Source organism: Arachis ipaensis, chromosome B5 (genome assembly GCF_059453495.1).
Source record: "Arachis ipaensis isolate K30076 ecotype BB chromosome B5, ASM5945349v1, whole genome shotgun sequence".
Taxonomy (NCBI): Eukaryota; Viridiplantae; Streptophyta; class Magnoliopsida; order Fabales; family Fabaceae; genus Arachis; species Arachis ipaensis.
The window spans coordinates 90,810,150-90,882,238 of record NC_142440.1 but is presented as its reverse complement, the minus strand read 5'-3'; the positions used below and the strand labels follow the sequence as shown (position 1 = coordinate 90,882,238).

The 72,089-nt window shown below is 40.0% G+C and overlaps 1 protein-coding gene and 3 non-coding genes across 4 annotated transcripts; 1 reads left to right on the top strand and 3 right to left on the bottom strand.

Annotated features, from left to right (window-relative positions):
* Positions 1-17,223: 17,223 nt before the first annotated feature.
* LOC107640705 (uncharacterized) lies at positions 17,224-18,025 on the bottom strand. The gene is made up of 2 exons (XM_016344209.1): positions 17,687-18,025; positions 17,224-17,637 (listed from the first exon to the last, which is right to left on the bottom strand). Exons 1-2 carry the CDS (start codon positions 18,023-18,025, stop codon positions 17,224-17,226), a joined length of 753 nt encoding a protein of 250 aa, XP_016199695.1.
* A 6,911-nt stretch (positions 18,026-24,936) lies between these two features.
* On the bottom strand, positions 24,937-25,044 carry LOC148564933 (small nucleolar RNA R71). Its single transcript, XR_015885029.1, has one exon. It is a non-coding gene; the product is annotated as a small nucleolar RNA R71 (small nucleolar RNA).
* A 34,791-nt stretch (positions 25,045-59,835) lies between these two features.
* On the top strand, positions 59,836-59,943 carry LOC148564932 (small nucleolar RNA R71). Its single transcript, XR_015884539.1, has one exon. It is a non-coding gene; the product is annotated as a small nucleolar RNA R71 (small nucleolar RNA).
* A 7,771-nt stretch (positions 59,944-67,714) lies between these two features.
* Positions 67,715-67,822, bottom strand: LOC148564931 (small nucleolar RNA R71). The gene has a single exon (XR_015885528.1). It is a non-coding gene; the product is annotated as a small nucleolar RNA R71 (small nucleolar RNA).
* Positions 67,823-72,089: the final 4,267 nt, after the last annotated feature.

The following is a 72,089-nucleotide window of genomic DNA, read 5'->3' as shown; positions in this document are numbered from 1 at the left end:
GAGGCATGACAGTGATTCATAATGAAAAAAATGAACTGGTTCCTACAAGAACAGTTACAGGGTGGCGCATGTGTATTGACTACAGAAGGCTCAATACAGCCACCAGAAAGGATCATTTTCCTTTACCATTCATAGACCAGATGCTAGAGAGACTAGCAGGTCATGATTATTACTGCTTTTTGGATGGCTATTCAGGCTATAACCAGATTGCAGTGGATCCCCAGGATCAAGAGAAAACAGCATTCACATGTCCATCCGGAGTGTTTGCTTATAGAAGGATGCCCTTTGGGCTATGCAATGCACCTGCAACCTTCCAGAGATGCATGCTCTCTATTTTCTCTGATATGGTGGAAAAATTTCTGTAAGTCTTCATGGATGACTTCTCAGTATATGGAGACTCATTCAGCTCCTGTCTTGATCACCTGAAACTTGTTCTGAAAAGATGCCAAGAAACCAACCTAGTTTTAACCTGGGAAAAGTGTCACTTCATGGTGACTGAAGGAATTGTTCTTGGGCATAAAATCTCAAACAAGGGAATAGAGGTGGATCAAGCAAAAATAGAGGTAATTGAAAAATTACCACCACCTGCCAATGTTAAGGCAATCAGAAGCTTTTTGGGGCATGCAGGATTCTATAGGAGGTTTATAAAGGATTTTTCAAAAATCGCAAAACCTCTGAGCAATCTGCTAGCTTCTGACACGCCATTTGTGTTTGACACAGAGTGCCTGCAGGCGTTTGAAACGCTGAAAGCTAAGCTGGTCACAGCTCCAGTCATTTCTGCACCAGACTGGACATTACCATTTGAGCTAATGTGTGATGCCAGTGATCATGCCATTGGTGCAGTATTGGGACAGAGGCATGACAAGCTTCTGCATGTCATTTATTATGCCAGTCGCGTTTTAAATGATGCCCAGAAAAATTACACAACCACAGAAAAGGAATTACTTGCAGTGGTTTACGCCATTGACAAGTTCAGATCCTACTTAGTAGGATCAAAGGTGATTGTGTACACTGACCATGCTGCTCTTAAGTATCTACTCACAAAGCAGGATTCAAAACCCAGGCTCATCAGATGGGTATTGCTTCTGCAAGAGTTTGATATAGAAATAAGAGACAGAAAAGGGACAGAGAACCAAGTAGCTGATCATCTGTCCCGGATAGAGCCAGTGGAAGGGACGTCCTTCCCCTTCCTTGAGATCTCTGAGACGTTCCCTGATGAGCATCTATTTGCCATTCAGGAAGCACCATGGTTTGCCGATATTGCAAACTATAAAGCTGCAAGGTTCATACCCAAGGAGTACAATAGAATACAAAAAAAGAAACTAATTACTGATGCAAAGTACTACTTGTGGGATGAGCCCTATCTCTTTAAGAGATGTGCAGACGGAATTATCCGTAGGTGTGTCCCCAGAGAGGAAGCCCAGAGAATCCTATGGCATTGCCATGGATCTCAATATGGAGGCCATTTCGGAGGTGAGCGAACAGCCACCAAGGTCCTCCAATGTGGCTTCTATTGGCCCACACTCTATAAAGATTCCCGAGAGTTTGTACGTAATTGTGACAGTTGCCAAAGAGCTGGTAATCTGCCTCATGGTTATGCCATGCCTCAACCAGGAATCTTGGAAATAGAGTTGTTTGATGTATGGGGAATTGACTTCATGGGACATTTCCCACCATCATACTCAAACACTTATATTCTGGTGGCAGTTGACTATGTATCAAAATGGGTTGAGGCTATTGCCACACCCACCAATGATACTAAAACAGTGCTGAAGTTCCTCCAGAAACATATCTTTAGCAGGTTTGGTGTCCCTAGAGTGTTAATCAGTGATGGGGGCACTCACTTCTGCAATAAACAGCTTTACTCTGCCATGGTTCGGTATGGAATTCGCCACAAAGTGGCCACTCCATATCATCCACAAACCAACGGACAAGCTGAAGTCTTTAACAGAGAATTAAAGAGAATCCTGGAACGAACAGTAAATACCCGTAGAAAGGATTGGGCAAGGAGCTTGGATGATGCTCTGTGGGCTTACAGAACAGCATTCAAGACCCCTATAGGGACCTCTCCATACCAACTCGTATATGGTAAGGCATGCCACTTGCCCGTGGAACTAGAACATAAGGCCTACTGGGCAACCAGATTCCTAAACTTAGATGCCAAATTAGCAGGAGAAAAACGATTGCTCCAGCTAAATGAGCTAGAGGAATTCAGATTCACAGCTTTCGAAAATGCCAAGCTTTATAAAGAAAAATCAAAAAAATGGCATGACAGAAAGCTGTCATCTAGAATCTTTGAACCAGGACAGAAGGTCCTGTTGTTTAACTCTAGACTCAGGCTATTCCCCGGGAAACTGAAATCCCGGTGGAGGGGACCATACGTGATTACAAGTGTGTCACCATATGGTTACGTGGAGCTTCAAGATATTGATTCTGATAAGAAGTTCATTGTCAATGGACAAAGAATCAAGCATTATCTTGAAGGCAACATTGAGCAAGAATGCTCAAGGCTGAAGCTAGATTAAAAGCTCAGCAAGGTCCAGCTAAAGACAATAAAGAAGCGCTTTTTGGGAGGCAACCCAGCCATGGGGCATTAATCCTCTAAGCATTTTGCCATATTTTTCTTTTTATTTGTTTATATAAAGTTTACTGACACTAAGGTAAAGGATCAATTGCATAAGTTTACAGGGTTACAGAAGGAATTTGCACACAAAACAGAGATTGGAAGCTCAATGGCAAGAAAACGCCAGTAAAGGGGCATTTTGGGCGTTCAGCGCCCAAAATGGGCATCCACTGGGCGCTGAACGCTAGTAATGGCAGCAATTGGGTGTTCAACGCCAGAAATGGCCACCCACTGGGCGTTGAACGCCAGGAATGGCAGCAACTGGGCGCTGAACGCCCAGGAGATCAGCATTTGGGCGCTGAACGCCCAAAACAGGCAGTGTTTGGGCGTTCAAACGCCAGGAGGACAGGGAGGAGCCAAATCCAGTAATCCCACACGTATTTCCATTTTAATTTCAAATTTTATGCTTCAATGCATGATTTTTACATGAACATATCAAGAACCCTGATTTCTAAAATCCGTAATTTCTAAAAATCCATCTTTCCAAATTCAATCCAACTCTTTTCAAAATCTTTTCTGAAAACAAATCTATCTTTTTCACTCAAAAATCTTTTCAACTAATCCATATCTTTTTCAAATATCCATATTATCTTTTTCAAAATTCAGAGTTATCTTTTTCAAAAATCTATCATATCTTTTCAAAATTAAACTCTATCTTCTATCTTATCTTTTTCAACTCAATCTTTTTATCTTATCTCTTCCAATTTTTCGAAAAAAACACCCCCACCCCTTTAAATTGGGTTCGGCCTCCCCCCTCCTTCATCAACAAGTGCTACTCAATCTCCTTCTATCCCTCCCCTTTCTTTTCTTTTGCTTGAGGACAAGCAAACCTCTAAGTTTGGTGTGTTTTTCCGAGATCACTAAGATCATGGCTCCCAAAGGGAAACAATACACTCCTAGAGGCAAGAAAGAGAGCGTTCCAAAACCACTTTGGAATCAAGGGAAGTTCTTATCTAAAGAACATTCAGACCATTATCTTAAAGTAATGGGTCTGAGATCAGTGATCCCGGAAGTTAGATTCGATCTGAAAGAAGACGAATATCCGGAGATCCTGGAGCAAATTCGAATCAGGAACTGGGAAGTCCTAGCTAATCCGGAAACGAAAGTAGGAAGGAACATGGTCCAGGAGTTCTATGCTAATATGTGGCAGACTGACAAGCAAAGACTATCTGGAACTGCCTGCTACGAATTTCGGACCATGGTCAGGGGAAAAATTGTTCATACCACCCTTGACAAGATCAGAGATATACTAAAGCTACCTCAGCTTAAGGATGATCCAGACTCCTTCAACAGGAGGATGATGAGAGCAGACATTGGCCTGGATAAGATTCTAGAGGACATCTGTATCCCTGGAGCCAGGTGGACCACCAACACAAAGCGCGTCCCAAATCAACTCAAGAGGGAGGATCTCAAACCAGTTGCCAGAGGATGGCTGGACTTCATTGGGCGTTCTCTGTTGCCCACCAGCAACCGTTCTGAAGTCACAGTTAAAAGAGCAGTGATGATTCATTGCATCATGATGGGAAAGGAAGTGGAGGTTCATCAGCTGATTTCAACAGAGCTCTATAAGATTGCTAACAAAAATTCAAGAGAGGCCAGGTTGGCTTATCCAAGCGTGATTTCTCTGCTCTGCAAGGACACTGGAGTCAAGATGGGAATAACTGAATATATCCTAATTGAAAAGTCAATCACCAAAGCATCAATGGAGAGACAATAAGCACAGGAGGATCATATCAAGAAGAGAGCACAGGAATTCCTCCCAGAGATTCCTCAAGCGGAATATTGGGAATATCTTGAGACGTCTGTCACCAAGATACAGGAAGCTATGGAGCAAATAATAAAACAACAGAAGGAACACAGTCAAATGCTGACCCATATGCTTAAAGAACAAGAGGAGCAGGGACGTGACTTAAGGGAACTGAAGCGCCAAAAGTCTTCTGTGATACCAAGCCTCCCAAGGATCAGAGGAACCCCCATACCCCCAGAATAAAGGTTGTTAAATTCCAATTTCTGCCTTAACTCTGTGACAGTGTCCTTATAAAAGTACCTTAGAAGTCATATAGTAGTAATTAGTATCTATTTTGATTTTATCTCCAATTAAGCTATAGTTTATTTTTCTCATCATCATTAAACATGAATAAAGTAGTAGATCTTTTGAATAAGAGGCAATAAAATTTCGAGTTTTAATAAGAGAAATTCTAATTAGCTAAATGTGGTGGCAATGCTTTCTGTCTTCTGAATGAATGCTTGAACAGTGCATATATCTTTTGAATTTGTTGTTTAAGACTGTTAAATATGTTGGCTCTTGAAAGAATGATGAACATGAGACATGTTATTGATAATCTGAAAAATCATAAAAATGATTCTTGAAGCAAGAAAAAACAGCAAAGAACAAAGCTTGCAGAAAAAAAAAAAAAAAAAAAGAAAGAAAAAAGAGAAAGCAAGCAGAAAAAGCCAAAGCTCTTAAAACCAAAAGGCAAGGGCAATTAAAAGGGATCCCAAGGCTTTGAGCATCAGTGGATAGGAGGGCCTAAAGGAATAAAATCCTGGTCTAAGCGGCTAAACCAAGCTGTCCCTAACCATGTGCTTGTGGCGTGAAGGTGTCAAGTGAAAACTTGAGACTGAGCGGTTAAAGTCAAGGTCCAAAGCAAAAAGAAGAGTGTGCTTAAGAACTCTGGACACCTCTAATTGGGGACTCTAGCAAAGCTGAGTCACAATCTGAAAAGGTTCACCCAATTATGTGTCTGTGGCATTTATGTATCCGGTGGTGATACTGGAAAACAAAGTGCTTAGGGTGATGAGCGGATATTTTATACGCTTTTTGGGGATAATTTCATATAGTTTTGAGTATGTTTTAGTTAGTTTTTAGTCTATTTCTATTAGTTTTTAGGAAAAATTCATATTTCTGGACTTTGCTATGAGTTGTGTGTTTTTCTGTAATTTCAGGTATTTTTCTGGCTGAAATTGAAGGAGCTGAGCAAAAATCTGATTCAAGCTGAAAAAGGACTGCTGATGCTGTTGGATTCTGACCTCCCTGCACTCAAAGTGGATTTTTTGGAGCTACAGAACTCGAAATGGCGTGCTTCCAATTGCGTTGGAAAGTAGACATCCAGGGCTTTCCAGCAATATATAATAGTCCATACTTTGCACAAGAATAGACGACGTAAACTGGCATTCAACACCAGTCCTCTGCCCAATTCTAGCGTCCAGCGCCAGAAAAGGATCAAAAACTGGAGTTGAACGCCCAAACTGGCATAAAAACTGGCGTTCAACTCCACAAATGGCCTCTGCACGTGAATTGCTTAAGTCTCAGCCCCAGCACACACCAAGTGGGCCCCAGCACACACCAAGTGGGCCCCAGAAGTGGATCTCTGCATCATCCATCATAGTTTATCCAATTTTTGTAAACCTAGGCTACTAGTTTAGTATTTAAACAACTTTTAGAGACTTATTTTGTATCTCATGACATTTCAGATCTAAACTTTGTATTCTCTGACGGCATGAGTCTCTAAACCCCATTGTTGGGGGTGAGGAGCTCTGCTGTGTCTCGATGAATTAATGCAAGTATTTCTGTTTTCCATTCAAACACGCTCGTTCCTATCTAAGATGTTCATTCGCGCCTAACTGTGATGGAGGTGATGAGCTGTGACACTCATCACCTTCCTCAAATCATGAACGTGTGCCTGACAACCACCTCCGTTCTATATACGATTGAATGAGTATCTCTTAGATTCCTTAATCAGAATCTCCGTGGTATAAGCTAGAACTGATGGTAGCATTCATGAGAATCCGGAAAGTCTAAACCTTGTCTGTGGTATTCCGAGTAGGATTCAAGGATTGAATGACTGTGACGAGCTTCAAACTCTTGAAGGCTGGGCATTAGTGACAGACGCAAAAGGATAGTAAATCCTATTCCAACCGGATCGAGAACCAACTGGTGATTAGCCGTGCTGTGACAGAGCGCGTGAGCGTAGTTTTCACTGGAAGGATGGAAGGTAGCCATTGACAACGGTGATCCACCAACACACAGCTTGCCATAGGGGGACGTGCGTGCGTGAACAAGAAGACAGAGGAAAGCAGAGATTCAGAAGACAAAGCATCTCCAAAACTCCAACATATTCTCCATTACTGCACAACAAGTAACTTTTAATTTATGCTCTACTGGTTACTCACAATTCAATTGACAAACATAATTGACTTCCTGACTAAGATTTACAAAATAACCATAGATTGCTTCAAACCAACAATCTCCGTGGGATTCGACCCTTACTCACGTAAGGTATTACTTGGACGACCCAGTGCACTTGCTGGTTAGTGGTACGAGTTGTGAAAAGTGTGATTCACAATTCGTGCACCAAGTTTTTGGCGCCGTTGCCGGGGATTGTTCGTGTTTGAACAACTGACAGATTATTCTGTTGCTTAGATTAGGAAAAATCTTTCTTTTTTTTTTTTTTGGTTTAGAGTCTTTTATTATTTATCCCTTGTTAAAATACTTTAAACTTATAGCTCAGTTATTTAGAACGTGGTGTTTATGTTCATGATAATTGGCTATCATATTTTTTTAAAACCTTTTTCAAAAATAATTTTTCTATTAAATCCTGTGCCAAACTTTAAGTTTGGTGTTTTCAAAAATAACCTTTCTTAAAATTTTTGAAGGTCCCATAACTCATTTGGCTAGAGCGTTAATCTGTGTTCTTGGTAATTGGGTTAGAATCTTTTATACTCTTTTCAAAACCTTCTTTTTCAAAAAAATATTTTTTCTATTAAATCTTGTGCCAAACTTTAAGTTTGGTGTTTTCTTGTTGATTTCCCTTTGATTTTCGAAAATTTTGGTTTGGTTTTCTAAAAATTTTAAGTTTGGTGTTCTTCCTTCATGTTCTTGTGTTCTTGTGAGTCTTCAAAGTGTTCTTGAGTTTTCCTTGTGTTTTGATCTTAAAATTTTTAAGTTTGGTGTTCCTTGGTGTTTTCCCTCCAAAATTTTCAAAAACAAGGAGCATTAGATCTAAAAATTTTAAATCTTGTACTATCTTATTTTTTTTCTCTCTCCTCACTAAATTCAAAAATATCTTTTCAAAATATCTCTTCTAACTTCCTAACTTCTTATCTTTTCAAAAATTTGTTTCAACTAACCAACTAACTTTTTGTTTGTTTCTTAACTTTTTCAAAACTACCTAACTAACTCTCTCTCTCTAATTTTCGAAAATATCTTCCCTCTTTTTCAAAAATTTCTTTTTTTTAACTAATTAATTTTTATTTTCTTTTACGAAAAAAAAAATTTTAATTTCAAAATTCGAATTCTTTTTAGTTATTTTATTTTATTTAAGTATTTACTTCTTATAAAATAAAATAAATAAAAAGATAAATCAGTCCAAGTTATATCCATATATCCATCATGGACATAAGTGGAAATGAACAGTCCAGGAAGACTCTGGGGTCATATTCTAATCCCTCTACTGCTTCATATGGGAGTAGCATATGCATACCCTCCATTGGAGTTAGTAGCTTTGAGTTAAATCCTCAGCTCATTATCATGGTGCAGCAAAGTTGCCAGTATTCCGGTCTTCCACAGGAAGAACCTACAGAGTTTCTGGCACAGTTTTTACAAATTGCTGACACAGTACATGATAAAGAAATAGATCAGGATGTCTACAGACTATTACTGTTTCCATTTGCTGTAAAAGATCAAGCTAAGAGGTGGTTGAATAACCAACCTAAGGCCAGCATAAGGACATGGAAACAGCTGACAGAAAAATTCCTGAATCAATATTTCCCTCCAAAAAGGATGACACAGCTAAGGCTGGACATCCAAGGCTTCAAGCAAGGAGATAATGAATCTCTTTATGATGCCTGGGAGAGATACAGAGAGATGCTACGAAAATGCCCCTCTGAAATGTTTTCAGAGTGGGTTCAGTTAGACATCTTCTACTATGGGCTTGCAGAAGGAGCTCAGATGTCTCTAGATTACTCAGCTGGTGGATCTATCCATATGAGAAAGACAATTGAAGAGGCTCAAGAGCTCATTGATACAGTTGCCAGGAATCAGCATCTGTATCTAAGCAGCAACCCTTCCATGAATGAAGAGGTTAAAACAGTAACTACTGAATTCAGTATTGTAAAACAAGCTGCTGAATTCAATCAGCAATTAGATTTTCTAACAAAACAGCTAGCTGAATTCAAAGACAGGTTACAGGAGACAAGGATAGCTAATATACATATGGACGAACAATTTAAGCAAACAAAGCAGCAGCTATCAAAGCAAATAGCAAAAGAATGCCAAGCAGTTCAATTAAGAAGTGGGAAAACATTAAATACCCCACCTCAAGGCATCAAAAATTCAAGAAATGAGCGACGCACCAAAGATTCACCTGAGGACAGTAAGAGCCCAGGGAAAAATAATTCTGGCATTAAAACGCCAGAAAAAGGGTGGAAGGCTGGCGCTGAACGCCCAGACCATGCCCAAAACTGGCGTTCAGCGCCAGAAACAAGGCAGGATTGGCGTTCAACGCCAGAAATGGGCAAGAATCTGGCGTTGAACGCCCAAATGGGGCAGAATCCAGCGTTGAACGCCCAAAATGGGCACATTTCTGGCGTTCAGGCACCAGGAACAGACAGTGAGCTGGCGTCTAACGTCACTCCAGCTTCTGACTCTGGCATTCAATTGCCAGTGAGGGATCAGACACACACAAGTGCTGATAACAACCCCTCTAAAAAGGCTTCTTTAACCACTAAGGTTGAGGAATATAAAGCCAAGATACCTTATCCTCAAAAACTCCGGAAAGAGGAGCAGGATAAGCAATTTGCTCGCTTTGCAGATTATTTAAGGACTCTTGAAATAAAGATTCCATTTGCAGAGGCACTTGAGCAAATACCTTCTTTTGCCAAGTTCATGAAAGAGATCTTGAGTCATAAAAAGGAGTGGAGAGAAACAGAAAGAGTTCTCCTCACTGAAGAATGCAGTGCAGTCATTCTGAAAAGCTTTCCTGAAAAGCTTAAAGACCCTGGGAGCTTTCTGATACCATGCATATTAGAAGGTGATTGCACCAAGACAGCTTTATGCGATCTTGGGGCAAGCATCAACCTGATACCTGCATCCACTATCAGAAAGCTTGGCTTAACTGAAGAAGTTAAACCAACCCGGATATGTCTCCAACTTGCTGATGGTTCCACTAAATGCCCATCAGGCGTGATTGAGGACATGATTGTCAGAGTTGGGCCATTCGCCTTTCCCACTGACTTTGTTGTGCTGGAAATGGAGGAGCACAAGAGTGCCACTCTCATTCTAGGAAGACCCTTCCTAGCAACTGGACGATCCCTCATTGACGTCCAACAGGGGGAAATAACCCTGAGAGTCAACGATGACGAGTTCAAGTTGAATGCTGTCAAAGCCATGCAGCATCCAGACACATCAACAGACTGCATGAAAGTTGACCTTATTGACTCTTTGGTAGAAGAGATCAACATGGCTGAGAGTCTCGAATCAGAGTTGGAAGACATCTTTAAGGATGTTCAGCCTGATTTGGAGGATTCAGGGGACATGAAAGAGCCTCTGAACTTTCTTCTGAAGGAGGAAAAACCTCCTAAACCGGAGCTCAAGCCACTGCCACCATCCTTGAAATATGCATTTCTAGGAGAAGGTGACACCTTTCCAGTGATCATAAGCTCTGCTTTAAATTCACAGGAAGAGGAAGCACTTATTCAAGTGCTAAGGACACACAAGACAGCTCTTGGGTGGTCCATAGGTGACCTTAAGGGCATAAGCCCAGCTAGATGCATGCACAAAATCCTACTGGAGGATAATGCCAAACCAGTGGTTCAACCACAGAGGCGGCTAAATCCAGCCATGAAGGAAGTGGTGCAGAAAGAGGTCACCAAATTACTAGAGGCTGGGATTATTTATCCCATTTCTGATAGCCCCTGGGTGAGCCCTGTTCAAGTCGTCCCAAAAAAGGGAGGCATGACAGTGGTTCATAATGAAAAAAATGAACTGGTTCCTACAAGAACAGTTACAGGGTGGCGCATGTGTATTGACTACAGAAGGCTCAATACAGCCACCAGAAAGGATCATTTTCCTTTACCATTCATAGACCAGATGCTAGAGAGACTAGCAGGTCATGATTATTACTGCTTTTTGGATGGCTATTCAGGCTATAACCAGATTGCAGTGGATCCCCAAGATCAAGAGAAAACAGCATTCACATGTCCATCTAGAGTGTTTGCTTACAGAAGGATGCCATTTGGGCTATGTAATGCGCCTGCAACCTTCCAGAGATGCATGCTCTCTATTTTCTCTAACATGGTGGAAAAATTTCTGGAAGTCTTCATGGATGACTTCTCAGTATATGGAGACTCATTCAGCTCCTGTCTTGATCACCTGAAACTTGTTCTGAAAAGATGCCAAGAAACCAACCTAGTTTTAAACTGGGAGAAGTGTCACTTCATGGTGACTGAAGGAATTGTTCATTGGCATAAAATCTCAAACAAGGGAATAGAGGTGGATCAAGCAAAAATAGAGGTAATTGAAAAATTACCACCACCTGCCAGTGTCAACGCAATCAGAAGCTTTCTGGGGCATGTAGGATTCTATAGGAGGTTTATAAAGGATTTTTCAAAAATCGCAAAACCTCTAAGCAATTTGCTAGCTGCTGACACGCCATTTGTGTTTGACACAGCATGCCTGCAGGCGTTTGAAACGCTGAAAGCTAAGCTGGTCACAACACCAGTCATTTCTGCACCAGACTGGACATTGCCATTTGAGTTAATGTGTGATGCCAGTGATCATGCCATTGGTGCAGTATTGGGACAGAGGCATGACAAGCTTCTGCATGTCTTTTATTATGCCAGTCGCGTTCTAAATTATGCCCAGAAAAATTACACAACCACAGAAAAAGAACTACTTACAGTGGTTTACGCCATTGACAAGTTCAGATCATACTTAGTAGGATCAAAAGTGATTGTGTATACTGACCATGCTGCTCTTAAATATCTACTCACAAAGCAGGATTCAAAACCCAGGCTCATCAGATGGGTATTGCTTCTGCAAGAGTTTGATATAGAAATAAGAGACAGAAAAGGGACAGAGAACCAAGTGGCTGATCATCTGTCCCGGATAGAGCCAGTGGAAGGGACGTCCCTCCCATTTCTTGAGATCTCTGAGACGTTCCCTGATGAGCATCTATTTGCCATTCAGGAAGCACCATGGTTTGCCGATATTGCAAACTATAAAGCTGCACGGTTCATACCCAAGGAGTACAATAGAATACAAAAGAAGAAATTAGTCACTGATGCAAAGTACTACTTGTGGGATGAACCCTATCTCTTTAAGAGATGTGCAGACGGAATTATCCGTAGGTGTGTCCCCAGAGAGGAAGCACAGAGAATCCTATGGCATTGCCACGGATCTCAATATGGAGGCCATTTCGGAGGTGAGCGAACAGCCACCAAGGTCCTCCAATGTGGCTTCTATTGGCCCACACTCTATAAAGATTCCCGAGAGTTTGTACGTAATTGTGACAGTTGCCAAAGAGCTGGTAATCTACCTCATGGTTACGCCATGCCTCAACAAGGAATCTTGGAAATTGAGTTGTTTGACGTATGGGGAATTGACTTCATGGGACCTTTCCCATCATCATACTCAAACACTTATATTCTGGTGGCAGTTGACTATGTATCAAAATGGGTTGAGGCTATTGCCATACCCACCAATGATACTAAAACAGTGCTGAAGTTCCTCCAGAAACATATTTTTAGCAGGTTTGGTGTCCCTAGAGTACTAATCAGTGATGGGGCACTCACTTCTGCAATAAACAGCTTTACTCTGCCATGGTTCGGTATGGAATTCGCCACAAGGTGGCCACTCCATATCATCCACAAACCAATGGGCAGGCTGAAGTCTCTAACAGAGAATTAAAGAGAATCCTGGAACGGACAGTAAATACCCGTAGAAAGGATTGGGCAAGGAGCTTGGATGATGCTCTGTGGGCTTACAGAACAGCATTCAAGACCCCTATAGGGACCTCTCCATACCAACTGGTGTATGGTAAGGCATGTCACCTGCCCATGGAACTGGAACATAAGGCCTACTGGGCAACTAGATTCCTAAACTTTGATGCCAAATTAGCAGGAGAAAAAAGATTGCTCCAGCTAAATGAGCTAGAGGAGTTCAGATTCACAGCTTTCGAAAATCCCAAGCTATATAAAGAAAAATAAAAAAAGTGGCATGACAGAAAGCTGTCATCTAGAATCTTTGAACCAGGACAGAAGGTTCTGTTGTTTAACTCTAGAATCAGGCTATTCCCCGGGAAACTGAAATCCCGGTGGAGGGGACCATACGTGATTACAAGTGTATCACCATATGGTTACGTGGAGCTTCAAGATATTGATTCTGATAAGAAGTTCATTGTCAATGGACAGAGAATCAAGCATTATCTAGAAGGCAACATTGAGCAAGAATGCTCAAGGCTGAAGCTAGATTAAAAGCTCAGCAAGGTCCAGCTAAGGACATTAAAGAAGCGCTTGTTGGGAGGCAACCCAATGTTTATCTAATTCTTATTTTTTATTGTTTTTCATGTTTTCTTAGGTTCATGATCATGTGGAGTCACAAAAAAAAAAAAAAAAAAATCAAAAACGGAATCAAAAACAGCAGAAGAAAAATCACACCCTGGAGGAGCATCTGTCTGGTGTTCAAACGCCAGAACAGAGCATAGTTCTGGCGCTGAACGCCCAGAATGGGAGCATCCTGGCACTGAACGCCCAAAATGGGCACCAACCTGGCGCTGAACGCCCAGAGTTGTGTGCAAGGGCATTTTGCATGCCCAAATTGGTGCAGGGATGTAAATGCCTTGACACCTCAAGATCTGTGGACCTCACAGGATCATTTCAAGATCTGTAGACCCCACAGGATCCCCACCTTCCCTCCTCATAATCCTAGTTTTTTATTTCCATATCTTCTTCTTCATCTATTCCCTCTTCTTTTGCTCGAGGGCGAGCAACATTCTAAGTTTGGTGTGGACATCACAATTATGTGAAGGATCTATAGCTCAGTGGTAGAACATGTGGCTACAAATCAAGAGATACCTCAGGGGATGCACTTCCCTCCACATAATTATTGGAAGCAACTGAGGATAGAAATACCAAAAATCACTAGGAATCAAGCCACAAAGGCAAGGAAGAGACATAAAAGAGCTCAAGAACATCATTGGTGCCTCAAGAAGGAAATGCCATCATCACTAAGGTGGACTCGTTCCTTGTTCTTACTTTCTCTGTTTTTTGTTTTCTCTATGCTAAGTGCTTATCTATGTTTGTGTCTTCATTACATGATTATTAGTAGTAGTTAGTGTCTAGTTTGATTTTATCCCCAATTAAGTTATAGTCTATTTTTCTTATCATCAACAAACATGAATAAAATAGTAGATCTTTTGAATAAGAGGTAATAAAATTTCGAGTTTTTAATAAGAAAAATTCTAATTAGTAACATGTGGTGGCAATGCTTTCTGTCTTCTGAATGAATGCTTGAACAATGCATATGTCTTTTGAATTTGTTGTTTAAGACTGTTAAATATGTTGGCTCTTGAAAGAATGATGAACATGAGACATGTTATTGATAATCTGAAAAATAAAAAAAAATGATTCTTGAAGCAAGAAAAAGCAGCAAAGAACAAAGCTTGCAGAAAAAAAAAATAATAATAGAAAGAAAAAGAAAAAGCAAGCAGAAAAAGCCAAAAGCTCTTAAAACCAAGAGGCAAGAGCAAAAAGCCAATAACCCTTAAAAACCGGCAATTAAAAAGGATCCCAAGGCTTTGAGCATCAATGGATAGGAGGGCCTAAAGGACTGAAATCCTGGTCTAAGCGGTTAAACCAAGCTGTCCCTAACCATGTGCTTGTGGCGTGCAGGTGTCAAGTGAAAACTTGAGACTGAGCGGTTAAAGTCAAGGTCCAAAGCAAAAAGAAGAGTGTGCTTAAGAACTCTGGACACCTCTAATTGGGGACTTTAGCAAAGCTGAGTCACAATCTGAAAAGGTTCACCCAGTTATGTGTCTGTGGCATTTATGTATCCGGTAGTAATACTGGAAAACAAAGTGCTTAGGGCCACGGCCAAGACTCATAAAGAAGCTGTGTTCAAGAATCATCACACTGAACTAAGAGAATCAATAACACTATCTGAATTCTGAGTTCCTATAGATGCCAATCACTCTGAGCTTCAATGGATAAAGTGAGATGCCAAAACTGTTCAGAAGCAAAAAGCTACTAGTCCCGCTCATCTAATTAGGATCTGAGCTTCAATCAAAAACTCTGAGATATTATTGCTTCTCAACCTATTAGTCTTCTATTTTATTTGTCTAGTTGCTTGAGGACAAGCAACAGTTTAAGTTTGGTGTTGTGATGAGCGGATATTTTATACGCTTTTTGGGGATAATTTCATATAGTTTTGAGTATGTTTTAGTTAGTTTTTAGTCTATTTCTATTAGTTTTTAGGAAAAATTCATATTTCTGGACTTTACTATGAGTTGTGTGTTTTTCTGTAATTTCAGGTATTTTTCTGGCTGAAATTGAAGGAGCTGAGCAAAAATCTGATTCAGGCTGAAAAAGGACTGTTGATGCTGTTGGATTCTGACCTCCCTGCACTCAAAGTGGATTTTCTGGAGCTACAGAACTCGAAATGGCATGCTTCCAATTGGGTTGGAAAGTAGACATCCAGGGCTTTCCAGCAATATATAATAGTCCATACTTTGCACAAGGATAGACGACGTAAACTGGCGTTCAACGCCAGTTCTCTGCCCAATTCTGGCGTCCAGCGCCAGAAAAGGATCAAAAACTGGAGTTGAACGCCCAAACTGGCATAAAAACTGGCGTTCAACTCCACAAATGGCCTCTGCACGTGACTCACTTAAATCTCAGCCCCAGCACACACCAAGTGGACCCCAGAAGTGGATATCTGCATCATCCATCATAGTCCACTCATATTTTGTAACCCTAGGCTGCTAGTTTAGTATTTAAACAACTTTTAGAGACTTATTTTGTATCTCATGACATTTCAGATCTAAACTTTGTATTCTCTGACGGCATGAGTCTCTAAACCCCATTGTTGGGGGTGAGGAGCTCTGCTGTGTCTCGATGAATTAATGCAAGTATTTCTGTTTTCCATTCAAACACGCTTGTTCCTATCTAAGATATTCATTCGCGCTTAACTGTGATGGAGGTGATGAGCTGTGACACTCATCACCTTCCTCAAATCATGAACGTGTGCCTGACAACCACCTCCGTTCTATATACGATTGAATGAGTATCTCTTAGATTCCTTAATCAGAATCTCCGTGGTATAAGCTAGAACTGATGGCGGCATTCATGAGAATCCGGAAAGTCTAAACCTTGTCTGTGGTATTCCGAGTAGGATTCAAGGATTGAATGACTGTGACGAGCTTCAAACTCCTGAAGGCTGGGCGTTAGTGACAGACGCAAAAGGATAGTAAATCCTATTCCAACCGGATCGAGAACCAACCGGTGATTAGCCGTGCTGTGACAGAGCGCGTGAGCGTAGTTTTCACTGGAAGGATGGAAGGTAGCCATTGACAACGGTGATCCACCAACACACAGCTTGCCATAGGAGGACGTGCGTGCGTGAATCAGAAGACAGAGGAAAGCAGAGATTCAGAAGATAAAGCATCTCCAAAACTCCAACATATTCTCCATTACTGCACAACAAGTAACCTTTAATTTATGCTCTCTTGGTTATTCGCAATTCAACTAATAAACATAATTGACTTCCTGACTAAGATTTACAAGATAACCATAGATTGCTTCAAACCAACAATCTCCGTGGGATTCGACCCTTACTCACGTAAGGTATTACTTGGACGACCCAATGCACTTGCTGGTTAGTGGTACGCGTTGTGAAAAGTGTGATTCACAATTCGTGCACCACATACACCTTTGAAAGGTTACTGGAGCATTACACAACCCAAATGACATTCTTCTATATGCAAAGACTCCAAAGGGGCAATTGAAGGAGGTCTTCTCTTGATCCTTGGGTTCCACTACTATTTGATTATAGCCTGAAAATCCATCCAGAAAGCCATAGTAAGCATGGCCAGCTGGCCTTTCTAGCATCTGATCAATGAAGGGAAGAGGGAAGTGGTCCTTCCTTGTGGCATCATTCAATCTTCTATAATCAATGCACATTCTCCACCAAGTTATTGTCCTTGTTGGGATGAGTTCATTCTTTATGTTGAAGATGACAGTCATGCCTCCCTTCTTTGGTACCACCTGAACTCGGCTCATCCAAGGGCTTTCAGAAATGGGGTATATGATTCTAGCATTCCATAACTTCATCACCTCCTTTTAAACCACCTCTTTCATGGTGTGATTGAGCCTTCTTTGAGGTTGTACCACTGGCCTTGAGTTTTCCTCTAGAAGTACTTTGTGCATGCATACGGTAGGGCTTATGCCTTTCAGATTATCAATTATCTATCCCAGTGCACTCTTATAGGTTCTCAATACATAAATTAACTCTCATTTTTTTTGTGCGCTCAAAGTGGAGTTAATGATCACTGGAAAGGTCTCTTTATCACCAAGGAAGGCATATTTGAGGTTTGGAAGCAGAGGCTTCAACTCTTGCTTTGGTGCCCTTCTTCCTTAACTACACTTGAATTTTCAAGTGCTTGTGTCTCCATTGAATCTTCCGCTTGAATGTCTTGAGCTTCCTCTTCATGTACTTCATATTGGCTTGCTTCAAGTGCTTCTTCAACTAAATTATCCACCATATCAATCCTCATATAATTTTCTTTCTCAGCGGGGTATTGCATTGCCTTGAAAACATTGAGAACCATTTGCTCATCATGCATCCTGAGAACAATTTCACCCTTTTCAACATCAATGATCGCCCTAGCTGTGGCTAAGAAAGGTCTTCCAAGAATGATTGAGTTACTTCTTTCCTCATCCATGTCTAGGATCACAAAGACAGCTGGGAAAATGAACTCTCCAACTTTTACTAACAGATTCTCCACTACTCCATTGGGTATCTTGAGAGATCTGTTAGCAAAGTTATAATGACATTCTTGTAGGCTTAACCTCCTCTATCATCAATTTCTTCATCATGACAAGAGGCATTAGATTAATGCTTGCTCCCAAGTCACATAATGCTTTATCAATTGCCATATTTCCAATAGTACATTGTATAAGGAAGCTTCCTGGATCTTTGAGTTTTGGTGGAAGCCCCTTTTGAATGATTGCACCGCATTCTTGAGTTAGGATCACAATCTCTTTCTCATGCCAGCTTCTCTTTTTGGTGATAAGTTCTTTAAGAAACTTTGCATACAATGGCATCTGTTCCAAAGCCTCAGCTAATGGAATGTTGATCTCAAGTTTCCTGATGATTTCAAAGAACTTAGGGAATTGTTGGTCCCTCATCTCTTTGTGTAGCCTCTATGGGTAAGGCAATTTGGGGGCATATGGCTTCACTTCTCTCTTCTTGTCTTGTGTTTATGGCTTTATGATTTCCTTGTCTTTCTTAGAGGCTTGTGCCTCTTTATCCTTCTTGTGCTCCACCTTGTCATCTTCCTTTGGCTCTGTTGTATCTTTGTTGATGTCCTTGGTGTCTTCTCCAACCATCTTGCCACTTCTCAGCTGTATAACTTTACATTCCTCCCTTGAATTGGTGATTGTATCACTTGGAAAAGTATTAGCTGGCCGCTCAGCTAGTTGCCTAGCCAATTGCCCCACTTGTCTTTCAAGATTTTTTGTAGTGGCATCTTGTCGTTCCTGTCCTTTAGCTAGGCTTTGTATAGTCTGAGCAAGTACTTGTGTGGTTTGGTTGAGAGCTTGCAAGGTGGCTTCAAGAGTTGAGATTCTGGTCTCCTGGTGGTCAATAGGTGGTTGGTTGGGGTATGACTGCTACTGATGGAAGTTGTTTAGGGCATTGGGGTGGGTGTTTTGTGATCTGAATGGAGGTGCGAAAAAGTTATTCTGGTGGGCTTATGAGTTGTTGTGGGGTTAAGGATATGTGTTTTGTGGTTTTTTATGTTGGTTAGTGTTATTGGATGGGTGATTTTGGTTGTTTGTGTCACGAAAGTTATTAGAGTTAGGGTTCCTCTGCCATTGATTTTTATTGTCACCCCACCTCAAATTAGGATGGTTCCTCCATCATTAATTGTATGTATCACCATGGAAGTAATTTTGGGAAGAACTTGAAGTATTGTGCATATACTGAACTTGTTCAGGCTGCTGCTCATTATTGCATTTCTCAAATTCGTATTGACTCCTTCCATTTGAGGTTTGGCTTGCTGTGCTCACTGCAGCTAGTTGAAGTCCATCTATTCTTTTTGCCATCATTTTCATATGCTGTAGGATTTGTTGATGAAATAATTGGTTCTGTGCTAATATAGCATCAACACCCTCAAGTTCTATCACACTTTTCTTTGGGGTTGAGTTGTGATAACTCTCGGATGAATAGAAGTATTGATTATTTGCAACAACATCAATGACGTCTTGAGCCTGTTTAGGGATTTTCATCATATTGAGTGATCTACCTGAGGAATAGTCTAGTGCCCTCCTTGCTTCTAGAGTCAAGCCCTCATAGAAGTTTTGGAGTTTTACCCAATCACTGAACATGTCAGGTGGGCATCTTCTCATCAAAGCCTTGTATCTCTCCCAGGCTTCATATAATGACTCTCCCTCCATTTGTCGAAAGGTTTGAACCTCTGTCTTTAGCTTAATGATTTTCTAAAGTGGGTAGAATTTAGCTAGGAACTTGCTCACCAATTCATCCCAATTTGTGATGCTCTCTTTAGGAAAGGTTTCCAACCATTGAAATGCCTTGTCTCTTAGAGAGAATAGGAATAAAAGTAGCTTGTAAATGTCAAGATGCACCCCATTTGTCTTGACCATTTCACATATCCTCAGAAAAATAGACAAGTGTTGATTGGGGTCTTTAAGAGGACCTCCTCCATAAGAGCAGTTATTCTGAACCAAAGTGATGAGTTGAGAATTCAATTCGAAGTTGCTTGCATGGACATTTGTGGTAAGAATACTACTTCCATAATGTCTGGGATTGGGGATGGTATAGGAGGCCAAGACGCTCCTAGCAGGTTGGGCATTGTTCTTGGCAACCTCCTCAGGTGGGTTGTGTAAGTTGTCCTCCATAACTTGATATTCTTCTGAGTCTTCTTCACCAATTACCCCCTTCCCCCTTACTTCTCTTCTAAATCTCAGTAAAGTTCTTTCAAACTCAGAATCAAAGGAGGTAGATGCTTCTCTCTTTCCTCCTGGCATGCACAATCACAAACAAACCAAATGAAAAATCGACACTTTAGTGTTAGAGTATTGTTAAAGAGTTAGGTGACACATAGTGTCAAACAGTTAGTATGCTTTTAAACCAAATGAAAGAAAAATTCCTAATCTAGACTACCACTAACTTAGTCATTGTCAATCTTAACCAATCTCCGGCAACAGTGCCAAAAACTTTATACGGAAAAATTCAATCCGTATAACTACCGGCAAGTATACCGGGTCGTATCAAGTAATAAGACTCATGAGAGTGAGGTCGATCCCATGGAGATTGGTGGATTAAGCAATTTTAGTTGAGTGAGTGTTCTAGTCGGACAAATAGTTTATGATTTTTGTATATTCAACATTGAATTTGACATGAAAATAAAGTGCAATAAAATAAATGGCAAGGAATTGAAATGACTGAAAGTAAAAGAATGAAGTAAATGAGTGGAAATGTAAGAGCGGAAACTTAAAGCGCAAGAAAATAAGAACACAAATGTAAATGGCCAAATCTTAAAATGCAAGAAAGTAAGAACTAAAACATAAATGGCAAGAATTATAAATTGCTAGAATGTAAACGGGAAATTCCATAGTGGGTATTAAAGAGAACTAGAAACTCAAAAGAACTGAAATGAAGATTTAGAATGGGTAAGATCACTAGGGATCAGAGATGTTGATTTATCATGAATCAATGGTGATCAATTCCTTCTCAATCATGTGAGTAGATCTATGGTGGATTGTGAGTAACTAAATCTCAATCTCTTGATAATTAAATTTCTCCTATCACAACCAATTTTCAATCTCTTGATCTAATTGCTCATGAGAAGAGGTGAAGATCAATTTCTAATCGCGATGCCACACAATTCCCAGGGTTTCAATTCAAGGTGGTTACATCTCACATACCGGACCAAGAATGTATCAACCAAGAGAATTGTGAGAGAACAACTCCAAACTAAATTTTATAACTCTTTTATCATGTTCATCATACAATTCAAGGAGATTCAATCCCTCTCTCGATAGTAATTGAATCTATGAAGCACAAGAGTTTCCTCTTAGATAAACTAACTTGAATTGAGAAGAAAAGAAAAACTATTAATTCGTTAAAACCAACAGAGCTCCTCCCCCAGTAAAAATGGGGTTTAGTGACTCATAGCTCCAAGTACAAACTAAAAGCTGGAAATTAAGCTAAGTACCAAAAATAAAAGAAAAACTACAAACGAGGATGAAAATAAAAGTGATGTAAAGTCTCTGCTCCAAAGTCCTCTCTAAGTTCAAAAGCTATCCTATATATACTCTTCTTCTCATCTTCAAAATGGATCTTCAAGTACTTGGATGTGGCCTTTTGGCCTTGGTTGAAGTAAGCTTGGAATGGCTCTTGAAGTTAACGCTGAAGTTAGTGCACTAACGTTGCATGAGTGCTGATAAACCCCATTTATAGGGTTTATCTTGCGTTGACTTTAGAGGAATTTTATCATCTTTTCTCACATTTATCCAATGAAATAGCATGGTTTTGTAAATTCTCCTTTAATTGTGCTTAAGAGTGAAAACATGCTTTTTAGGTCTTAGAATAGCTAAATTTAATTCACCTTGATTCCATTAGATGCCTTGATATGTGTGTTAAGTGATTTCAGATTTAGGAGGCAAAGATTGGATCAAGGGAATAAAGAAAAAGCATGAAAAAATGGAGAACTCATGAAGAAATGAAGGAATCGCAAAAGCTGTCAGGCCGACCTCTATGCACTTAATCGACCATAACTTGAGCTACAGAGGTCCAAATGAGGCGGTTCAGTTGCATTGGAAAGCTAACATCTGGGGCTTCAAAATGATATAAAATTTGCCATAGTTGCATCGCGTTTAGGGGGCGCACGCGCACTGTACGCGTACGCACCGTTGCTGCACGTGATTTATTTAATGCAACACATGGCCAGCAATTTCTGGTGCATTTTGGGCCCAATCCAACTCATTTCTAATGCTATTTAACCCAAGGATTTAAGAGGGATGACGCATCTAGTTAATTAGTGAGTTTTATTTTAGTTTTATCATGCTTTAGTTAGTTTCTAGAGAGAGAAGCTCTTTCTTCTCTCTAGAATTAGGAGTAGGTTAGATCTAGATTAGGATTTCTTAGATCTAGTTTAATTTCATGCTTTGATTTACTTTTTTTTTGTAATTCTTCTTCTTCTACCTTTTCTCTTTCTAGTTTTACATTTAATTCATGTAATTCTTTACTTTTATGTTCATGCACTTTTGTTTCTTCTATTTTCCTTTAATGCAATTTATGATTCATGTTCCTTTATTATTCAATTGAATTGTTGTTGTTTAATTCCTTGCAATTGAGTAGTATAGATTTAATTTCCCTGCAATTTTACTATGATTTCCTTTTATGCCTTCTAAGTGTTTGATAAAATTTTTGGTTGGATTTTAGAGTCGAATTTTATGCTTTTGGCTTGGGAAGGTAACTTAGGAACTCTTGAGTTACTAATGTCGAAGTGATTGACGATTGGGAGCCATTAACGCTAGATCTCACTAATTGATTTGGTGTAGAACTAGGACTTATGGACTTGGATTGACATAGCTCATTTGACTTTCCTTTATTAATTAGGGGATGACTTAATGGGGTTGATCCTTGCCAATTCTCATGTTGTGGTTAGTGATAGGGATAGAGATCCTTGACCACCAACCCTTGCCAAGACCTTTTTAGCAATTAGTTTATTTCCTTTGCCATTTAGATTTCATGTTTTTTATCTCAAAAACCCCAAAACATACTCCATAACCAATAACAGGACACTTTATCACAATTCCTATGGAAACGACTCGAGGTTCCAATACTTCGGTTTATAAATATAGGGGTTTGTACTAGTGACAAACAATCTTTTGTATGAAAGGATTATTGTTTGGTTTAGAAACTATACTTGCAACGAGATTTCAATTGTGAAATCCTAGACCATCAATTTTCCAATCATCAAGTGCCCCTGGAAATAAACGTTGGAACTGGCGTTAACACACTAACGTGCCCACTAACACTCTACCTAGTGTGTGTACGCACACTGCTTTGTGCGTGCGTACACTGGCCAATTTTTCTCATGTGCGTACGCACACTCCCCTGTGCGTATGCACACTCCCCTGTGCGTATGCACACTACCCAAAATTTCAAATGCTAGTGTTAGTACTGGCGTTAGTGCATAGTGTTAGTGCGTTAACGTTCCACTTGTGCGCACGCACACTGCTGATAAACCACTATTTTATGGTTTATAATGTGTTTACTTGTGTGGTTTTATCATGATCTTTACCCACTTATTCATATGATTAGCATGCATTTATACTTCCTTCCTAAAATTATTACATGATTGAAAACTTGCTTCCTAGAGACTTTTAATTATGTATTTTAATTCTCCTTTATTCCATTCGATGCCGTGATCTGTGTGTTGAGTGTTTCAGGCTTTATAGGGCATGAATGAGTTGGAGATTGGAAAGGGAGCTTGCAAAATTGGAAGGAACACAACAAATTAAGGAGATGACCAACGAAAAGTGACGCGGTCGCATGGCTCACACGACCGCGCGAAAGAGAGGAAATCGCAGTGACGTGGCCGCATGGCTCACGCAACCAGGCGGATTGGAATAGCACAAGTGACGCGGAGGCGTGGACGACGTGCCCGCATGGCAAGCAAAATTCCGAATGACGCGTCCGCATGAATGACGCGATTGCGTGACGTGCGCAATCTGCAGAATTCCCTGGGGGTGATTTTGGGCCCTGTTTTGACCCAGTTTTCGGCTCAAAAAAGCAGACTAGAGCCAGTAGTTATCCCTTTCCTATGTTATGAGTTCTACATTCACAATGAGCGAGTAGTTCCCTAACTTGATGGGGAGTTGATAGAAAGGAACCCTTGAGTTGGGATGCTTAAAAGAAAAATTGTAATTGGGTTTATTATTGGAATGCTCTCTAATCACTGACACTAATCCTTTTCAATTGAGCGGATTGGAACTTGTGAATAGAAACAGTATTCCAACTTGTTTGACTTTTCCTTACCTAGTAAGGGATAACTAAACAGAACAACCTTCAATTATCAATTAATCTTGAGAGTACTTCAACAAGAATAGGGCTTCCAACTAATCTACTCCCAATCAAGGCTTTTATTTAGCTTACTTAATTTCTCCAATTTAATTTCCTGTTTATTCAATTCAAACCCTTTTTGAAAACATCTGATTAATAAAATAGCACACCTTTCCGTAACTCGTTGGGAGACAACCTGGGATTCATACTCCCAGTATTTTAATTTTGATTTTTGTGACAACCCTTCTAAATTGATAAGGGGATTTCTGGTTGGTTAAGAACTATACTTGCAACGCATATCTCATAACATTTCTTAATTCGCCAATTTTTGCCACGTCAATTTTTGGCGCCGTTGCCGGGGAGTTTCAATAGAGTGCTAAAGTTATTAATTGGAATTTATTTATTTGCATTTTATTTTATGTTGCTACTATGAGCTGCTTGTTTCTTTCGCTAGATGACGCGTTCACTTCCTGATCCAAGCTTGCCAGTATTCGATCCTGAGATTGAAAGAACTATTTCACGAATAAGGCAAGCTCGGCGTCTGTTAGTCCTTTCTGAGGGCGGATCTGAAACGTCATTTGAGGAAGAAACTAGCCCCCGTTCTACTGATTTGGTTGATTTACGTGTAGGTGACATGGCCGAACCTAGGAGAGTTACTATCCAGGAGGCTGGAGCCCCTGATTTTACAATGCAACTGTTTTAAGCGCATCACCCAGCGGTGGCTACAGACTTTGAAATAAAGACTGCACTGCTCAATTTGATGCCCAAGTTTCATGGCTTACCTGCTCAAGAGCCTATCAAGCACCTGAGAGATTTTCAAGCAACCTGTTCTACTATCAGGCGTGATGGTGCAGATAAAACTTCAATTTTGTTGAAAGCTTTCCCATTTTCTCTTTAGGGAAAGGCAAGAGAGTGGTACTACACTCAACCCGCAGCAACTGTATCCAACTGGGATACACTTAGAAGAGAATTTTTGGAAAAGTTCTTTCCAGCTGAAGTTACTGATAAACTGAGGAAAGACATTTCCATGATTGTTCAGGACGAATCTGAAACTCTCTATGAATACTGGGAGTGCTTTAATAATCTTCTGGAAGCATGCCCCCACCATATGATTGACAAGATAGTGTTGCTCGGTTACGTCACACAGAGCATGAGGCCCCAAGATAAAACCACATTGAAAAGTGCTAGCAATGGGTCTATGAAAAAGTACAAGACCACTGATGAGGCATGGCAATTGATCAGCGACTTAGCTGAATCCACTCGGAATCACAGGCAGAAATAAGGCCGTTCAAAAGCCATTGCAGAAGTATCCTCTAGCAGAGAGACTGCTGCTCTAACTCAGAGTATCTGTGAAATAACCAACTTGCTGAAGCAGATGCAATTGAATCAACAACAAGTTCAGCAAGCTCAACCTTCTCCACCACAGCAAAACCAACAGTTAGTCCCACAGAGAGTTTGCGGAGTCTGTGCTGATTATAGCCATTATACTGATGAATGTCCGCAGCTCCAGCAGGAAGACAACACCGTGGCAGCCACTCATAACTTCTATGACCGCCCCAACCAAGGGTACAATCAAGGTGGCAATTACAGCCATGGATGGCAGGACAATTCTAACCAGAACTAGAGGGACAACAACAACAGAGGAGGCAGAGACAATCAGGGAAATCAGAGGTGGAATAACAACAACAATAGGCAGTAGAACCAGAACTAACCTTACAGAGCACCTCACCTGAGGCAATCCCAAGGACCACAGAATACCCAACAGCAGACCTCTCAAATTACTTATCCTTTTTCATCTGCTAATGATGACTTACTACAATCTATTGATTGGAGACAACAGACCATGGAAAATAACCTTTATGCTACACTAAATGGTCTGAACTCTACCCTGCAAGCTTTTGTCTCACAGATTGGATCAATGAATAACTCCAATAACCAGCCTTTGAGCTCCAGTGGAATTCCCTCTCAATCATTACCCAATCCAAAGGGTGGCATTAATGCCATCACCCTAAGGTCCGGAACCACACTGCAGGAGAGGAATCAGGAGGAGCCAAGCCCACCAGAACACGCCTCAGCTGAAGAGGTAGTGGAAATAGAAGATGTTGAAGAGGAAGAGGACATACGGGACATAGATGAAAAAGAAGAAGTCCAACCACAGGAGGAAGCACCAAAGGGCGCAGACACTGCAGAAGACACCACTCCCATTCCATTTCTACAACTTGCAAGGAAGCCCAGGAAGCAGCTGGAACCTGATCCCAAAATGGTAGATATATTCAAAAAGGTTGACGTAACTGTTCCTCTTTTTGATGTTATTCAACAGGTACCTAAATATGCCAAGTTTCTAAAAGATTTATGTATACATAAAGACAAAATTAATGAATTAGAAACTATTCCTTTAGGTAGTTCTATATCTGCTTTAATGGGAGGTTTACCTGAAAAGTGTAGTGACCCAGGTCCATGTATGGTTAATTGTACTATTGGTGGTGTGGTATTTTCTGACTGCATGTGTGATTTAGGAGCATGTGTGAGTATAATGCCTATGTCTATATATGATATTTTGAGGCTCCCTCCCTTAAAAAGGTCGGTAGCTCGTTTTGTGTTAGCAGATAAAAGCATTTTACAATGGCTGGAGTTGCTGAAGATGTATTACTGGGCATTAAGGGGCTCACATTTCCCTTTGATTTTTATATCCTAGAGATGCCCCAAAATGACTCAGAGAAGCCGTCATCAATCCTACTCGGAAGACCATTCCTGAAGACCTCGAAGTTCAAATTAGATGATTTTTCAGGAACATACTCTTTTGAAATTGATGGCCGAGTAGTAATCTTCAATCTGAATGGAGTTATGAAGCATCCTCTGGAGGATCATTCTATCCTTCAGTGTGACATCATAGATGAAACCGTGGCTGAAGTTCACCAGGGGGAATTTGAAGAGAAGTACATAGGACAAGGTCCAAGTGTGGGGACATTCTCAGAGGACAATGACAGTGCTTTACCTTTGTCACCAGCTCCAAACAACCCAGAGCCTGGCCATGATGAGAAGTTAGAATTAAAACCCCTTCCTCCACACCTCAAATATGCTTACCTTAAGGATGAGTAGAAGTTTCCAGTTATCATTGCAAGGGAATTCACTTCTCAACAGGAAGAGCAATTACTTAGTGTACTGAGGAGGCACAAGAAGGCAATTGGTTGGAGTTTGGCAGACATAGTAGGCATCAACCCTCAAGTCTGTGAGCATAGAATATTTTTAGAAGGGGGAGCAAGACCTGTCTGTCAACCCCAGAGAAGACTAAACCCCACTATCTTAGAGGTTGTCAAAAAGGAAATGACCAGACTACTGGAAGCAGATATCATCTATCCCATCTCAGACAGTGAATGGGTAAGTCCAGTACAAGTGGTGCCCAAGAAGTCTGGAGTCACTACAGTGAAGAATGAGCATGGAGATCTCATTGTAACCAGAGTTCAGAACGCCTGGAGGGTCTGCATTGACTACAGACGCCTCAACCAGGCTACTCGTAAGGATCACTATCCTCTTCCATTCATTGATCACATGCTGGATCGCCTGTCAGGTAAATCACATTATTGTTTTTTAGATGGTTACACGGGTTATTTCTAGATTCATATAGCTTCTGAGGATCAGGAAAAGACCATTTTTACATGTCCTTTTGGGACTTATGCTTACAAGAGAATGCCCTTTGGCTTGTACAATGCACCAGCTACCTTCCAAAGGTGCATGATGAGTCTTTTCTCTGATCTTATTGAGGACTGTATGGAAGTTTTTATGGATGATTTTAGTGTATATGGCGATTCCTTTAGCCTTGGCTTAGATGGATTATCTAGAGTATTAGATAGATGTGTCAGTACAAACCTTGTATTAAATTTTGAAAAATGTCACTTTATGGTAAAACAAGGTATTGTACTAGGACATGTTGTATCTAATACTGGCATTTCTATAGATCCAGCAAAGATGGATGTTATTTCTAGTTTACCTTACCCCTCTTCTGTGAGGGAAGTCCGTTCGTTCCTTGGCCATGCGGGTTTTTACAGGAGATTCATTAAGGACTTCAGTAAGGTAGCACTTCCCTTATCCAGACTACTACAGAAGAATATTGAGTTCGAGTTCAATGAGGATTGCAAACAAGCATTTGATAAGCTGAAGACCGCCCTGACTCAAGCTCCAATTGTGAGAGGACCAGACTGGAGACAGCCATTTAAAATAATGTGCGACGCCTCCAACCATGCAGTAGGAGCAGCACTGGCTCAGCGTGAAGGTAAGGACCCCTTTGTTATTGCTTATGCGTCTAAAACTTTAGATGCCGCTCAGTCCAATTACACTACTACTGAGAAAGAGCTTCTTGCTATTATTTTTGCTCTGGATAAATTGTGAGTCTATTTAGTTGGTACGAAGGTAGTAGTGTACTCGGACCACGCATCTCTAAAGTATCTGATGAGATATTTTGGTGGAGAAACGAATCTCTCCCAAAACACCCGAATCTAACCGGCAAGTGCACCGGGTCGCATCAAGTAATAAAAACTCACGGGAGTGAGGTCGATCCCACAGGGATTGAAGGATTGAGCAATTTTAGTTTAGTGGTTGATTTAGTCAAGCGAATCGAGTGTTGGTTGGGTGATTTGTGATTTGCAGAATGTAAATTGCATGAAAGTAAAGAGTGCAGGAAATTAAATTGCTGAATCTTAAGGAATAAGAAAATAAATGGCAGAAACTTAGAGTGCAAGAAATGTAAATTGTGGAATCTTAAAGTGCAAGGAATGTAAATTGCTTGAAATGTAAAGGGGATTGGGATGTGGATTTGCAGAAATTAAACAAGGAAAAGTTAAATTGCATCAGACAAAAGAGAAGAAGGGAATGGGGATTGAAACGGATCTTGAAGCAGTAAAGTAAATGAACATTAAAAGCAAGAAACAGAGAATGTAAAATTGAGATCTCAGGGCCCAGAGACTAGAAAACCAAGTCTAGATCTCAATGCCTTCCTAGATCCAACAAGAACAATTGCAAAGAAAATGTAAATTGCAAAGAAAAAGAGATGAAGAGCAATTAACAGAAAATTAAATTCAATTATGCAGTGAGTAAAGCAGAGAGATCCAAGATTGAGATTGAAACAGAATTTCTTCAATTCTCCAATCCAAGATCCAAGACAAGTGTAATTGAAATTGAAAGCAATAAAACTAAGAGGAAGAGAAGTGAATTCTCCTTCCCCAAGACAAAGAAATTAAAGATCACTCAATACCCAAAGCTCTCCGAAAACTATTATGAAAATTCCAAAAGAAAGCTCTCGAAGAACTTGAATTCTATCCTATTTATACACTTTCTTCCAATGATCTTCAAGCCTTGAGTTGGGCCTTTGCTCTTGGTGGATTTGGGTTGAAAGAGGCCTTGGTTGATTGCTCTTGAAGTTTGGAGAAGAACCAAAGTGAACTAATTGAACCGGCTTTGAGGTTAGCAAAAGTTGGACCAAAAGTTGGAGCTAAAGTTAGGGTCTAACTTTGGCTCCAACTTTTCATATCAGCTAGCACAATTTATTGGTATGAACGTTGGTGCCAACGTTAGGGGTCTAACTTTGACCCTAACGTTGGCCTTGCCTAGTGTGCTTGTGGCGCCAACGTTAGCCACCAAGTTAGGGGGCTAACATTGGCGCAAACTTTTGCCCCTCTCCCTTGAATTTTCATGTGCCAACGTTAGCCTCCAAGTTAGGGGTCTAACGTTGGCGCAAACGTTGGTGCCCAGGGGAGAAATTCATGTGCCAACGTTAGCCTCCAAGTTAGGGGGCTAACGTTGGCGCAAACTTTTGAAACCTAGGGGAGAATATTCAAGTTCCAACGTTAGCCTCCAAGTTAGGGGGCTAACGTTGGGGCTAACTTTTCAACCAAAAGTTTGTGCAAAAGTTTGATGCTGATTTTAGGTCCAGCTTCTTGCTTCCTGGTTCAATTTCACTTATTCCATTGTCCTGTCTTCACTCCTAGCCATTCCTTCTTGCTTCAACCTTTCTCCAAGCTTTCTTCACCTATCATTAATTAACCAAACTCATCAAAGCTATGCTCAAAATCATGAGATATTCATTCTTTCATAATATGCAACAAATATAGCATAAAACCTCATGAAATGGCATGATTTCATATATGGTTGGTTCAATCAAGGGAAACATGAAAATCTACTCAATTAGCTTGCTTGTAGCTCAAGAAAGTGCATAATTCTAATGAAAACAAAAGAAAAAGACTAGTTAAAATAGGCTAGGATGACTTGTCATCACAACACCAAACTTAAAGCTTGCTTGTCCCCAAGCAAGAAAAGATTTATGCTCCAAGGTTCTTTCAATTAAGATGGATTGAGGAACAATTGTAAAGTGCAGTGAGTGAAGTGATCAAGTATCAGTGGGGTGAACTCTAAATCATATGCTCATGCAAGGGCTTCAGTGCTCACTAGTCCTTACATATTGGGAGTCATAGGTCTTAGGATTTTCATCCAAATGGTATCATGGAGGTCTCTTTATATGTAATCACCTTGAAGCAGCTTATAGTTTCTATGCTTTGGCCTCGACTCTAAGTATCATGTCTCAAAGCGGCTCTTTAGATAAGCTTTCAATCAATACTCCTAAACCAGTTGGTTTTAAGGTATTAGGTGTTAAAGCACCCCTAAGGATTTACATGCTCAAGCCTCTTTCTTTGACACAACTCAACCACAAGCATTTTACTAGGCTACCAACTCTTTGAGTCATTGTTTCTTCTTTCTTTTCTGCCTAGTAATTGATGCTCAGAGCCTTGGGCCATGTTCTTTTTGTTTTTGCATTTTCTTTTCTTTCTTTTTGTTTTGTTTGCTGCTTCTTGGATCAATAGATTTTTGAGAATCTCCACAATACTTCTTTGAACTTCATGTCCCGCCTATGAGCTCCCATGCAAGTTTTCACAAGCATGCAACCTCAATACATGATCATACAACTAGAACCACCACTTCTCCTAATCTTTTGCTTGCCTCAAAATTGTTTAATTCCTCAATCCTTCTTTTCAAAGAACTTTCATGTGATGCATTTCTTGGAAATTGAGTGCAAACAAGTTTTGAAGATGAGAATGTTGTGAATGATCAAGCCTGTTGCTTATTGAATTATAAAGAAAGACTATGCTATGCAGGCAGGGGTAATTAAAAGAAAAACTATGCTATGCAGATAGGCAGGGCAGATCAGAATACAATCCAACTTTCAATTACAGCAATATTTGATGCAAAACAATGACTTAACAATACAACCTGTTGAAGTTTACTTGCTTTCCTTCTTCTCATCATCATCATTGCTGGCCTTTAGGTTCATCTTTTGTTTCTTTGGTTGATGATGCTTAATCCTTCTAACAGCTTGTATGGACCTCTGTAATGATATTGAAAGTTGCTTGTTTCCCAAGCACTTGAAAAATGGTTAGCTTGCATGATTTATTTGTGGGCCTTTGTACTTACTTTGGTGTGGGAACACCAAACTTAGTACCTTGCCAATGCATTAGATTAACCATGTGTGAAACTCTTTTTCTTCTTTTTCAAAAGCAATAAGACTGAAAACTACGAAACAGCAGAATAGTTGACTAGTTTATCCAACATGCTTGAAGCCAGCATTATGCAGAAGGTGAAAGTGTGTTTTATGATGAGATTCTGGTGGGACACCAAACTTAGAATCCTTCATTCTCCCTTAGATTGTTTTGGTGTGCAACACCAAACTTAGCTTCTTGCATTATAGATAAAACTAATTAACCTCTTTATTAAAATAGCTATGAGCAGAAAACTACCTCGGGTTAGGTTGCCTCCCAACAAGCGCTCTTTTATTGTCATTAGCTTGACATCCTTCACTCTGTTCATGGAAGTTGAGGTTTCTGTTGCCTTTGGTTTCCTCCTCTCACCGTAGGCTTCTCCTTGTTTTCCATAACTGCTTTCCCTTTCAACCCAGCAGCTTTTTCATTGTTCTTCGAGTCATCTTGAGTGGCTATTAGGGGTATATTTCCCTCTCTCTCACCCAGTTTAGCAGGGTTTTGAACCATTTGTTCCATGTACCTTTCAATTCTCTTGAGATATGCCTCTTGGTTTTTCCTTATGTCCTCCTGCTCTATTAATGTCATTTCTTGAATTTTCATAAACCTTTCCATCATCATTTCTAGAACATAGAGTTTTTGGAAGTTTAGGATTGGTTGTGATTGTGTTAATTGTGGTGATTGATGTAAGTCATTTTGGGCAGGTGGTGAGGTAGGATAGGGTTGGAGGTGTGTATATTGGGGTGGTGTGTAGTGATTTTTGTTGGTATGGTGGTGTTTTTGCAGGTTTGGGAAGTTGGGGTTATTATAGTTCAAGTCCCTTTGTTCCTGATGCTGAGATTCCCTCATTCTTAAATAAGAATGTGGTTTCCATGGTGGAAATTGTGCATTCACCGTGGCAGAATGTAGAGAATCAATTTGTCTAGCTATTGATTCCAAGTGCTGCTGAGTTTGCTGGTGTAGCTGCTTGTTCTGATTCATGATTGCTCTCACTCCTTCAAGATTCATTACTTCCTTTTCTGAAATTGCATTCCGTGGCGTCTCAAATGAGTTTTGGTTATTGGTTTTTTTGTCACTGAACTCTGCAGTTCCTTGGATGGTTGCTGTTGCCTTGAGTAGGCCATCTGAGAAGTAATCTACTGCTTTTCTTGTTTCGGAGGTTAATCCTTCATAGAACGCTCGAAAATCCACCTTGTCATTTGCTTTCTTGTATCTCTCCCATGCTTTGAATAGTGGTTCTTCCTCTCCTTGTATGAATGGATGTACTCCTTCTTTCATCTTGATGTGTTGTTGGGGTGAGGAGAATCTGGCTAGAAACTTGGTAACCAATTCATCCCAACTAGTTATACTTCCTTGGGGAAAGGTTTCAAGCCATTGTGCCGCTTCATCCTTCAGTGAGAAGGGAAATAACAAGAGCTTAATGGTATCATGGTCTACACCATTGAGATTGACAGCCCCACAAGTTTTCAGAAAAATGGATAGGTGCTGTTTAGAGTCCTCCAAGGGATTTCCACCATAGGAACAGTTGTTCTCTATTAGCGTAATAAGTTGTGGCTTCATGTTGTGATGTACTTCTTTCTCAGAAACTCCTTCTTCCCTGTGACATATAAATCAATCAATAGAAAACACAGTGATTCTTTTGAAAATTGGATGTAGCCGGTTGAGACAAAACTTCAAACAGTTAGTGGGTTAGTCAAAATTTAAAGAAAAAGTGCTTGATCTAAATTACCACCTCACTTAATCATTGTCAATCTAATCAATCCCCGGCAACGGCGCCAAAAACTTGATGAGATATTTTGGTGGAGAAACGAATCTCTCCCAAAACACCCGAATCTAACCGGCAAGTGCACCGGGTCGCATCAAGTAATAAAAACTCACGGGAGTGAGGTCGATCCCACAGGGATTGAATGATTGAGCAATTTTAGTTTAGTAGTTGATTTAGTCAAGCGAATCGAGTGTTGGTTGGGTGATTTGTGATTTGCAGAATGTAAATTGCATGAAAGTAAAGAGTGCAGGAAATTAAATTGCTGAATCTTAAGGAATAAGAAATTAAATGGCAGAAACTTAGAGTGCAAGAAATGTAAATTGCGGAATCTTAAAGTGCAAGGAATGTAAATTGCTTGAAATGTAAAGGGGATTGGGATGTGGATTTGCAGAAATTAAACAAGGAAAAGTTAAATTGCATCAGACAAAAGAGAAGAAGGGAATGGGGATTGAAACGGATCTTGAAGCAGTAAAGTAAATGTACATTAAAAGCAAGAAACAGAGAATGTAAAATTGAGATCTCAGGGCCCAGAGACTAGAAAACCAAGTCTAGATCTCAATGCCTTCCTAGATCCAACAAGAACAATTGCAAAGAAAATGTAAATTGCAAAGAAAAAGAGATGAAGAGCAATTAACAAAAAATTAAATTCAATTATGCAGTGAGTAAAGCAGAGAGATCCAAGATTGAGATTGAAACAGAATTTCTTCAATTCTCCAATCCAAGATCCAAGACAAGTGTAATTGAAATTGAAAGCAATAAAACTAAGAGGAAGAGAAGTGAATTCTCCTTCCCCAAGACAAAGAAATTAAAGATCACTCAATACCCAAAGCTCTCCGAAAACTATTATGAAAATTCCAAAAGAAAGCTCTCGAAGAACTTGAATTCTATCCTATTTATACACTTTCTTCCAATGATCTTCAAGCCTTGAGTTGGGCCTTTGCTCTTGGTGGATTTGGGTTGAAAGAGGCCTTGGTTGATTGCTCTTGAAGTTTGGAGAAGAACCAAAGTGAACCAATTGAACCGGCTTTGAGGTTAGCAAAAGTTGGACCAAAAGTTGGAGCTAAAGTTAGGGGTCTAACTTTGGCTCCAACTTTTCATATCAGCTAGCACAATTTACTGGTATGAACGTTGGTGCCAACGTTAGGGGTCTAACTTTGACCCTAACGTTGGCCTTGCCTAGTGTGCTTGTGGCGCCAACGTTAGCCACCAAGTTAGGGGGCTAACGTTGGCGCAAACTTTTGCCCCTCTCCCTTGAATTTTCATGTGCCAACGTTAGCCTCCAAGTTAGGGGTCTAACGTTGGCGCAAACGTTGGTGCCCAGGGGAGAAATTCATGTGCCAACGTTAGCCTCCAAATTAGGGGGCTAACGTTGGCGCAAACTTTTGAAGCCCAGGGGAGAATTTTCAAGTTCCAACGTTAGCCTCCAAGTTAGGGGGCTAACGTTGGGGCTAACTTTTCAACCAAAAGTTTGTGCAAAAGTTTGATGCTGATTTTAGGTCCAGCTTCTTGCTTCCTGGTTCAATTTCACTTATTCCATTGTCCTCTCTTCACTCCTAGCCATTCCTTCTTGCTTCAACCTTTCTCCAAGCTTTCTTCACCTATCATTAATCAACCAAACTCATCAAAGCTATGCTCAAAATCATGAGATATTCATTCTTTCATAATATGCAACAAATATAGCATAAAACCTCATGAAATGGCATGATTTCATATATGGTTGGTTCAATCAAGGGAAACATGAAAATCTACTCAATTAGCTTGCTTGTAGCTCAAGAAAGTGCATAATTCTAATGAAAACAAAAGAAAAAGACTAGTTAAAATAGGCTAGGATGACTTGTCATCAGTATCTATTAGCTAAAAAGGAGTCCAAACCAAGGCTTATTGATGACAAGTCATCCTAGCCTATTTTAGCTAGTCTTTTTCTTTTGTTTTCATTAGAATTATGCACTTTCTTGAGCTACAAGCAAGCTAGTTGAGTAGATTTTCATGTTTCCCTTGATTGAATCAACCATATATGAATTCATGCCATTTCATGAGGTTTTATGCTATATTTGTTACATATTATGAAAGAATGAATATCTCATGAGTTTGAGCATAGCTTTGATGAGTTTGGTTGATTAATGATAGGTGAAGAAAGCTTGGAGAAAGGTTGAAGCAAAGAGGAATGGCTAGGAGTGAAGAGAGGACAATGGAATAAGTAAAATTGAACCAGGAAGCAAGAAGTTAGCCCCAACGTTAGCCCCCTAACTTGGAGGCTAACGTTGGAACTTGAAATTTCCTCCCTGGCCATCCCACGTTTGCGCCAACGTTAGCCCCCTAACTTGGAGGCTAACGTTGGCACATGAATTCCTCCCTGGCCATCCAACGTTTGCGCCAACGTTAGCCCCCTAACTTTGAGGCTAACGTTGGCACATGAAAACATAAGGGAGAAGGGCCAACGTTTGCGTCAACGTTAGCCCCCTAACTTGGAGGCTAACGTTGGCGCCATTAGCATATAAGGGAAGGCCAACGTTAGGGTCAAAGTTAGACCCCTAAACCCCTAACTTTGGCTCAAACTTTTGGTCCAACTTTTGCTAACCTCAAAACCGGTTCAATTGGTTCACTTCGGTTCTTCTCCAAACTTCAAGAGCAATCAACCAAGGCCTCTTTCAACCCAATTCCACCAAGAGCAAAGGCCCAACTCAAGGCTTGAAGATCATTTTTGAAAGTGTATAAATAGGATAGAATTCAAGTTCTTCGGGGAGCTTTCCTTTTGGAATTTTCATAATAGTTTTCGGAGAGCTTTTGAGTGAACTTTAATTTCTTTGTTTCCATTGCTTTCAATTTCATTTTCTACTTTTGTCTTGGATCTTGGATTGGAGAATTGAAGAAATTCTGTTTCAATCTCAATCTTGGATCTCTCTGTTTCTTTACTGTTAATTGAATTTCATTTCCGGTTAATTGCTCTTCATCTCTTTTCTTTGCAATTTACAATTTCCTTGCAATTGTTCTTGTTGGATCTAGGAAGGCATTGAGATCTAGACTTGGTTTTTCTAGTCTCTGGGTTCTGAGATCTGAATTTCCCATTTCAATTCTCTGTTTACTGCTTCTTATGTTCATTTACTTTTCTGCTTCATATCCGGTTCAATCCCAATTCCCTTTTACTCTTCTGTTTGATGCAATTTAATTTTTCCTTGTTTAAATTTTGCAAATCCACATCCCAATCCCCTTTACATTTCAAGCAATTTACATTCCTTGCACTTTAAGATTCCGCAATTTACATTTCTTGCACTCTAAGTTTCTGCTATTTAATTTCTTGTTCTTTAAGATTCAGCAATTCAATTTCCTGCTCTCTTTAATTTCATGCAATTTACATTCTGCAAATCACAAATCACCCAACCAACACTTGATTCGCTTGACTAAATCAACCACTAAGCTAAAATTGCTCAATCCTTCAATCCCTGTGGGATCGACCTCACTCCCGTGAGTTTTTATTACTTGATGCGACCCGGTGCACTTGCCGATTAGATTTGTGGTGTTTTGGGAGAGATTCGTTTCTCACCAAAATATCTCATCACTTATACGTTGGATACTGCCATTACAAGAATTTGATTTAGAAATTAAGGATAGGAATGGTAACCAGAATTTAGTGGCAAACCATCTGAGTCACCTTGAGCACATTACCGATGACCCCACTCCTATAGCTGATAATTTCCCATTTGATAACCTGCAAGCAGTATCTGAGGTAGTCCCTTGGTATGCACCTGTAGCTAATTATCTAGTTAGCCGCACCTTTCCTCCAAACTTTTCTAAGCATCAAAGAGACAAGCTGAAAAGCGAGTCTAAATATTATATATGGGATGACCCATATTTATGGAGATGTGGCGCTGACCAGGTAATTAGACGGTGTGTGCCTCAATCAGAATTCCAGTCCATCTTAGAGGCATGTCACTCGTCTGAGAGTGGAGGACATTTTGGCCCTCAAAGAACAGCTAGAAAAATCTTAGACTATGGATTCTGGTGGCCTACACTTGTTAGAGATGCTGCTGCATTTTGTAGATCTTGTTTCCTATGCCAAAAATTTGGTAATATATCCAAGAGGGATGAGATGCCTCAACAAATTATGCTTTTCTGTGAAATTTTTTATGTTTGGGGCATTGACTACATGGGTCCATTTCCAAATTCTAATGGTTATTTTTATATATTGTTAGCTGTGGATTACGTTTCCAAATGGGTGGAAGTAATTCCTACCCGTACTGATGATGCTAACACTGTTGTTTCCTTTGTGAGAAACCACATTATTTGTCGCTTTGGATTACCATGAGCAATCGTGAGCGATCAAGGCACTCATTTTTGTAACAGGAGACTAACAGGATTAATGAAGAAGCATGGAATAATTCATAAGGTTGCAACAGCCTATCATCGTCAAACTAATGGGCAAGCCGAGGTGTCAAACAGAGAGATAAAGCGTATCTTGCAGAAGATAGTCAAACCTCATAGAAGAGACTGGAGCACCAGGCTACAAGATGCACTCTGGGCATACAGAACAGCATACAAAACGCCCATTGGGATGAGTCCTTTCCGCTTAGTTTATGGCAAAGCTTGTCATCTCCCTGCTGAAATAGAGCACAAAGCCTTTTGGGCAATAAAGGAGTGCAACATGGGAATTGAGAAAGCCAGAGCTGAAAGGAAGTTGCAACTGCAAGAACTGGAAAACCTTCGCCTAGAAGCTTATGAGAACTCAAGGCTTTACAAGGAAAAGATGAAGGTTGTACATGATCAGCACATCAAGAGAAACGAGTTCCAACCTGGGGATTTAGTCCTCCTTTACAAATCTCGATTGAGGCTTATGCCAGGCAAGTTGAGATCAAGATGGGAAGGTCCATACAGAGTAGAGAAGGCCGAACCATACAGAGTTTATCACCTAAGCCATCCTTCAAGCTCTGAACATATCAAAGTTAATGGACATCGTTTAAAGCTGTACCATGGCGAGAAGCTGAAGAAAAACAAGGAGCTTAAGATCTTCCTCTTGGAAGATCCCCACATAGCCGAAGCCTGAGCTAGTGGAGCGTCCAACTTACGGACGTTAAAGCAAAGTGCTAGGTGGGAGACAACCCACCATGGTATGATCGTTCTTTTCTTTATTTTTAGTTTTCCATATTCAATAACTCTTCTCTTTATCAGTACATTTTGCGCATCTGCATTTACATATTTAAAAAAAAAAACTTTTTTCCGCGACGCGACTGCCTCATTGACACATCCGCGTCGCAGGAGATGGGAGGAAATAATAAAACGAACAGAGAGTCCCGCAAGAGCGTGGCTGGAGGCGTGCCAGTGGCACAAATCGCCCCACGCGACCGCATTGCCGACGCATCTGCGTCAAATGGGAACATTGGCCTCCCACACGACCGCGTCACTCATGCGGCTGCGTGCCCTGGAATTCGATGTAAAAAGGGTGCACGACTGAAAGTTGTGCTAGAGTGGTGCTGGATTGGTGCTGAATGCACAATTCTTCCCACGTGGCCGTGTGACCGACGCGACCGTGTCATATCCTTCTCATGGCCACTCACGCGATCGCATGCCCCACGCGATCGCGTCACCCCAGATTTGGCAATAAATAAAATTTCGAACAGAGAGTTGTGCAAGCGCGAGGCTGCCCTCGCGCCAGTAGCATAAAACGGGTCACGCGACCACGTGACTGACGCAACCGCGTCAATTATTATAAGCGCAATTTGCGCGACCGCGTGCCCCACGCGGCCGCGTCGCTTGCGCCGCACAGCTTCCCTGATTTGCCAATTTTCTTATCTTTCTTTTCCCCAAATCCTATTTTCTCTTTTTCCCCCCTTATTTCTTCTTTCTCCCTTCTTCCTTCTTTCTCACTTTCTACTCTCTCTCTCTCTCTCACTCCCATTAACAAGGTTTTCTTTTCTTCCCCCTCTTACTTTTCTATTATTCTTCTTATTTTTATATGTCACCTTCTTTTCTTTTCTTTTTTACTTTCATTATCCATATTTTCTTTTTTCTTTCTTTTTCCTTTTTACTTGGTGTTGGAAATTTAATTGAGTCATTATTTCTCATTATATGCTTGTGGATCGTTGTAAAATTGTTTGGTAATTATATATTACCTTTTTAAAGGGTTGCTTGCATGTTCACTTTAATACTTTCTATACCTTATTTACCATGCATGCTATGTGTTTGTGAAAAGGCCAATATAGCATTATGCATTTTTCTACGTTATTCTATTCTACTATTAAATGGTTGTTTTTCACAAAACCCCTTTTATATTTTATTCATTGAAAATAATTGTCAATACAAACGTGATGGTTTGTTACGAGTGATGCTTGACCTATGCTACTCATGCCTTTGCCGGCATGCCAATAAACATCATGCATCTAATTACCCAAACATGCACTTGCTTTATTCCCTTTGATGAACTTTTCACATGTAGTCATGACCATGTGTTCACTTCATTCATCTTTAATGTGCATTGATTGCCACCCATACCATCATATTCCTTGCTTAACCCCTTGACATTTTGACATACTTCCTCTTTTCTCCCTTTCAGGATGGCCACCAAGAAAGGAAAAGAGAAAGCTACTCCCAAACCACCAGCAAGAAGAGGAACAAAAAGAGCATTAGTGTCAGAGCCCTCTTCAACTTCGGTTAAACCCTCAACAAAAAGAACTAAGAGGATTATAAAGGTTGATGATAAAGAAAAAGCCTTCCCAGCAAAGGACACTGCGCGATTTCCCAATCGCTACTGTGAGTAGATGTTCCCTATCCTGGTAGAAAGGAGTTACAACAACGAATACCTTCTTCTCCTCCCAAACCATATTGCTACCTTTGTTGAGCCGCAAATTGAACAAAGACAATGGGGTTTCCTACAGAGACAGCCGAGGCAAGTCAATCTTTCTTGGGTAGTCGAGTTCTACTCCAACTTCCACCTGCCAACCCTGCATTCTGTCTTTGTCCGTCAGAAGCAAGTCCCCATTATAGAAGAGGCCGTTCAAAGAGCTATAGATCTTCCCCCTACTCTAAAAGGATTGGACGCCTTTCAAGAAGCCGCACTCAAGCGCCAGATGTACCAGTTTGACTGGGACGCCATTCTCAAAGTTATCGCACTACCTGGCAGCCGTTGGATCTACGGATACCATCGTACCCGCCTTAAGGGAATATCAGCTTCAGCACTTACCTTGGAGGCTCACGTATGGGCACAGATCATGTCCTATTACGTCTTTTCGAGCACTCACGAGTCCTCCTTCACTGCGGACATGGCCGTTCTACTATGGTGCATCCTTACAGACCAACCTCTGAACCTATCAAGACACATCCGGAATGCCATGGGACACGTACAAATTACGGGCAACTTACCTTTTCTCACCTTGGTCTCAGATCTTGTCTCAGCAGCTGGAGTCTCCTACAGAGCTGGGGGACACCAAAGCCATGCTTCCACGGGATGATCAGTATGTCCTTAACGGGAAATACATCAGACCTCCACCAGCCGCCACAAGCCATCCTAATGAACCGGTTGAAGATATTCCTTCTTCAACACCACAAGCACCTACTACAGACCAACTGCTCCATCAGATACTCGAAAGGTTGGATCGGCAGGAACACAAAGCTAAGATGAGAGAGCGCTGTAACAAGCGCCGATTCACATACCTCAAGGAGCTGATTATGGGAAAATTCAAGGACTCAAACACCCCGGACTCCACGTCCTTTACCAGCACAGGAAGCCATGATGGCCCAGACTGTGGAGATATTGCTACCAGCCCACCTTTGTTTCTGACAGATGGCACCGAGGACGGTGCAAAGCCTTAAGTGTGGGGAGGTCGGTCAGTACCTGACTTCTAGAGGTAATTTCTCTTCCGTAAACACCAATAAATTAGGATATTTAGTTAGTTTTTCTTTTGTAGAATAGGATAAATTGCATAGTAATAGATTAGTTGCATGCATGTTCTACTTGATTGAAAAGACAATAAGTTTCTTCCAAGACTCTATTTTTGGAACAAAATTTCACTAATTTTAATTAAAACTTTTATGTTAAATTTGCTTGAAGTTGTATTTGAAAAATGATTTTTGAGCTAAAGAACACACAACTTGTGAGATTCGAGCCTTTATGCATGGTTACACTATTTAACCATAATTATTTTATTCTTCTGTGTTTACTTCTCTATGATTGTAATCTATATTTTGTTTCATCCTATATGTCCAATGTTTATTATATTTATATGTTTGCATATGATTGAGGCCATTAATTGTTTAGCTCACTTATCCAAATTAAGCCTACCCTTTCAATTACCTTTGTTAGCCACTTTGAGCCTTTAAATCCCATTTATTCTATATTTTACCACATTACTAGCCTTAAGCAGAAAAACAATTATATATCCCAAACTGAATCTTTGGTTAGCTTAAGATAGAATTATGTGTGCTAATATAATGGGAAATTGTGAAAACAAAAGATAATAAGGGAATGTGTCATGATAAAATAATGGGAATTTGGACACCTACTCATGTGAAACTATAAGAATTAAAAATCTATGTGCATTGATAAGCTATGTTTATTTTTATGTTTATGTTAAAAAAAAACCAAAAATATTCAATAAATAAATAAGGGGACAAAATTACCCCAATGTTAAGTTAAGAATTCAAAAATCAATGCATGTATGATAAAATTAAGATAAAAAGTTGATACATGAGTGTGGAATGTGAAAGGGAAATTCTGGGTAGCTAGGTATGAATTCTAAAGTTATATCGAATATATATATGTTATGTTATGTTAAAGCTTGGGTTAATTAAAGATTCAGTTTATAAGCTTACTTAGCCATATATGTATCCTTACCATTACCTTAGCCCCATTACAACCTTGAAAAGACCTCATGTTGTTTGCATTGGTATATTAAATGTTGTTGATTGGTTAGGAGAAGAACAAAAATTAGTGAGCACGATTAGAGAAGGATAGAGTGATTGCCCTATACACTAGAGAGATTAGAGCATACATACATCATCAGTGAGGGTTCAATGCTTAAAATTCTATGTTCCCTGCTTTCATGAGCTACCTTCTTGCATTTTTATCTGTTCTTACTGTATAAGAATTGAATTGGTGGAATTTGATTTGTAATTATTTTGAAGAGCTTATTTACTATTGATCAAGTGGACAAGAATCATATAGTTGCATTCACATATATAGGTTGCATTGCATTGCATGAGTTTTACATTTTCCTACTCATTTATTTTATCTCCTTTAACTAAGCATGAGGACATGCTAATGTTTAATTGTGGGGAGGTTGATAAACCACTATTTTATAGTTTATAATATGTTTCATTGTGTGGTTTTATCATGATCTTTACCCACTTATTCATATGATTAGCATGCATTTATACTTCCTTCCTAAAATTATTACATGATTGAAAACTTGCTTCCTAGAGACTTTTAATTATGTATTTTAATTCTCCTTTATTCCATTCGATGCCGTGATCTGTGTGTTAAGTGTTTCAGGCTTTATAGGGCATGAATGAGTTGGAGATTGGAAAGGGAGCTTGCAAAATTGGAAGGAACACAAGAAATTAAGGAGATGACCAGCGAAAAGTGACGCGGCCGCATGGCTCACGCGACCGCGCGAAAGAGAGGAAATCGCAGTGACGCGGCCGCATGGCTCACGCAACCGTGCGGATTGGAATAGCACAAGTGACGCGGAGGCATGGACGACGCACCCGAGTGGCAAGCAAAACGCCGAATGATGCGTCTGCATGAATGACGCGATCGCGTGACATGCGCAATCTGCATAATCTGCAGAATTCGCTGGGGGTGATTTTGGGCCCTGTTTTGACCCAGTTTTTGGCCCAGAAAAGCAGACTCGAGCTAGAGAACATGCATAAACCAAGGACAACATTCATTCTACACAATTTTTAGTTTTTAGATCTAGTATCACTCCTCCTCTAGGTTTTCTCTCTACACATTCATAGTTCTTAGGATTTTTATTTCTATTGCTCTTTGCATTGGGATATTGAGAAGAGTTATTACCTCATCAAGACTTCGTCATTCTAGTTCGTTTTATTTACTTGGCTTTACTCTTCCATGTCCTTTAATTTACTCAATTTTACTATTGGATTATTTTAGAATTTATTAATACAAGAATTAATTTTATTTTTAATTAATTACTTTGAGTTTTATTTATCATGTCTTTCTTTAATTCCCTTTCCTATGTTATGAGTTCTACATTCACAATGAGCGAGTAGTTCCCCAACTTGATGGGGAGTTGATTGAAAGGAACCCTTGAGTTGGGATGCTTAAAAGAAAAATTGTAATTGGGTTTTGTTGTTGGAATGCTCTCTAGTCACTGACACTAATCCTTTTCAATTAAGCGGATTGGAACTTGTGAATAGAAACAGTATTCCAACTTGTTTGACTTTCTCTTACCTAGTAAGGGATAACTAAACAGAACAACCTTCAATTATCAATTAATCTTGAGAGTACTTCAACAAGAATAGGGCTTCCAACTAATCTACTCCCAGTCAAGGCTTTTATTTAACTTACTTAATTTCTCCAATTTAATTTCCTATTTATTTAACTCAAACCCTTTTTTGAAAACATCTGATTGATAAAATAGCACACCTTTATGCAACTCGTTGGGAGACAACCTGGGATTCATACTCCCAGTATTTTAATTTTGATTTTTGTGACAATCCTTCTAAATTGATAAGCGAATTTCTGGTTGGTTAAGAACTATACTTGCAACGCATATCTCATAACAATTCTTAATTCGCCAATTTCTGCCACGTCAGCTGCCTTGTGCGTGTGCACACAAACAAATTTTCTTCTTGTGTATACGTGATGACAAGTCATCCTATGCTAGTTTTACAAGCATTTTTCATGTTTCATTAGGTTTTATGCACTTTCTTGCACAATAAGTAAGTGATTGGAGTGGATTTTCATGATTATTTTGAATCAATCGAACATCATTTATTTTACACAAAATCATAGGTTTTATGTTAGAATTAATTGATTTCATGAATGATGCAAAGACTTTGTGAATTTTGGTGAGACTTTAATTGGTTGTTTGGTTTCTTGTAGGTGAAGAAATGAAGAAAATGGGGAAGCAATCAGGGAAGCGTTACATTCAAATAGAGAACGCCACGCTTAGGAACACAAACAGCTAGCCTTCACTTTGGAAGTGAGCGCCACGTTCACTTTCTTAACTTTTTCGTGAATTTTAGCTTGTTGCAAAGGACTTATGCTGTCCGTACAGCGTAGGTGGCGCTCAAAATGGTAACACAGCGCTCACTAAGTGAATGCTAGTGAGGAAATAAGCGCACCAAATGGTGCTGCGCTCGAAGAAGCAAACGTAGGGCTCAAATAGAGAGCGCTAGTGAGGAGAGGTGCGCACCAAAGCGCACGTGAAGGGGCACACCTAGGCTAATGAACGTAGCGCTCATGAAGTGCACGGAGTGCACTACTGGAAGGAGAACCAAGCCACCCTTGACCCACTTATTCAAGGCCAAATCCAAATCAAAAGGCCCACTCAAAATTTTGATGACTGAAAATAGAAAGTGTATAAATAGAAGCAATTTTGATTTGAGAAGGACCTTACTTTTACCTTTTGCTCTCTTTTAATTTTCTTTTTTGGATAATTAGAGAATTTGGGGAATTGGGATCAGATCTAAGTTTTCTTTCTATTTGTTCTTTCTTTTGCAACTTCTATTTTTTGCTTTGGGTTTTGAACTCAGATTGAAGAACTCCACTGAAATTCTTCATCTGAGAATCATCTTTTAATTTTCCTTTTTATAGTTCTAAGAATTGGAAATTGGATCTAAATCCTTTTTTCTGTTTTCATTTTATTTCTTCTGTAATTTCTTCTTTACTTTTTGGTCAAGAGAGTAATTGAGATCTAGATTTGCTTGCTATTCTTGTTACTCTCCTGCAATTGTCAAATTTCTCTTTTAGGATTTCATAATTAAGCTAAGCTTTCATTGATGTTTTGAATTCATCTGTAATTTGCTATTTCTGTTTTGCTATTGAGACCCTGATCTGAATCTCTTCATCTCATAGTTCTCTGATTTACCTCAATTTACATTTTCCAGCTCAATTCTGAATTCCAGTACCCAAATCCCTTTACTCTTCATGCAATTTATGTTTCCTATCAATTTAGATTCAGCAATTTAAATTTCTTGCACATTAAGTTTTAGTTATTTACCTTTCTTGCAGTTTAAGTTTTAGCTCTTTTACTTTCTTGCACTTTAAGTTTCTGTAATTTACTTCTTTTGCACTTTAAGATTTTGTCAATTTACCTTCTCCCTTTTATTTTCTTGCAATTTTACTTCTGTTAATCGAATTTCACTCAAATCATCAAATATTTACTTAACTAAATTCATCACCTAACTAACATTGCTCAATCCATCAATCCCTGTGGGATCGACCTCACTCTTGTGAGTTATTACTACTTGATGCGACCCGGTACACTTGCCGGTGAGTTTTATGTGGAATCTAATTTTCACCCATCAAGTTTTTGGTGCCGTTGCCGGGGATTGATTTAGATTGACAATGATTAAGTAGGGTGATAATCTAGATTAAGCATTTTTCTTTGTTTTTGTCAAGCACATTAACTGTTTGAGTTTTTGTTTAAGCTAACCTTAACCTCACTCTAGCAGTAGAGTGAATTGCTTTTGGTTTCTGGTTTTGTGTGTGTTTCTTGTTGTTTTGGTTGCATGCCAAGAGGAAGAAGAGGTGAATCCACTTCTTTTGATCCTGAACCAGAGAGAACACTCTTAAGGTTGAGAAGAGAAGCAAGAGGGAAGGGAGTTGTTGGAGAAGAAGCCTCGAAAGAAGAAGACCAAGAGATGGAAGGGAATGTCCCTAATCCACTAGAAGAGGTGGCTAATAATAATGGCCAGCCTCAAAGGAGATTTCTAGCCTCCTACATCTTCTCCAATGCAAGACACTGTGGGAGTAGCATACTTACTCCAAATGTTAATGCAAGCAACTTTGAATTGAAGCCTTAACTCATTAATCTGGTGCAGAATAATTGTTCCTATAGAGGAGGTCCACTTGAAGATCCAAATCAGCACGTATCCACCTTTCTGAGGATATGTGACATAGTGAAGACAAATAGTGTACATCCAGACATCTATAAGTTGCTGCTATTCCCATTTTTATTAAGGGACAAAGCTGCCCAATGGTTGGAGGCATTTCCAAAAGAAAGCATCAACAATTGGGAGGATCTAGTGAGCAAATTTCTAGCTAAATTCTACCCACCTCAGAAGATCATAAGATTGAAGACAGAGGTACAAACCTTCACCGAAATGGATGGAGAGTCACTTTATGAGGCCTGGGAAAGATACAAAGCCTTGATCAGGAAGTTCCCCCCAGAGATGTTCAATGAATGGGATAAACTTCAGAATTTCTATGAAGGATTATCACTGAGAGCTCAAGAGGCCTTGGATTACTCTGCTGGAGGTTCAGTGCAGCTCATAAAGACAGCTGAGGAAGCCCAAAATCTCATAGACACTGTGACAAATAATCAATACTTCTATGCTCATCAAAGGCAACGCCAACCAGCTGAAAGGAAGGGTGTATTGGAGCTGGAAGGTGTGGATACCATTCTGGCACAAAACAAGGTGATGCACCAACAGATTCAATAACAAATGGAGATGATGGCCAAGAGGATTGATGGTCTTCAAATTGTAGCAGTGAACACTATAAATCAACCACCAGCTGGGTGGGGGCAAAATGAGGAAAACTATGAAGAGCAGCAGCAAGAGCAAGTTAACTATATGCACAATCAAGGTGCTGGTCAGAATGAATTTCATGGAGATACCTACAACTCATCCTGGAGGAACCACCCCAATTTGAGGTGGGGAGACAACCAAAACTAGCAGCCTTGGCAGAGAAACTCAAACTAGAACAATTCCAGAAACACAATCCATCAAAACCATCAAAACACTAACCAAAACCAATACAGAAAACCACAAAACAATCAACCCCAACCCAACTACTATCCACCCAACAACCCATCCACTAACCAAAATAACTATCATCCACCCTCAACATCCCATAATCAACCACAACCACCCCAAGAATCTCAAAGGATCTCCAACTTGGAGATAATGATGGAAAATATGATCAAGCATCAAGAATTGGCCCATAAGAACCATGAAGCTTCACTGCGGAATCTAGAGAGGCAAATTGGCCAATTGTCCAAGCAAACAGTGGCTGAAAGAGCACCCAATGCATTACCAAGTGACACCATTCCCAATCCCAAAGAAGAATTCAAAGCAATCCAATTAAGGACTGGAAGAACCTTGGATAATGGCAAAGAAGCTAACAAGAAGCCTGTGGAGAATGATATTGGCAGCAAGAAGAAAGTAGGAGAAAAAGACAAGCAAGACCAAGAGAAGCTCAACGAGAAAGAGGAACAGCCACTAGTTTCAAAGAAGGGAAAGCAAGTCATGGAGGAGTAATCATAAGAACAGAGGAAAATGGTGAAGCCTTACACACCTCCTCTGCCATATCCTCAAAGATTTCAGAAAGAGATCAAGGACCAACAATTTCCCAAGTTCCTAGAAGTTTTCAAGAAGTTGGAAATTAATATTCCACTTGTTGAAGCATTGGAGCAGATGCCACTATATGAAAAGTTTCTCAAGGAACTTATTAACAAGAAGAGGAGCTGGAATGAAAAAGAGACAGTGATCTTGACCCAAGAGTGCAGTGCTGTCATTCAAAGAGGTCTCCCACCAAAACTCAAAGATCCTAGGAGTTTCATCATATCTTGCACCATAGGCAACATGACCTTGGAAAAAGCTCTCTGTGACTTAGGAGCCAGCATCAATTTAATTCCCCTCTCACTAATGAAGAAGCTTGCAACAGAGGAAGTCAAGCCCACCAGGATGTCACTTCAAATGGCTGACAGATCACCCAAGATACCAAATGGAGTTGTAGAAAACTTATTGTTGAAGATTGAAGAATTTATTTTCCCTGCTGACTTTGTTATCTTGGACATGGAAGAAGAAGGACACAGTTCAATCATATTGGGATGACCTTTCTTAGCAACAGCAAGAGCCATCATTGATGTGGAGAAAGGTGAGATGACCCTCAGGGTGCATGATGAAAAAATGATCATCAATGTCTTCAAGGCCATGCAGTATCCTCTTGAGAAGGAAAATCACATGAGAGTGGAATGATAGAAGAAGTGGAGGAGGAGCTACTGGAAGATAACAATGAAGAGGAACAAGAAGAGGAAACCGGAGAGGAACAAGACTTCACAGAAGAGGAAGTAGCAGAAATTTCCTCCGAAGGCAAGACAGAGGAAAGTCCAAAACAAGAATTAAATCCTCTTCCCCTTCATCTCAAGTATGTATTTCTTGGAGAAGCAGAGGCCCTGCCAGTGATCATAAATTCTTCCTTAAACATAGAAGAAGAAATAAAGCTGATTGAAGTGTTAAAAGCTCATAAGACAGCCTTGGGTTGGACGATTGATGATATCAAAGGCATAAGCCCTGCCATCTGTATGCACAGAATACTGTTGGAAGAAGATTCAAGGCCTATAGTTCAACCCCAAAGAAGGCTTAACCCAACCATGAAGGAGGTGGTTCAAAAAGAATTGATGAAGCTATGGAATGCTGGAATCATATACCCAATTCTTGACAGCTCTTGGGTGAGTCCAGTACAAGTACTGCCAAAGAAAGGTGGCATGACTGTCATCTTCAATGAGAAGAATGAACTCATTCCCACAAGGACCGTGACTGTGTGGAGATTGTGCATCGATTATAGAATACTGAATGATGCTACAAGGAAAGATCACTTTCCTCTCCCATTCATCGACCAGATGCTAGAAAGATTGGCTGGCCATGCATATTATTGCTTTCTGGATGGGTACTCTGGATACAATCAAATAGTGGTGGATCCCAAGGATCAAGAAAAGACTTCCTTCACCTGTCCATTTGGAGTCTTTGCTTACAGAAGGATGCCCTTTGGGCTATGCAATGCCCCTACAACTTTTCAAAGGTGTATGCTTTCTATATTTTCTGACATGGTGGAAAAATTTTTAGAAGTTTTCATGGATGATTTTTCTATCTTTGGCAATTTATTTGATACCTGCTTACACCATTTAACTCTTGTCTTCAAAAGATGCCAAGAAACTAATCTAGTATTGAATTGGGAGAAATGCCATTTCATGGTTCTTGAAGGGATAGTTCTTGGGCATAAAGTTTCAAGCAAAGGTATAGAAGTTGATAAGGCTAAAATAGAGAACATAGAAAAACTTCCTGTACCTGTTAATGTGAAAGCAGTAAGAAGTTTTCTTGGACATCCTGGTTTTTACAGGAGATTCATCAAAGATTTTTCAAAGATAGCAAAACCACTAAGCAATTTGCTAGCAATTGATAACCCATTCACCTTTGATGACAATTGCAAGAATGCCTTTGAGACTTTAAAAAGAAAACTCACTACAGCACCAATCATCACACTCCCAGATTGGGAATTGCCTTTTGAACTTAAGTGTGATGCAAGTGACTTTGCAATTGGTGCTGTATTGGGGCAAAAGAAAGACAAGCTGCATCATGTTATATACTATGTCAGCAAGGTGTTAAATGAAGCACATAAAAGTTATACCACCACTGAGAAGGAGCTTTTGGCAATTGTATATGTATTTGATAAATTTAGACAAGACTTGATTAGTTCAAAGGTTATAGTATATACTGATCATGTTGCTCTCAAGTATATCATGTCTAAATAGGATTCAAAGCCAAGGCTCATTAGGTGGGTGTTGCTGCTACAAGAATTTGACATTAAAGTGAGAGATAGGAAAGGGAAAGAGAACCAAGTGGCAGACCATTTGTCAAGGCTATCACAAGAAGCTAACCAAGATACACCACAACCAGTGAATGAAAAATTCCCAGATGAATACCTTCTTCAATTCCAGTAGGAACCTTGGTTTGCTGACATTACAAACTATAAGGTGGGAAGGAAGATTCCTCAAGAGTTTACCAAACAACAAGTGAAGAAGCTGTGTAATAAAGCCAAGAAATTCTTGTGGAAAGAACCATTCTTGTTCAAGAGGTGTCTAGATGGGATGATTAGAAGATGCATCCCTGAAAAGGAGATGAGAGACATATTGTGGCACTGTCATTGCTCAGGTTATGGTGGGCATTTTGGGCCAGAAAGAATAGCAGCCAAAGTACTTCAAAGTGGATTTTATTGGCCAACCATATTCAAGGATGCTAGAGAGTTTGTTCATCAATGCAATGAGTACCAAAGAGTTGGAGGATTAACAAGAAGGAATGAGATGCCTCAGAACTACATCCTAAAGGTTGAACTCTTTGATCTTTGGGGCATAGATTTTATGGGCCCTTTTCCACCTTCATATTCCTTCAAATACATACTTGTAGCAGTAGAGTATGTCTCAAAGTGGGTGGAAGCCATAGCAACAACCACATGTGATGCACAAATTGTCCTTCAATTCCTTAAGAAGCACATTTTTACTAGATATGGAGTGCCTAAGGGTCTTGTCAGTGATGGTGGTAGTCATTTTTGTAACAAACTGATGGAGAAACTACTTCACAAATATGGGGTGATGCATAAAGTAGCCACACCATATCACCCACAGACCAATGGCCAAGCAGAGCTTGCAAATAGGGAGTTGAAAAGAATTTTGGAGAAGACAGTGGGGAACACAAGAAAGGATTGGGCCAGAAAATTAAAAGATGCTCTCTGGGCATACAGAACAGCCTTCAAAACTCTTATTGGAAAGTCTCCTTTTCAGTCATTATATGGCAAGTCTTGTCATCTCCCTGTAGAGCTTGAGCATAAAGCTTTCTGGGCCACTAAACTCCTCAATCTTGATTCTCAAGTAGCAGGAGAGAAGAGGCTATTGCAATTAAATGAGTTGGATGAGTTTAGACTGGAAGCCTATGAAAATGCTAAGATATACAAGGAAAAAGCTAAGAGATGGCATGACAAAAGGATCTCAAAGAAGGAGTTCAAACCAGGACAGCAAGTACTGTTGTATAACTCCAGGTTCAAAGTTTTCCTTGGAAAACTCAAGTCTAAATAGACTGGTCCCTACTTGGTGACAAAGGTTCTTCCTTATGGAAGCCTTGAATTGCTAGATGAAGCAACAAAGAATAATTTCACAGTAAACGGTCACAGGGCAAAGCATTACTTGGGAGGCCATTGGGACAAAGAAGAGAGCATTCATGAGCTGGGATAAACAAGAATGAAGGATGTCAAGCTAGTGACATTAAAAGAGCACTTGTTGGGAGGCAACCCAACCAGAGGTAGTTTTATTTTCCTAAACTATTTCAATAAAAAGGTTAAGTAGACTTATCTGTATTGCAAGGAGCTAAGTTTGGTGTTGCACACCAAAATAATTTAAGGTGAATGAAGGATGCTAAGTTTGGTGTTCCACCAAAAATCTCATTTATAAACACATTTCAACCCTCAGCATAAATGGTTACTAGCTCCAAGTAATCAGGGAAACCACTAAACCATTGTCTGTTTTCTAGTTTTTAGTTTTATTACTTTTAGGAAAAGCACAAGGTTTCATGTAACTGATGCATTATAGACAGTAGCAAGGGACTAAGTTTGGTGTTCCCTCACCAAAGTAAGTTCAAGAATCTACAATAATTTATGCATACTAACCATCTACCTAAGTGCTTGGAAAACAAGCAACCTCCAATAATTGTGCAGAAAAGACACTCAGCCTCTTAAAAGAATCATCACCAAGGAAAATACAAAAGTAAAAGATGATGATGACAAAAGGAAAGCTGCAAGACACTCCTGAGAGGTTATATTGTCACAAAATTCACTCTGTTTTGAAATATTTTGAATAAGAAGCTACTGTTTACCTTGATACTTAGTGCAAATAGTGAAAAATTTGATGTCTGTTAAATGCACTAGTTGAAATGCTTATTATCACTCATTTGCATTAAATCCATGTCATGTTTCTCTTTTGCATCAATAAGAGAAAATGTTTGAAATATAAAGTGATTGTCCAATGTGGTAGGAATTAAAATGAAGTTCAGTGGTGGTAATTGGTTGATTGGATGATAAGCTCAATAATAAAAGCTGCAGAATAGAATGTTCTTTGTAGTGTGAACTCATTTGCTGCTATAAAACCTTTTATTAATGAACATCCTTAGAAAATGAGGAAAAGTAAGAAGGAAAAAGAAAAGAAAAGCCATGGATTGGCAACAAACAAATGAAAGAAACAAATAATAAGGCTAGACACCAATAGCTTGGACCTTAGGACATATGCTTGTGGCGCTTCTTGTACTAGGATATGCTTGGACAATTAGGTTCTGAGGAGTCTTTTAAAACTTGGTAACTTGGATTAACTAATCCGGGATTACCAACCGAAAGTCCATTATCAAGAGCAACCTAGTTACAAAGCATTTAGTGACCCAAAGAGGGGCTGGGCATCAATGTTCCTAAGAAGAATTGTGAGCCAAGTGTCTGTAGTGAAGATGTGTTGAGAAAAATTGAGCCAAAAGGGCTGCTGCAACACTTGACACTGAGCTATCATTGAGAAATAAGTTTCTAAGCAAAAGAAAGAAGGAAAAATCTAACAGGGATCAATAAAAGAACAAGGGATTATAGCAGCAACTCTATTGAATCCTCAAAGAGACATTTCATAGCTGACACCTAAGAATAATTGAGCTGCATTTTGTCTGCATAAAACCCCATGAACCAAATTTTATTACCTGCGAAATAAGGACATATATGCTTATTTGTTTTATTTCATTTCTTCTCATGTTTAGTGCTTGCTTGGGGTCAAGAAAGATTTAAGTTTGGTGTTATGATGACAAGTCATCTTATGCTAGTTTTACAAGCATTTTTCATGTTTCATTAGGTTTTATGCACTTTTTTGCACAATAAGTAAGTGATTGGAGTGGATTTTCATGATTATTTTGAATCAATCAAACATCATTTATTTTACACAAAATCATAGGTTTTATGTTAGAATTAATTGATTTCATGAATGATGCAAAGACTTTGTGAATTTTGGTGAGACTTTGATTGGTTGTTTGGTTGCCTGTAGGTGAAGAAATGAAGAAAAGGGGGAAGCAATCAGGGAAGCGTTACGTTCAAATAGAGAACGCCACGCTTAGGAACACAAAGAGCTAGCGTTCACTTTGGAAGTGAGCACCACGTTCACTTTCTTAACTTTTTCGTGAATTTCAGCTTGGAGCAAAGGACTTGTGCTATCCGTACAGCGTAGGTGGCGCTCAAAATGGTAACACAGCGTTCACTAAGTGAACGCTAGTGAGGAAATAAGCGCACCAAATGGTTCTGCGCTCGAAGAAGCAAACGTAGCACTCAAATAGAGAGCGCTAGTGAGGAGAGGTGCGCACCAAAGCGCACGTGAAAGGGCACGCCTAGGCTAATGAACATAGCGCTCATGAAGTGCACGGAGCATTCTACTGGAAGGAGAACCAAGCCACCCCTGACCCACTTATTCAAGGCCAAATCCAAATCAAAAAGCCCACTCAAAGTTTTGATGACTAAAAATAGAAAGTGTATAAATAGGAGCAATTTTGATTTGAGAAGGACCTTCTTTTTACCTTTTTCTCTTTTTCAATTTTTTTTTTTGGAGAATTAGAGAATTTGGGGATTTGAGATCAGATCTAGGTTTTCTTTTTGTTTATTCTTTCTTCTGCAACTTCTATTTTCTGTTTTGGGTTTTGAACTCGGATTGAAGAACTCCACTAAAATTCTTCATCTGAGAATCATCTTTTACTTTTCCTTTTTATAGTTCTAAGAATTGGAAATTGGATCTAAATCTTTGTTTCTGTTTTTATTTTATTTCTTCTACAATTTCTTCTTTACTTTTTGGTCAAGAGAGTAATTGAGATCTAGATTTGCTTGCTGTTCTTGTTACTTGGTGAAGGAAATCGTGATTCACACTTTTCACAACTCCGCACAACTAACCAGCAGGTGCACTGGGTCGTCCAAGTAATAAACCTTACGTGAGTAAGGGTTGATCCCACGGAGATTGTCGGCTTGAAGCAAGCTATGGTCATCTTGTAAATCTCAGTCAGGCGGATTCAATTGGTTATGAGGTTTAGATAATTAAAAGATAAATAAAACATAAAATAAGATAAAGATACTTATGTAATTCATTGGTGGGAATTTCAGATAAGAGTTTGGAGATATTTTGTTGCTTCTGAACCTCTGCTTTCCTATTGTCTTCTTCCAAATATGCGTGCTCTCTTCCATGGCAAGCTGTAGGATCCTCTCAGTGAAAATGGTCCTCTACGGTTTCTGCACGGCTAATCAACTGTCGGATTTTTCATCTCGGATGAAAAATACTAGGCACAGCTACCGCATGGCTAATCATCTGTCGGTTTCTACTAGCGTCGGAATAGGATCTATTGATCCTTTTGCACACTGTCACTACGCCCAACATTCGCAGGTTTGAAGCTCGTCACAGTCATCCCTTCCCGGATCCTACTCGGAATACCACAGACAAGGTTTAGACTTGCCGGATCCTAGGAATGCTGCCAATGGTTCTAGCCTATACCACGAAGATACTAATCTCACGGACTCGGTCCATGTATTACATATCCAAGAGAATATACTCCAGCTGTCGTCCAATGACTACGTTGAACATCATGTAGACCGCTTTGTGGTTGTCAGGCACGCGGATCTTGGCTAAGCGAGTAACGAAGATTGGGTGATTGTCACGAGTCACCCCTTTATTTTGACTTAACTAAATTAAGTACATGAGTATATCTTGGAGAAGAAGTAGGCGTGATTAAATAGAAAACAGTAGTAATTGCATTAATTCATGAAGAACAGCAGAGCTCCACACCTTAATCTATGGGGTGTAGAAACTCCACCGTAGAAAATACATAAGAGAGTGAGGTCTAGGCATGGCCGAATGGCCAGCCCCCAAAATGTGAACAATAGTCTCCAAAGTATGATAAAAGATGTTCCCCTCTGTGAAAACAATAGTAAAAAGTGCTATTTATACTAAACTAGTAACTAAGGTTTACAGAAAATGAGTAACTAAGTGCAGATAGTGTAGAAATCCACTTCCAGAGCCCAATTGGTGTGTGCTTGGGCTGAGCATTGAGATTTACATGTGCATAGGCTGTTCTTGGAGTTAAACGCTAGCTTGGGTGCCAGTTTGGGCGTTTTACGCCAGGAAGTTTCAGGCTGGCTTTGGACGCCAGTTTGGGCCATCAAATCTCGGGCAAAGTATGGAGTATTATATATTGCTGGAAAGCCCAGGATGTCTATTTTCCAACGCAATTGAGAGCGTGCCAATTGTGCTTTTGTAGCTCTAGAAAATCCACTTCGAGTGCAGGATGGTTAGAATCCAACAGCATCTGCAGTCCTTTTTCAGCCTCTGAATCAGATTTTTGCTCAGGTCCCTCAATTTCAGCCAGAAAATACATGAAATCACAGAAAAACACACAAACTCATAGTAAAGTCCAGAAATTTGATTTTTGAATAAAAACTAATAAAAATATAATAAAAAGTAATTAAAACATAGTAAAAACTATATAAAAATAATGCCAAAAAGGGTATAAATTATCCGCTCATCACAACACTAAACTTAAATTGTTGCTTATCCCCAAGCAACTAAAAACAAAATAGGATAAAAAGAAGAGAATATACAATGAATTCCAAACTTATCAATGAACTTAGTTACAATTACATGAGCGGGGCTAGTAGCCTTTTTGCTTCTTAACAGTTTTGGCATCTCACTTTATCCTTTAAATTTCAGAATGATTGGCATCCGTAGGAACTTAGAATTCAGATAGTGTTATTGATTCTCTTAGTTCAGTATGTTGATTCTTGAACACAACTACTTTATGAGTCTTGGCCGTGACCCTAAGCATTTTGTTTTCCAGTATTACCACCAGATACATAAATTCCACAGACACATAACTGGGTGAACCTTTTCAGATTGTGACTCATTTTTGCTAGAGACCCCAGTTAGAGGTGCCTAGAACTCTTAAGCACACTCTTTTTACTTTAGACCACGACTTTAACCGCTCAGTCTCAAGCTTTTCACTTGACACCTTCACGCCACAAGCACATGGTTAAGGACAGCTTGGTTTAGCCGCTTAGGCCAGGATTTTATTCATTTGGGCCCTCAAAGCCTTGGATCTTTTTTACCCTTGCCTTTTGGTTTAAAGGGCTATTGGCTTTTTCTGCTTGATTTTTCTTTTTTTTTCTTCGCTTTTTTTTTCTTTTTTTCGCACATTTTTTTTTTCTGCAAGCTTTTGCTTTTCACTGCTTTTTCTTGCTTCAAGAATCAATTTCATGATTTTTCAGATTATGAATAACATTTCTCTTTTTCATTACTCTTTCAAGAGCCAATAATTTTAACATTCATAAACAACAAATTCAAAAACATGCACTCTTCAAGCATTCATTTAGAAAACAAAAAGTATTACCACCACAACAAAATAATTAAACTATTTTCAAGATAGAATTCGAAATCATGCACTTCTTGTTCTTTTGCAATTAAAAAACATTTTTCATTTAAGAAAGGTGAAGGATTCATAGGACATTCATAACTTTAAGACATAGATACTAGACACTAATGATCATGTAATAAAGACAAAAACATAGACAAAACATAAAGCATAGAATTCGAAAAACAGAAAAATAAGAACAAGGAAATTAAAGAACGGGTCCACCTTAGTGATGGCGGCTAGTTCTTCCTCTTGAAGATCTTATGGAGTGCTTGAGCTCCTCTATGTCTCTTCCTTGCGTTTGTTGCTCCTCTCTCATGGCCTTTTGGTCCTTTCTGATTTCATTGCGGATAATGGAGTGCTATTGGTGCTCCATCCTTAGTTGCCCCATGTTAGAACTTAAATCTCCTAAAGAGGTGTTGAGTTGCTCCCAATAGTTTTGTGGAGGAAAATGCATCCCTTGAGGTATCTCAGGGATTTCATGATGTGGGACTTCCTCATGCTCTTGTTGAGGTCCATGAGTGGGCACTCTTGTTTGTTCCATCCTCTTTTTAGTGATGGGCTTTTGAGATGAATCTCTCCATCTCCCATGACTTAGAGTTGGAAGCAACTTCCTTCCTTTTCCTCTTCCTAGAGGTTTCTCCGGCCTTAGGTGCTATTAATGGTTATGGAAAAACAAAAAGCAGAGCTTTTTCCACACCAAACTTAAAAAGTTTGCTCGTCCTCGTGCAAAAGAAGAACAAAAAGATTAGAGGAGAAAGAGATGGAGGAGATGGAGGTGTGTGAATGGTTTGGCTAAGGGGGGGTTTTAGGTGGTTATAGTGATGAGGGGCTTCCTCATGGATGGTTTGGATTTGAATGGGTGAGGGTAGGTGGGTTGTATGATGGTTTTGGAGGATAAATGGAGAGAATATGGGGAAGAGGGTAAGATTTGATAGGTGAATGGTGTTTGGGGGAGAGGTATTGATGTGATTGGTCAAGGGTATTTGGGGAAGAGTGTTATGGAAAAGTGTGAAGAGGAGAGAAGAAGAGGTGGGGTAGGTGGGGATTCTGTGGGGTCCACAGATCCTGAGGTGTTAAGAAATTCTGCTCCCTGCACCAATCTGGCGTTCAAACGCCCTCTGTGTGCCAATTCTGGCATTAAACGCCAGCTCTGCTACCTTTCCTGGCGTTAAACGCCAGTTTGCTGCCCTTTTCTGGCGTTAAACGCCAGTCTGTCTGCCATTTTTGGCGTTTAACGCCAGCCAGATACCAGACACCCTTTTTTGGTGTTAAACGCCCAGAGTGCTGCCCATTCTAGCGTTTAACGCCTAGAATGCTGCCAGGCTGGGCGTTAAACGCCCATTCTGCTATCCTTACTGGCGTTTAAACGCCAGTAAGACTGTCCTCCACGGTGTGCTATTTTTTATGCTGTTTTTGATTTTGCTTTAATTTTACAGTTATTTTTATGACTTCACATGATCATCAACCTAAAGAAAACATAAAATAACAATGGAATATAAATAAATATAATTAAATAACATTGGACTGCCTCCCAATAAGTGCTTCTTTAATGTCAATAGCTTGACAGTGAGCTCTTAGAGAGCTTCACAGAGACTCAGAGCTTGATGATGGCCTCCCAACACCAAACTTAGAAGTTGTGTGTCGGGGTTTTAGTTGACTCTGTATTGAGAGAAGCTTTTCATGCTTCCTCTCTATGGTTATAGAAGAATATCCTTGAGCCTTAAACACAAGGTAGTCCTCATTCAATTAAAGGACTAACTCTCCTCTGTCCACATCAATCACAACCCTTGTTGTGGCTAGGAAGGGTCTTCCAAGGATAATGGATTCATCTTCATCCTTCCTAGTGTCTAGGATCATGAAGTCAGCAAGGATGTAAAAGCCTTCAACCTTCACTACGACATCCTTTACAACTCCATAAGCTTGTTTCCTTGATTTGTCTACCGATTCTAGTGAGAATTTAGTAGCTTATACCTCAAAGATCCCTAGTTTCTCTATTACAGAGAGTTGCATGAGGTTTATTCCTGACCCCAGGTCACACAGAGCCTTCTTAAAGGTCATGGTGCCTATGTTACAAAGTATTAAGAACTTTTCGGGATCCGGTTTCTTCTGAGGTAATTTCTGTTGAGCCAAGGTATTTAGTTTATTGATGAGCAATGGAGGTTCATCCTCCCAAGTCTCATTACCAAATATCTTGGCATTCAGCTTCATGATTGCTCCTAGATACTGAGCAACTTGCTCTTCAACAATATCTTCATCTTCTTCAGAGGAAGAATACTCATCAGAGCCCATGAATGGCAACAGTAAGTTCAGTGGAATCTCTATGGTCTCTATATGAGCCTCAGATTCCTTTGGTTCCTCATTAGGAAACTCCTTATTGGCTAGTGGATGTCCATTGAAGTCTTCCTCATTGGAATTCACTGCCTTTTGACTCTCTCCAGGTTCGGCCATGTTGGGTATATTGATGGCCTTGCACTCTCTTTTTAGATTCTCTTCTGTATTGCTTGGGAGAGTACTAGGAGGAGTTTCAGTCACTCTTTTACTCAGTTGACCCACTTGTGCCTCCAAATTTCTAATGGAGGACCTTGTTTCAGTCATGAAACTGAGAGTGGTCTTAGATAGATCAAAGACTATGGTTGCTAAGTTAGAGAGGCTCTATTTAGAATTCTCTGTCTTTTGCTCAGAAGATGATGGGAAAGGCTTGCTATTGCCAAACCTATTTCTCCCACCATTATTATTATTGAAGCCTTGATTAGGCTTCTGCTGCTCCTTCCATGAGAAATTAGGATGATTTCTCCATGAAGGATTATAGGTGTTTCAATAGGATTCTCCCATGTAATTCACCTCTTCCATTGCAAGATTCTCAGGGTCATAAGCTTCTTTTTCAGAGAAAGCTTCTTTAGTACTACCGGATGCAGCTTCCATTCCAGTCAGACTCTGAGAAATCATATTGACTTGCTGAGTTAATATTTTATTCTGAGCCAACATTGCATTCAGAGTATCAATCTCAAGAACTCCTTTCTTCTGAGTCATCCCATTATTCACAGGATTTCTTTTTGAGGTATACATGAACTGGTTATTTGTAACCATTTCAATAAGTTCCTAGGCTTCTGCAGGCATCTTCTTCAGATGAAGAGATCCACCAGCAGAGTGATCCAATGACATCTTGGACAATTCAGACAGACCATCATAGAATATATAAGATGCTCCATTCTGAAAGCATGTCAGAAGGACACCTTTTGATCTGTTGCTTGTATCTTTCCCAAGCTTCATAGAGGGATTCACCTTCCTTCTGTCTGAAGGTTTGGACTTCCACTCTAAGCTTGCTCAATTTTTAAGGTGGAAAAAATTTGGCCAATAAAGCATTGACCAACTTTTCCCAAGAGTTCAGGCTTTCTTTAGGTTGTGAGTCCAACCATGTCCTAGCTCTGTCTCTTACAGCAAAAGGGAAAAGCATAAGTCTGTAGACCTCAGGATTAACCCCATTGGTCTCAACAGTGTCACAGATTTGTAAGAATTCAGCTAAGAACTGATGAAGATCTTCCAATGGAAGTCTATGAAACTTGCAATTCTGCTGCATTAGAGAAACTAATTGAGGCTTAAGCTCAAAGTTGTTTGCTCCAATTGCAGGAATTGAGATGCTTCTTCCATAGAAGTCAGAAGTTGGTGCAGTAAAGTCACCAAGCACCTTCCTTGCATCTCCACCATTATTGTTATTTTTGGCTGCCATCTCTACTTCTTTTTCGAAAATTTCTGTTACGTCTTCTCCAAAGTGTTGTGCTTTAGCTTCTCTTAGCTTCATCTTTAGAGTCCTTTCAGATTCAGGATCATCCTCAACAAGAATGTTCTTATCCTTGTTCCTGCTCATATGAAAAAGAAGAGAACAGAAAAGAAGAGAAATCCTCTATGTCACAGTATAGAGATTTCTTTATGTGAGTAGAAGAATAGAAGAATAGAAAGAAGAAGGGAGAAGAAGAATTTGAACATAGAGAGAGGGAGAGGGTTCAAATTTTAAGAAGAGAAGTGTTAGTAAATAAATAAAATAAATAGAAAGAGATGAGAGAGAGAAGAATTCGAATATTAATTAAAATAAAAGAAAAAATAACCATGGAGGTAGAGGCCAAAACTGAGGAGATATAGAAGGCATTGAACACCAGTGAAGAACCCCTCATTGGGCGTTCAACGTCCATCCTGGCAGCAGAGCTGGCGTTAAACGCTAGCCAAGGAGCATTGGCTGGGCGTTCAACGCCCAAACACCCAGGAACCCTGGCGTTGAACGCCAGTGAGGAACCCCTCAATGGGAGTTCAACACCCAAACTGGCAGGCAGCCTAGCGCTGAACGCCAGTGAGGAACCCCTCACTGGGCGTTCAACGCCCACACACCTAGGGAGGCTGGCATTGAACGCTTGCAAGGATATCCCTGCTGGGTGTTCAATGCCCAAAATATTAAGGGGCTGGCATTTAATGCCAGTAAGTATGCACAGCACGGGCATTTGACGCACAATAAGCTAACAGAGCTAGCGTTTAACACCAGTCAAAGCACACTGATGACTTGTATCATCTACCCTTCTTTCTTGCATAAAGAAGACCATAAAAGAGCATAAATCTCATTTGATCAGTACAATTCATGCATTATTTGATGAATATTATGGTACACTACTTTGAGATGAGTTGTGCTGAATTTCAGGTGAGAAAAGCATCAAAAATTGGGTAGAAGACAAATAAGAAGCTGGGCGTGTGAAACCGGCGTGCCACATGAAGCAAACGCCACAAAAATGCACTGGCGTGGCACGCTAGGAGCTGGGCGTGGCACACCAGTGCTAAAGTCCAGAGAAGAAGTCCAAGCATGCATGTGGGCATCGCACGCCAGAGACTGGGTGTGGCACGCTAATACAAAATTCTAGAGAGTCAAATGGAGGACATAAAAGGGGTGTGGCACGCCAAGCTGGGCGTTGCATGCCTGGCCCATCAATTACTATGGGCGTGCCACTTGAGCAAAGGGGCATGGCACGCCAACTCACCATTCCAAGAAGAACCTTCACTATGGCGTGCCACTTGGTGTCGAAGGCGTGGCACACCAGCCCCAAAAAGTCACTTGGGCGTGCCACTTGAGAACCCTGGCGTGGCACGCCAAGCTTGAAGAGTTCACAAATCCATGAGCGTGCCACTTGAGCAGCATGGCATGGCACGCTGGTACAATAATCCAGAGAAGGGGCTGAAGGCAATTGAAGATTGGGTGTGCCACTTGAGCAACTAGGCGTGGCACGCCAATGCACAAAAAATTATATTGGAAAGGAGATTGAATGCAATTTGGTTTCATAGGAACCTTGGGAAAGGAAACATGAAACCATGCTTGAAATCTCTTCTTACACTAGAGTAGAATCTGGGTATTGGTGTTTGGATATGTGACATATAATCCTCCCTCTACTTGGACCTATAATAGTGTGTGGTATAATCAGGGACCAAGCATATCTCTCTTCATGAGCAATTAGATCAAGAAATTGGCTATTGATCAAGATCTGAGAGATTGAGTCACCAAGGGATTGAGGCTCAACCAATCATGATTGCCAAGAGGTCAATGAGTTGCATGATTGAAGAGGATATAAGCTAGATTTGATCCAAAGAGACAACATCTCCCAATCTCAATGAATTTCCCCATTCTTATCTATCCATTTCTTTACTGTTTATTTTTACATTCAGCAATTCCCCATTCCCATTTACATTCAAGTCATTTATGATTCTGCCCTTTACTTTCCGCCATTTATATTTCTACACTTTATTACTTTTCTTTATATTCTAGTCATTTACATTTATGTCATTTACAATTCTGCACTCTACAATCCTATTGATCTGCTTGACTAATTCATCAATTAATTAAAACTGCTCGAATTCGCCAATCTCTGTGGATATGATCCCACTCCACTGTGGGTTATTACTTGACGATAATTTTGGTGCGCTTGCCAAAAGGACTAATGCACCAAATTTTGAATAGGGTGTGAATTCCGGTCATCACACACCCTTTAAGTGCTTAAGTCCCACTCAAGAAACCTCTATCCCAGAAGTAAAGGAAGTCCATGCTCACATAAAGACCATAGAGGTTCCTTTGAATGCACTTCTGCCGTGCATGAGTTATGATGAATACTCATCCTCTGATGAGGATGAAGACACTAGGGAAGAGCAAGTTGCTCAGTACCTAGGAGCTCTTTTGAAGCTGAATTCCAAGTTATTTGGTACAAAGCCATTGGAGGAAGAACCTCCACTGCTTTCCAAAGAACTCCATGCTTTGGTTTAGCAGAGGCTACCTCAGAAGCTTCCATTCTGGACACTTTCTAATCCCTTGCACCATAGGCACTATGACCTTTGAGAAAGCTTTGTGTGTCCTAGGGTCAAGTATTAAGCTTCGAATCCTTGTGGTACAAGCTGTAAACATCTTATTAGAGATGGCGGACAAGACAATGAAGAAGCCATATGGTTAAGTAGAGGATGTCATGGTAAAGGGAGAATAGTCTTAGACATAGGAGAGGATGAGGATGAGGATAACTCTGTCATCCTTGGAAGACCTTCCCTAGCCACTGTCAATGCTATAATTAATGTGGCAAAGGGAGAAATGGTTTTCCAACTAGGAGAGGACTTCATCTTGGTCAAGATGTCCAATCCTAATTCTCCCTCTGAAAAGAGAGAGACCATGGTGCAACACCTAGTGTTCCAACCCTCCCTTTCTATTCAGAGCTTTACAGAGTCCCTAGACGTCAATTCTAAGTTTGGTGTTGGGCAGCCATCAACAAATTCTAAGCACAAAAGTACAAAGAAGAAAGTAACTAAAGGCTGGAGGGGCAAGAAAGTCCCAACTGAAGGCCTCTCACCTGGCATGAGAATTGTCTTCACCAAGAAGCAAGTCTTACCACATACAGTAAGCCGTATCCTGTCTTTAGAGCATGTCGAGCTTATTCATAAGAAGACAAGAAGAAAGTTCACTATCAGGGGTGAAAATCTGAGCCCATACTCACCTCCATAAGGAGCTAACCGTCAAGCTAGTGACGTTAAAGGAGCGCTTGTTGAGAGACAACCCAACCTTAATTAATTAATTTTATTTTTATCATTTTTATTTTCTTTTAGACTCATGATCATGTGCATCAGTCAGAACAGAGACAGAATTCACAGCAGTGAAAATAGAACACTCTGAATGGAGTGTTATTAAAAGTTGAACGCCACTCAAGGAGTTATCCCTGGGCGTCCAATGCCCCTAATGTGCAGCATTGCTAGCATTGAACGCTAGCCAGGGAGCAGCCCCTGGGCGTTCAAACGCTAGTGCTAGAGAACAGGGAATCTGAAATTCCTAGCCTCTCAAGAGCAGTGGGTCCCACAGCATGTTTACCTACCCCACTTACTTTTACACTTTCCCATACACACTTCCCTGTAAACCCTAGCCCAATCACATCCATACTACTTCCCCAAATCCATCATAACTCCCACCAACCCCCACCCACATCAAAATCAAATTTCCCACCCAAAACCCCACCCATGGCCGAACCCAACCCTACCCACTCTCTATAAACACCCCTCTTCATAACCCTTCATACACACACCTCTCATACACTCATAAACCCACAAGGTCGTGCCCTCTCTCTCCCTCTATCTTCTACTCTATTCTTCTCTTTCCTTTATTTTTGCTCGAGGACGAGCAAAGTTTTAAGTTTGGTGTTAGAAAAGCATAGCTTTTTTTCATTCCATTACCATTCATGGCACCCAAGGTTGGAGAATCCTCTAGAAAGAGGAAAGGAAAAGTAGTAGCTACCTCCTCTGAATCTTGGAAAATGGAGAGATTCATCACCAAAGCTTATGAAGTCCACTTCTATGAAGTAGTGGTAGAGAAGAAAGTGATCCCTAAGGTCCCTTTCAAGCTCAAGAAGAATTAGTATCCGGAAATCTGAAGAGAGATCTGGAGAAGTGGTTGGAAAGTCCTAACCAATCCCATTCAAGATGTTGGGATTGTAATGGTGTAAGAGTTCTATGGTAATCCATGGGTTACTAAAAACCATGACACTAGTGTGAACCCAAATCGAAGGAATTGGAGCACCATGGTCCAGGGAGAATCTTAGATTTCAGCCCAGAAAGTGTGAGGTTGGCGTTCAACTTCCCTCTAATGCAAGGAGATCCTCATCCTTACGCTAGGAGAGTCAACTTTGATAAGAGATTGGATCAAGTGCTCTCAGATATCTGTATGGAAGGAGCACAGTGGAAAAGGGATTCCCAAGGCAAGCCCATTGATGCCAGGACATCTTAGGCTAGTTTCACTAACCTTTTTTCTTTGAATTTAATAAGTTTTATGTACTTTCTTGAGTTATAAGTAGGCTATTGGGGTAAAAATACATGCATGCCTGGATTCATCCGACCATAGTTAATTTGTTGCAATTTCATGATAATCATGCTATAATTACTTGTGTGCTAAGAATGATGAGAATTCTCATGACTTATGCCAAGGATTTGATGAGTTTGTTTGGTTGATGATAGGAAGAAAGAAGCAGAAAAAGAGCAAGAAAGAAGAGAAGGAGAGGCCATTGTTGGAGCCAACGTTGGCCCATCAATGTTGAAGGCAACGTTCTGGAAAAAGAAAATATAGGTGCCAACATTGGAGGGAACATTGGTGAACCAACGTTACCTCCAACGTCATTGAAAATGTTCAATTTTGGAGCTAAAGGATTTTTGAGCGACACATATGCGTCTATGACACGTACGCGTGAGAGAAGAAAATTTCTATATCCACGCGCAAGCGTGAGTCACGCGTACGCATTACCAAACGAACGTTGGAGGTCCAACATTGCCTCAAACGTTGCCTCCAACGTCCACGATAAGAAGCCCAGAAATTGGAATTGACAATCTTGAATCGATGTGTACGCGTCAGTGACGCGTACCCGTGGATGGGAAAAATAGCAATACATGCGTAAGCGTGGTGTACGCACACGCGTGAATAAGCAAAATCACAGCCTTCACGCATACGCGTGGTGCACGCGTACGCATAGGTAGCAGAGCGTTGGCCCTCCAACGTTGAGTCAAACGCCAATGAAAGCAGGTATATCTGGTTTTTAAGAAAGGCGTTTGAATCAACGTTGGCCATCAAACGTTGACTCCAACTTGAGCACCAGAACTTTGCAAATCAAACAGATCTCTTCTCAACAGCAAGGGAAACGAATTTGAGCAACCTCAACCCAATTCCATCAATGCCAAAAGCCCAATTCAGAGATTGAAGATCAATGGAAGAAAGTGTATAAATAGCTTAGAATTTAAGTTAGAAAGGGTGGACTGGACTTGTACTGCACTTTTTACTTTTCGGCTCATTTAATTTTTGGCAATTCTTTCAATTAAGTGATGTATCTTTCAATTCCATTTTCCATTTTGAGAGCTATGAACAACTAAACCCTTTTCATTGGGTTATGGATCAATATTAGTTTTCATTATTCTTCTTCTTTCTTTTCTCTTGATTTTGCTAGAAAGCTTTCGTTCCTCATCCAATTGCATAGTTGTCTTGGGAAAGAAGCTACTCATAATTGGATCTCCTCTGAACCTTGGAAGAGGAATGAGGAGATCATGCTAGAAATTCTTTCTCACATTGGATTAGATTGGGGTTTGGATGGATATAGTGACATGTAATCCTACCAATACTTTGATCTATGAATTTGAGTGGTATAATCAGTGACCAAACTTCATCTCTCCCCGTGAGCACTTAAATCAAGGAATTGGGCAATTGTTCATGCTTAGAGAGATTAGATTGCCAAGGAATTGGGATCTAATCACCTAAGATTGCAAAGAAGTTCAATGAAAGCATTGATTGAGGAAGAGATAAAATGAATTTGATCCGGAGAATTATAACATCTCCTGACCCCAATGAACTTTCCCATCTCTGATCTACCCATTCTTTTATATTCTGCGTCTTTAATTTCATGCTTACTCCCCATTCCCATTTAATTTCTTGCAATTTAAGATTCTGTCATTTATTTTTTTCAATTTAATTTCTGTCAGATAATTCCTTGCAATTCAAGTTTCCCGCCAAATCTACATTCTGCAATCTCAACCCAATTTTGATTTCGCTCAACAAGCACAATTCTCCAATTAACATTGATCAACCAACCAATCCCTGTGGGATTCGACCTCACTCTACAGTGAGTTTTTACTTGACGACAATCCGGTGCACTTGCCGGTAGGAAATTATTGAGAGACAGTTTTCGAGTGAATCAAGTTTACGGCGCCGTTGCCAGGGATTGGTTTTGTATTGATAATTACTAAATTGAAAGATAACTAAATTGAGCACTTTTCTTTTCTTTTGATTAATTGAGTTTTAATTTCAGCTGTTCATTTTCGTTTTCTGTAATTTCAGTTGTTTCTCTTTATTTTTCTTTATTTACTTACTTTTCAGCAAGCTAACCCACTAACCATTTGATAAATTGCTCTAACCAAGCTAACTATACTCTGTTTTAGTGAACTCTTTGCTGTTTCTTGTACTTGTACCTTGTATGACAGGTAGGATAAAGGAAACCTCATCCTCGTTTGATAGTGAACCGGAAAGAACCTACCTGAGACTAAGGAAGAAAGCAAGAGGAAAGAGGGTTGTTGGTGCAGAAGAAGAGGAGGAAGATTTGGATATAACCATGGAGGATGATATGGAAAACATTCATGAAGAAGAGGTGAAAAATCATGCCAGAAGAGTTGCAGCTAATCCTGCTAGACCAGAGAGGAGAGTTCTGGGATTCTACATCAATCCAAACCCAGGAAACTGTGGTAGCAGCATTCAAAAGCCAACTATCCATGCTAATAATTTCGAATTGAAGCCTCAGCTCATAACTCTTGTGCAAAACAACTGTTCTTTTGGAAGAAGTGCCCAAGAGGACCCTAATGAGCATCTCACTAAATTCCAAAGGATATGTGACATAGTTAAATCTAATGATGTTCATCCTGACACCTATAGATTGCTACTATTTCCATTTTCTTTGAGGGACAAAGCATCAAAATGGCTAGAATCATTTCCCAAGGAAAGCTTGACAACTTGGGATGATGTAGTGAATAGATTCTTAACAAGGTTCTACCCTCCACAAAAAGTAAACAGGCTGAGAACTGAAGTACAGACATTCAGACAGTTGGATGGTGAGACTATTTATGAAGCCTGGGAGAGATTCAAAGATTTAACAAGAAAATGCCCCCCTGATATGTTTAATGAGTGGGTGCAACTTCATATCTTTTATGAAGGGCTGAATTGTGAATAAAAAAAAACTGTAGACCACTCATCTGGAGGTTTCCTGAACAAGAAGAAGACCATTGAAGAAGCCATTGATGTTATAGAGACAGTGGCTGACAATGAGTATTTTTATGCCTCAGACAGAAGTAACAATAGGGGGTCCTGGAATTAAACCATATGGATGCAATCCTGGACCAGAATAAGATGATCACCAAGCAATTGACTGAATTGACCAAGCAAATGGAGAAGAATCAGACTGCAGCTATCCACACTCAATCATCACCTCAAGGAGAGTTGGACACAGAAGAAGGAGTTAACTGGGAGGAAGTTAATTACTTTGGAAATTCATCTAGTCAAGCTCATGATCCATATTCTAAAAGCTATAACTCTAGTTGGAGGAACCACCCAAACTTTAGGTGGCGGAACCAACAAAACCAAGGCCAAGACCACAGACCTCATAATCCAAACCAGTATAACAACTCTACTCACCAACACTCCATGCAAAAATCATACCATACCACACAAAATACTTATTCACAGCCACCATACCAAAGCCATAATAACCACTCTCAACACCCTAATTTCAACCAACTATCACCACATGATGATGATAGAATGGCCAAAATAGAAGCTATGCTTGCAAGCCTTTGCAAGGAGTCTGAAGACATGAAGAAATTCAAGGAGAAAGTGATATCCAATCTGCAAAACCAAGATGCTGCCACTCATAAACTTGAAGCACAAATTGGATACTTGTCCAAGCAAGCACCTGGCCACAGTTCAGGTAATGCCACCAGGACAACTTCAAGAGAGGAATGCAAAGCTATTACCCTCAGAAGCAGAAAGGAATTGAAAGAAACTTCAAGGGAGACTCAAGAAGAGAAGGCAGAGGGTAGTTCAAATGCCAAGGAAGAAGCACAAACACCTGCTCCCAACCCATCAGAAGAGAAAGAAGTTCTAAGGCCATATGTCCCAAAGGTTCCTTACCCTCAGCGCCTAGTGAATAATGTAAAGGACAGCCAATTCTCCAAATTTTTGGAGATCTTCAAGAAACTTCAGATCAACATTCCTTTTGCTGAAGCACTAGAGCAAATGCCACTCTATGATAAGTTTTTGAAGGAATTAATGACCAAGAAGAGAAGCTAGAGGAATGATGAAACTGTGGTATTAACTGAGGAATGTAGTGCTATCATCCAACACAAGCTGCCTTAAAAATTAAAGGACCTAAGAAGCTTCCAAATTTCCTGCATCATAGGGGAAATAACAGTTGAAAAAGCCTTATATGACTTGGGAGCTAGTATAAATTTGATGTCCTTAACTATAATAAAAGGAATGAAGATTGAGGAAGCCAAACCAACAAGAATGGCCTCCAATTGGCAGATCGGTCATTCAAATTACCTCATGGAATAGTAGAAGATTTGCTAGTGAAAGTATGAGACTTCATCTTCCCTGCTGACTTTGTGGTATTGGATATGGAGGAAGAAGTTAAAGCTTCAATAATTTTGGGGAGGCCATTTTTAGCTACTGATGGAGCCATCATTGATGTCCAAAAGGGTGAACTTACCCTTAGGCTACATGATGAAAGAATGGTATTCAATGTATTCAAGGCCATGAGCTATCCACCAGAGTCACTAGGAGAGTGTATGAGGCTAGATGCATTGGAAACTGTGGTGCAAGAAACCTTTGAAGAAGCACTTGAAGGAGTGACAGAGGGTGATTCCATGTTAAATGTTGAGGTTACTGATGTCAATTCAGCTGAAGTGTCTATTCCAAGCACATCGGAGGAGAGGAAAAAGGAAAAGGAAGCACCCAAACTGGAGCTAAAAGCACAGCCTCCTACTCTCAAGTATGCATACTTAGGAAGTGATGGAAGTTACCAAGTGATCATCAATTCTGCCCTTAGTCAAGAACAGGAAGAGGAATTAATCAAGTGCTACAAAAGCACCAAGATGCCATCGGATGGACCCTTGCTGACTTAAAGGGGATAAGCTCATCCATATGTATGCATAAGATCTTGCTGGAAGATGATGTCAAACCCTCCATTCAAGCCTAAAGAAGATTGAATCCTGTCATGAAATAAGTGGTCCAAAAAGAGGTTATAAAGCTATGGCAGGCAGGAGTAATCTATCCCATTTCAAACAGCCCATGGGTGAGCCCTGTCCATGTGGTTCCAAAGAAAGGAGGGATCACAGTTGTACCCAATGAGAAGAACGAACTCATTCCCACAAGAACAGTAACAAGCTGGAGGATGTGCATTGACTATAGGAAACTCAATGAGGCAACTAGAAAAGATCATTTTCCACTCCCTTTCATGGATAAGATGCTGGAGAGATTGGCAGGACATGCATATTACTATTTTCTTGATGGATACTCGGGATATAATCAAATAGTGGTTGATCCTAGAGATCAAGAGAAAACCTCATTTATCTGTCTATATGGAGCTTTTGCTTACAGGCGCATGCCTTTTCGATTGTGCAATGCTCCTGCAACTTTCCAAAGATGCATGTTGTCTATTTTCTCAGACATGAATGAAAAATTCATTGAAGTCTTCATGGATGATTTTTCAGTTTTTGGAGATTCCTTCCCCAATTGCCTAAATCATCTTGCCTTAGTGTTAAAAAGGTGCCAAGAGACAAACCTCGTTCTAAATTGGGAGAATGCCACTTTATGGTGACAGAGGGGATTGTCCTTGGCCATAAAATTTCAGAAAAAGGCATAGAATTGGACAAAGCTAAGCTGGAATTAATTGAGAAATTACCTCCACCTAGTAATGTCAAGGCAATTAGGAGTTTTTTAGGCTATGCTAGTTTCTACAGAAGGTTTATCAGAGATTTTTCCAAAATTGCAAAGCCTTTGAGCAACCTATTAGTTTTTGATACACCTTTTGTGTTTGATAAAAAATGCACAATAGCATTTGAAACACTGAAAAGAGAAGTTTCCTCAGCTCATATTATTGCCCCACCTAATTGGAATTTGCCTTTTGAACTGATCTGTGATGCATAAGACTTTGCTGTTGGGGCAGTGCTGGGACAGAGGAAAGGCAATTTAGTGCATGTTATCTATTACGCCAGCAAGGTTTTGAATGAAACTCAACGGAATTATACTACTACTGAGAAAGAACTACTGGCAATAGTGTTTGCATTTGACAAGTTTAGATCATATCTTATTGGATCTAAAGTGATTGTTTTTACAGATGATGCAGCACTAAAATATTTACTTGCAAAACAAGAGTCAAAACCAAGATTGATAAGTTGGATTTTGCTATTGCAGGATGATGAGCGGATATTTTATACACTTTTTGGGGTTAATTTCATGTAGTTTTTAGTATGTTTTAGTTAGTTTTTAGTATATTTTTATTATTTTCTAGGAAAAATTCATATTTCTAGACTTTACTATGAGTTTGTGTGCTTTTCTATAATTTTAGGTATTTTCTGGCTAAAATTGAGGGAGCTGAGCAAAAATCTGATTCAGGCTGAAAAAGGACTGCTAATGTTGTTGGATTCTGACCTCCCTGCACTCAGAATGGATTTTTTGGAGCTACAAGATTCCAATTGGCGCGCTCTCAATTGCGTTGGAAAGTACACATCCAGGGCTTTCCAGCAATATATAATAGTGCATACTTTGCTCAAGGATAGACGACATAAACTGACGTTCAACGCCAGAAACAGGTTACAACCTGGCATTTAACTCTAGAAACAGCCTAGGCACGTGTAAAGCTCAAGTCTCAGCCCCAGCACACACCAAGTGGGCTCCAGAAGTGGATTTCTGCACTATCTATCTTAGTTTACTCATTTTCTGTAAACCTAGGTTACTAGTTTAGTATTTAAACAACTTTTAGAGATTTATTTTGCAGCTCATGACATTTTAGATCAAAACTTTGTACTCTATTCTCAACCTATGAACGCGTGACTGACAACCACCTCTGTTCTACCTTCGATTGAATGAATATCTCTTGGATTCCTTAATCAGAATCTTCGTGGTATAAGCTAGAATCCATTGGCAGCATTCTTGAGAATCCAGAAAGTCTAAATCTTGTCTGTGGTATTCTGAGTAGGATTCAGGGATTGAATGACTGTGACGAGCTTCAAACTCACAAGGGTTGGGCATAGTGACAGACGCAAAAGGATCAATAGATCCTATTCCAGCATGAGTGAGAACCTACAGATGATTAGCCGTGCGGTGACAGCACACCTGGACCATTTTCACTGAGAGGACGGATGGTAGCCATTGACAACGGTCATCCACCA

What these genes read in the sequence shown, in the direction of transcription:
- LOC107640705 (XM_016344209.1), bottom strand. Translation starts at nt 18,025, where the DNA reads ATGAGGGACCAACAATTCCCTAAGTTCTTTGAAATCATCAGGAAACTT. An exon ending in AGAAATTGATGATAGAGGAG is followed by an intron (nt 17,638 to 17,686) that starts GTTAAGCCTACA and finishes AGATCTCTCAAG; the next exon opens with ATACCCAATGGAGTAGTGGA.